This window comes from Rhinichthys klamathensis, unplaced genomic scaffold, assembly GCF_029890125.1.
Source record: "Rhinichthys klamathensis goyatoka isolate OS25496 unplaced genomic scaffold, OSU_Roscu_1.1 h1tg000603l_1, whole genome shotgun sequence".
NCBI lineage: Eukaryota > Metazoa > Chordata > Actinopteri > Cypriniformes > Leuciscidae > Rhinichthys > Rhinichthys klamathensis.
The window spans coordinates 646452-718540 of record NW_026607058.1 but is presented as its reverse complement, the minus strand read 5'-3'; the positions used below and the strand labels follow the sequence as shown (position 1 = coordinate 718540).

General features: G+C 38.2%; 4 protein-coding genes across 4 annotated transcripts in view; 1 reads left to right on the top strand and 3 right to left on the bottom strand.

Moving 5' to 3' along the window:
• Positions 1-12768, bottom strand: part of gdf3 (growth differentiation factor 3) — a 17273-nt gene extending 4505 nt beyond the window's left edge. The window contains exons 1-2 of the mRNA XM_056240556.1: positions 12620-12768; positions 12357-12380 (exon numbers count right to left, since the gene is read on the bottom strand). Coding sequence (XP_056096531.1) covers positions 12357-12366 — 10 coding nt within the window. The 5' untranslated portion in view covers positions 12367-12380; positions 12620-12768. The remainder of the gene's footprint in view (positions 1-12356; positions 12381-12619) is intronic.
• A 23007-nt stretch (positions 12769-35775) lies between these two features.
• Positions 35776-40702, bottom strand: crls1 (cardiolipin synthase 1). Its single transcript, XM_056240557.1, has 7 exons — positions 40101-40702; positions 38644-38781; positions 38404-38533; positions 37507-37592; positions 36927-36995; positions 36152-36243; positions 35776-36056 (listed from the first exon to the last, which is right to left on the bottom strand). The coding sequence occupies exons 1-7, from the start codon at positions 40545-40547 to the stop codon at positions 35966-35968; spliced, it is 1053 nt and encodes a 350-aa protein (XP_056096532.1). The 5' UTR covers positions 40548-40702; the 3' UTR covers positions 35776-35965.
• Positions 40703-41607: 905 nt separating this feature from the next.
• mcm8 (minichromosome maintenance 8 homologous recombination repair factor) lies at positions 41608-57489 on the bottom strand. The gene is made up of 18 exons (XM_056240553.1): positions 57310-57489; positions 56368-56445; positions 56159-56241; positions 55928-56077; positions 55720-55823; positions 55203-55401; positions 54851-54936; positions 54151-54299; positions 53066-53264; positions 52954-52984; positions 51908-52048; positions 51657-51798; positions 50967-51162; positions 48889-49108; positions 47871-48080; positions 47129-47205; positions 46337-46526; positions 41608-41738 (listed from the first exon to the last, which is right to left on the bottom strand). Exons 1-18 carry the CDS (start codon positions 57476-57478, stop codon positions 41646-41648), a joined length of 2517 nt encoding a protein of 838 aa, XP_056096528.1. The 5' UTR covers positions 57479-57489; the 3' UTR covers positions 41608-41645.
• Positions 57490-58372: 883 nt separating this feature from the next.
• napba (N-ethylmaleimide-sensitive factor attachment protein, beta a) lies at positions 58373-68046 on the top strand. The gene is made up of 11 exons (XM_056240558.1): positions 58373-58625; positions 58917-58996; positions 59262-59378; positions 60548-60594; positions 60729-60806; positions 60916-60971; positions 61139-61223; positions 62924-63028; positions 64206-64274; positions 64614-64664; positions 67768-68046. Exons 1-11 carry the CDS (start codon positions 58528-58530, stop codon positions 67867-67869), a joined length of 888 nt encoding a protein of 295 aa, XP_056096533.1. The 5' UTR covers positions 58373-58527; the 3' UTR covers positions 67870-68046.
• Positions 68047-72089: the final 4043 nt, after the last annotated feature.

Here is a 72089-nt window from a genome sequence, read left to right as displayed (position 1 = left end):
AAAACAAAAACCAACAAAAGACAAAACAAAAATGGGCTAGTGAGCAATGAACATAGACAAAACAAAACAAAAACCAACAAAAGACAAAACAAATATGAGCTAGTGAGCCATGAACATAGACAAAACAAAACAAAAACCAACAAAACAAAACAAAAATAGGCTAGTGAGCCGTGAACATAGACAAAACAAAACAAAAACCAACAAAAGACAAAACAAATATGAGCTAGTGAGCCATGAACATAGACAAAACAAAACAAAAACCAACAAAACAAAACAAAAATAGGCTAGTGAGCCGTGAACATAGACAAAACAAAACAACTAAACAAAACAAAAATGGAGCAGTGAGCTGTGAACAGAGACAAAACAAAACACAAAAAAACAAATATGAGATAGTGAGCCGTGAACATAGACAAAACAAAACTAAAAAACCAACAAAAGACAAAACAAAAATAGGCCAGTGAGCCGTGAACAGACAAAACAAAACAACTAAACAAAACAAAAATGGAGCAGTGAGCTGTGAACAGAGACAAAACAAAACACAAAAAAACAAATATGAGATAGTGAGCTGTGAACATAGACAAAACAAAACTAAAAAACCAACAAAAGACAAAACAAAAATAGGCCAGTGAGCCGTGAACAGACAAAACAAAACAACTAAACAAAACAAAAATGGAGCAGTGAGCTGTGAACAGAGACAAAACAAAACACAAAAAACAAATATGAGCTAGTGAGCTGTGAACAGAGACAAAACAAAACACAAAAAACAAATATGAGCTAGTGAGCCGTGAACATAGACAAAACAAAACAAAAACCAACAAAAGACAAAACAAAAATAGGCTAGTGAGCCATGAACATAGACAAAACAAAACAAAAACCTACAAAAGACAAAACAAAAATAGGCTAGTGAGCCATGAACATAGACAAAACAAAAACCAACAAAAGACAAAACAAATATGAGCTAGTGAGCCATGAACATAGACAAAACAAAACAAAAACCAACAAAAGACAAAACAAAAATGGGCTAGTGAGCCATGAACATAGACAAAACAAAACAAAAACCAACAAAAGACAAAACAAATATGAGCTAGTGAGCCATGAACATAGACAAAACAAAACAAAAACCAACAAAACAAAACAAAAATAGGCTAGTGAGCCGTGAACATAGACAAAACAAAACAAAAACCAACAAAAGACAAAACAAATATGAGCTAGTGAGCCATGAACATAGACAAAACAAAACAAAAACCAACAAAACAAAACAAAAATAGGCTAGTGAGCCGTGAACATAGACAAAACAAAACAACTAAACAAAACAAAAATGGAGCAGTGAGCTGTGAACAGAGACAAAACAAAACACAAAAAAACAAATATGAGATAGTGAGCCGTGAACATAGACAAAACAAAACTAAAAAACCAACAAAAGACAAAACAAAAATAGGCCAGTGAGCCGTGAACAGACAAAACAAAACAACTAAACAAAACAAAAATGGAGCAGTGAGCTGTGAACAGAGACAAAACAAAACACAAAAAAACAAATATGAGATAGTGAGCTGTGAACATAGACAAAACAAAACTAAAAAACCAACAAAAGACAAAACAAAAATAGGCCAGTGAGCCGTGAACAGACAAAACAAAACAACTAAACAAAACAAAAATGGAGCAGTGAGCTGTGAACAGAGACAAAACAAAACACAAAAAACAAATATGAGCTAGTGAGCTGTGAACAGAGACAAAACAAAACACAAAAAACAAATATGAGCTAGTGAGCCGTGAACATAGACAAAACAAAACAAAAACCAACAAAAGACAAAACAAAAATAGGCTAGTGAGCCATGAACATAGACAAAACAAAACAAAAACCTACAAAAGACAAAACAAAAATAGGCTAGTGAGCCATGAACATAGACAAAACAAAAACCAACAAAAGACAAAACAAATATGAGCTAGTGAGCCATGAACATAGACAAAACAAAACAAAAACCAACAAAAGACAAAACAAAAATGGGCTAGTGAGCCATGAACATAGACAAAACAAAACAAAAACCAACAAAAGACAAAACAAATATGAGCTAGTGAGCCATGAACATAGACAAAACAAAACAAAAACCAACAAAACAAAACAAAAATAGGCTAGTGAGCCGTGAACATAGACAAAACAAAACAAAAACCAACAAAAGACAAAACAAATATGAGCTAGTGAGCCATGAACATAGACAAAACAAAACAAAAACCAACAAAACAAAACAAAAATAGGCTAGTGAGCCGTGAACATAGACAAAACAAAACAACTAAACAAAACAAAAATGGAGCAGTGAGCTGTGAACAGAGACAAAACAAAACACAAAAAAACAAATATGAGCTAGTGAGCTGTGACCATAGACAAAACAAAACTAAAAAACCAACAAAAGACAAAACAAAAATGGGCCAGTGAGCCGTGAACAGACAAAACAAAACAACTAAACAAAACAAAAATGGAGCTGTGAGCTGTGAACAGAGACAAAACAAAACAAAAACCAACAAAACAAAACAAAAATGGGCTAGTGAGCCGTGACCATAGACAAAACAAAACAACTAAACAAAACAAAAATGGAGCAGTGAGCTGTGAACAGAGACAAAACAAAACACAAAAAAACAAATATGAGCTAGTGAGCCGTGAACATAGACAAAACAAAACAAAAACCAACAAAAGACAAAACAAAACTAGGCTAGTGAGCCATGAACATAGACAAAACAAAACAAAAACCAACAAAAGACAAAACAAAAATAGGCTAGTGAGCCATGAACATAGACAAAACAAAACAAAAACCAACAAAAGACAAAACAAATATGAGCTAGTGAGCCATGAACATAGACAAAACAAAACAAAAACCAACAAAAGACAAAACAAAAATAGGCTAGTGAGCCATGAACATAGACAAAACAAAACAAAAAAAACAACAAAAGACAAAACAAAAATAGGCTAGTGAGCCATGAACATAGACAAAACAAAACAAAAACCAACCAAAGACAAAACAAATATGAGCTAGTGAGCCATGAACATAGACAAAACAAAACAAAAACCAACAAAAGACAAAACAAAAATAGGCTAGTGAGCCATGAACATAGACAAAACAAAACAAAAACCAACAAAAGACAAAACAAATATGAGCTAGTGAGCCATGAACATAGACAAAACAAAACAAAAACCAACAAAAGACAAAACAAATATGAGCTAGTGAGCCATGAACATAGACAAAACAAAACAAAAACCAACAAAACAAAACAAAAATAGGCTAGTGAGCCGTGAACATAGACAAAACAAAACAACTAAACAAAACAAAAATGGAGCTGTGAGCTGTGAACAGAGACAAAACAAAACAAAAACCAACAAAACAAAACAAAAATGGGCTAGTGAGCCGTGACCATAGACAAAACAAAACAACTAAACAAAACAAAAATGGAGCAGTGAGCTGTGAACAGAGACAAAACAAAACACAAAAAAACAAATATGAGCTAGTGAGCCGTGAACATAGACAAAACAAAACAAAAACCAACAAAAGACAAAACAAAAATAGGCTAGTGAGCCATGAACATAGACAAAACAAAACAAAAACCAACAAAAGACAAAACAAAAATAGGCTAGTGAGCCATGAACATAGACAAAACAAAACAAAAACCAACAAAAGACAAAACAAATATGAGATAGTGAGCCATGAACATAGACAAAACAAAACAAAAACCAACAAAAGACAAAACAAAAATAGGCTAGTGAGCCATGAACATAGACAAAAAAAAAAAAAAAAAAAAAAATAGGCTAGTGAGCCATGAACATAGACAAAACAAAACAAAAACCAACAAAAGACAAAACAAAAATAGGCTAGTGAGCCATGAACATAGACAAAACAAAACAAAAACCAACAAAAGACAAAACAAATATGAGCTAGTGAGCCATGAACATAGACAAAACAAAACAAAAACCAACAAAAGACAAAACAAATATGAGCTAGTGAGCCATGAACATAGACAAAACAAAACAAAAACCAACAAAACAAAACAAAAATAGGCTAGTGAGCCGTGAACATAGACAAAACAAAACAACTAAACAAAACAAAAATGGAGCAGTGAGCTGTGAACGGAGACAAAACAAAACACAAAAAACAAATATGAGCTAGTGAGCCGTGAACATAGACAAAACAAAACAAAAACCAACAAAAGACAAAACAAAAATAGGCTAGTGAGTCATGAACATAGACAAAACAAAACAAAAACCAACAAAAGACAAAACAAAAATAGGCTAGTGAGCCATGAACATAGACAAAACAAAACAAAAACCAACAAAAGACAAAACAAATATGAGCTAGTGAGCCATGAACATAGACAAAACAAAACAAAAACCAACAAAAGACAAAACAAAAATAGGCTAGTGAGCCATGAACATAGACAAAACAAAACAAAAACCAACAAAAGACAAAACAAAAATAGGCTAGTGAGCCATGAACATAAACAAAACAAAACAAAAACCAACAAAAGACAAAACAAATATGAGCTAGTGAGCCATGAACATAGACAAAACAAAACAAAAACCAACAAAAGACAAAACAAATATGAGCTAGTGAGCCATGAACATAGACAAAACAAAACAAAAACCAACTAAACAAAACAAAAATAGGCTAGTGAGCCGTGAACATAGACAAAACAAAACAAAAACCAACAAAAGACAAAACAAATATGAGCTAGTGAGCCATGAACATAGACAAAACAAAACAAAAACCAACAAAACAAAACAAAAATAGGCTAGTGAGCCGTGAACATAGACAAAACAAAACAACTAAACAAAACAAAAATGGAGCAGTGAGCTGTGAACAGAGACAAAACAAAACACAAAAAAACAAATATGAGCTAGTGAGCTGTGAACATAGACAAAACAAAACTAAAAAACCAACAAAAGACAAAACAAAAATAGGCCAGTGAGCCGTGAACAGACAAAACAAAACAACTAAACAAAACAAAAATGGAGCTGTGAGCTGTGAACAGAAAAAAACAAAACAACTAAACAAAACAAAAATGGAGCTGTGAGCTGTGAACAGAGACAAAACAAAACAAAAACCAACAAAAGACAAAACAAAAATAGGCTAGTGAGCCGTGAACAGACAAAACAAAACAACTAAACAAAACAAAAATGGAGCTGTGAGCTGTGAACAGAGACAAAACGAACAGCAATACAAAACAACAAAATAAAACAAAACAAAACTAAACAAAACAAAAATGGAGCAGTGAGCTGTGACCAGAGACAAAACAAAACACAAAAAAACAAATATGAGCGAGTGAGCCGTGAACATAGAGAAAAAAAAGAAAAAAAAAGGAAATAAAATGTCAAGCTTTGTTAAAATATGATTATTATTATCATCATAAGAATCACAATAATAGTAATCATAATAATAATTTTACAAAAATAAAATAAATAATAAAATAAAAATGAAATGTCAAGCTTTGGAAATGTTTATTTCCCAAAAAGTTGATGATGATTATTATTAATAACAACAATAATAATATATTTATTTACAAAAAAAAAAGAGTACAATATACACTCACCGGCCACTTTATTAGGTACACCTGTCCAACTGCTCGTTAACACTTAATTTCTAAGCAGCCAATCACATGGCGGCAACTCAGTGCATTTAGGCATGTAGACATGGTCAAGACAATCTCCTGCAGTTCAAACCGAGCATCAGTATGGGGAAGAAAGGTGATTTGAGTGACTTTGAACGTGGCATGATTGTTGGTGCCAGAAGGGCTGGTCTGAGTATTTCAGAAACTGCTAATCTACTGGGATTTTCACGCACAACCATCTCTAGGGTTTACAGAGAATGGTCCGAAAAAGAAAAAACATCCAGTGAGCGGCAGTTCTGTGGGCGGAAATGCCTTGTTGATGCTGATAGAAGGGCAACAGTGACTGAAATAACCACTCGTTACAACCGAGGTATGCAGCAAAGCATTTGTGAAGCCACAACACGCACAACCTTGAGGCGGATGGGCTACAACAGCAGAAGACTCCACCGGGTACCACTCATCTCCACTACAAATAGGAAAAAGAGGCTACAATTTGCAAGAGCTCACCAAAATTGGACAGTTGAAGACTGGAAAAATGTTGCCTGGTCTGATGAGTCTCGATTTCTGTTGAGACATTCAGATGTTAGAGTCAGAATTTGGCGTAAACAGAATGAGAACATGGAACCATCATGCCTTGTTACCACTGTGCAGGCTGGTGGTGGTGGTGTAACGGTGTGGGGGATGTTTTCCTGGCACACTTTAGGCCCCTTAGTGCCAATTGGGCATCGTTTAAATGCCACGGCCTACCTGAGCATTGTTTCTGACCATGTCCATCCCTTTATGGCCACCATGTACCCATCCTCTGATGGCTACTTCCACCATGTCACAAAGCTCTAATCATTTCAAATTGGTTTCTTGAACATGACAATGAGTTCACTGTACTAAAATGGCCTCCACAGTCACCAGATCTCAACCCAATAGAGCATCTTTGGGATGTGGTGGAACGGGAGATTCGCATCATGGATGTGCAGCCGACAAATCTGCGGCAACTGTGTGATGCCATCATGTCAATATGGACCAAACTCCCTGAGGAATGCTTCCAGCACCTTGTTGAATCTATGCCACGAAGAATTGAGGCAGTTCTGAAGGCAAAAGGGGGTCCAACCCGTTACTAGCATGGGGTACCTAATAAAGTGGCCGGTGAGTGTATATTGGAATGAAATGTCCAGCTTTGGAAGTATTTATTTACAAAAAAAAGATGATGATTATTATTACTGTTATTCTTTAATAATCATATTAATAATAATAATAATAATAATGCATTTTATTTAAAAGCGCCTTTCTGGACACTCAAGGTCGCTGTACAAAGTAAAAACAGCAGAATATGTAGAATTAATCAAGAGAATAAAATAAAACATAGCCAAGATACAAGTAAACAGGACAATGGATGTTTCACAGTAAATAAGATATTTTGAACAGGTAAGTCTTGAGAATGGATTTGAATTCTGTGAGTGAGTTTGTGTTCCTAATGTGAGATGGAAGAGAGTTCCACAGTTTGGGTGCAGAGCAGCAGAAGGCTCTGCTCCCCATAGTACTGGGGCAGAGAGATGAGTGGAAGAAGAGGATCGGAGAGTACGGGACAGGGTAACAACATGGAGGAGGTCAGAGATGTAAGGAGGAGCAAGATTATGGATGGCCTTGTAAGTAAGCACGAGAATTTTGAACTCAATTCTACGTTGAACCGGTAGCCAATGTAATTGTTGAAGAATAGGAGTAATATGGTGAGAAAAGGGAGGTTTGATTATAACACGTGCTGCCGAATTCTGGACCAACTGGAGCTTATCTAGGGTTTTATGAGGGAGACCAAAAAGAAGAGAATTACAGTAGTCAATACGCGAAGTAACCAGGCTGTGAACAAGGATGCAAGCAGAGTCAATGGTAAGGGAGGGGCGGAGACGGTTGATATTACGGAGATGGAAATAAGCTGACCGTGTGATGCTATTAATGTGAGATTGAAAAGATAATGTACTGTCGAGGATGACACCCAGACTCTTGACCTGAGGGGATAATAATTATATTTACCAAAAAACATAGTTAATTTGTATTTAAATATATTTCATTTAAATACACATGGGAATGAAATTGGTTTTGTAAACTGACAATATTTAAATAAATATATAATATATATGTTCATAAAATGTTTATATATGTATACAAATAAATAAAGAAATATCAATATAGCAAAAGTTGCTGCTTACCTTTTGGAATAGCCTTTGCGTGCTTATTATAAAGCTTTAGGATATACAGCAAATGTCTCACAATCTATAAACAAAAGACAAAAAAAAAGCTGCAATTGTTAAACACATATATGGTAAATACATGACATGCAAAATGCTAATGTTGAAGAAACAGTTTCTAGCACGGTGTGAGGTTACAGTGCTAGCATTGTGACTGGAAACACAATAGTGTGTGTGGTCTAGTCAGGATATGAAATACGGCCGTTTGAATAACATGACATTGTGTTCACCCCTTCATTCATCACAAACACACGTTGTGCTCTGAGGTTTCCCTCCTGATCTTCAGTTTCACACACACAGGACACGCAGAATATTCCTCAGACTGATGTAAGGATCACCGTCATGATGTTGTTCAAACCTCATGTTTCACTTGATATGGAAATATATTCTGTGTAATGGGGAATTTGAGTGAATTAAGCCACAGAAAGCTCATCTTTCATTGTTTACCTTCCCCTTCAAATCATGACTGTCACCCACATCTCCCAGAGGTCAAGTAGAGTTACTGTTGCTCATAATATCCGCCTTTTCACCTTTCTGAAGCACATACATAAATACACATATATACAGAGCCGGACAGTAACGGAGTACATATACTCGAGTACAGTACTTAAGTACAATTTTGAGGGATCTGTACTTTACTCGAGTATCATTTTTGGGGAGTACTCATGACTTTACTCAAGTACATTTGAGAGGCAAATATTGTACTCTTTACTCCAATACATTTCTATCCATAACCGTGAGTACCCGAGTAAAAAAAAAAAAGTTTAAAAAAAAAGAAAAATCTCGGAAACCCTCAATTTGTTGTTTCCCTCTCAAACGTGATTGGATTGTGCAGGCGCCACTGATTGGGACAGCCTATCAGCAATCACTTTCAGCTTTCCGCCAAAGTCAACTCCATGGTCAGATTTTATATTAGCCTACACATTAATGTAAGCCAAGCATTTGGTTTGATGTTCTTGAGTATGTGGTGTGTTTAACACAGTCAGGTTCAAATGTGGCAGTGGCGTAGCCACGAGGGATTTCTGATTTCTTTAAAAAAAAAAACTTTAGGAGGCAAAATATATTTTTACTGATAATGTGAATTACACTGCGCAAACCAAAGTAGGCTTCTACCCAGCGAATGAAGAAGGGTTGGCGCTCAGTCTCCACAGTACATAAAATATTAATTTTGTTTTATTTTATTTTTCGGGTTTGCATTTATGAGGAAAAAACAATGTTATGGACGTGTTCTCCGTTACGGACGTGAGCGCTCTGAAAGCGGCATAAAAAATGCTTTAAAACTTTCACAGAGACATCAAACAGAAAACACAAAACCTTTCTTTAACCTGAATTTCGTTCAGGTTGGGACCCCCAAAGATGGGACCCCCAAAAAATTTAATTAAATTAAATAAAGCAACATGGTAAAAAGATGAAAATGACTTGATTTTACTTTCAATTCCTTTTACATTCTCCAAGGTATTAACATTAACATTTTTCATAACTCCATGTAGGACGTTTCTGTGCATAAATGTAAGCACTGTGGCAGTAGATTAGTAATGCAATATTTAGAAAATCTACTCTTGTACTCTTGATACTCAAGTACTTTTAAAAACAAGTACTTTAGTACTTTTACTTAAGTAGACATCTGAATGTAGTACTTTTACTTGTACTTGAGTAAAATTTAGCAAAGGGGTATCTGTACTTTTACTCAAGTAACAAAGCTCTGTTCTCTGTCCGCCTCTGCATATATATATATATGTATGTGTTTTTATATATATTGTGTATATATATTGAGAGCTGGATCACATTGGCTTCTATGTTTTTCATCTGCCGGCCCAGAAAGTTATGAAAGACATCGTTAAATAGTCCGAGTGACTACAGTGGCTCAACCTTAAGTTTATCAAGCGACGAGAATACTTTTTGTGCACAAAAACAAACAAAAGTAATGACTTTATTCAACTATTCATTTTCTTCTGTGTGAGCCTTTGACGCGAGTTCACGTGAGCCACGACGCATGCGCGAGAACCGAGAAGATGACGCTCATGATCGTTTGATGGGAAAGTGTGAAAGGTAAGCCATTCATTTTGTGGCATTGGTGAGGCACTTTTACGTTTTCTCGTTGGTTTCTGACGATTCGGACATCCAGGAAATGCACACTTTAGAACCATTTTTAAACACTACATCGAGACCCGTCTGCGTCATCTTCTTAGTTCTCGCACATGCGTCGCGGCTCTCGTGAGGCCCACTGTGTGTGTGTGTGTGTGTGTGTGTCACGGCTCTCGCAAGGGGGTAATCCATCGACCGGAAGTTGAAGCCGGCCGGGTGCCGCCATCTTGTAGCAGAACTTCACTTGCGTTAGCATTTCCATTGACTCCCATTCATTTTGGCGTCACTTTGACAGCGAATAACTTTACATCTGAGGCGTTTAAAGACTCCATTTGTCCATTATTTATTTCTAAAGAAACACGACAATGTATAAAGGGCTCCATTACCTTCTATGTTGCATTATGGCCCCGTCGAAACAGATTTTGTAAAAATAGGCTAACGATTGCGTCATAACCACTCGACTCTCTGTCGCGCTGTACAGAAATGACCGTACAGACAGCAGGAGAAGCTCGCAGGCAATCGGGGGGACGTCCCGTCAAGGGAGAAGCCCATAGATAATGAGTCCATAAAAGCAACGGAATACTTACTCCTGCTCACTCACGCCAAATAACTCTTTGCTCAAGTTCCCCGTCTCTGCAAGATTAACGTTGGCAATTTTCACGCACAGCTACTAGAAGAGTAACGTCTGTCAGACAGGTTGCTCACGTCATCAAGCTTAGTTTGAGTCGGTTTGAGTCTGCGCGTCAGGAACGGAAGTGCTCAAAAATCGCTAAAAATGGGCTTCAACTGTCTCAACTGAGTTCCAATGAGATCGCTCTGTCCACTTCTTATACTGTCTATGGGCTCTCGTGAACTCACTCAGAGGCCCACTGTGTGTGTGTGTGTGTGTGTGTGTGTGTGTGTGTGTGTGTGTGTGTGTGTGTGTGTGTGTGTGTGTGTGTGTGTGTGTCGCGGCTCTCGTGAACTCACTCGAGGCTCACACAGAAGAAAATCAATAGTGGAATAAAGTCATTATTTTGGGGGGTTTTTGCACACAAAAATTATTCTCGTCGCTTGATAAACTTAAGGTTGAGCCGCTGTAGTCACTCGGACTATTTTAACGATGTCTTTAATAACTTTCTGGGCCGGCAGATGAAATTACACAGAAGCCTATGGAGGAGTGATGCAGCTCTCAGATTTAATCAAAAATATTTTAATTTGTGTCCCGAAGATGAACGAAAGTCTTACGAGGTTGAACAACATGAGGGAGAGTAATTACTGTCAACATTTTGGGGTGAACTAACCCTTTAAAGTAAAAATAATACAATAATAATAATGCCATGTTATGAAGGAATTACTTAATACTATTTTTTTCTAAATAACAGTACAATAAACCCATGCTGCTCTGTTGTCACATGACCATCATGATGCATGTTTAATTCAGCAAACGTCAAAGATGATTTCAGAGATAAATACTTAGAATAAATATTCCACATTTTTATCCAGTCGTAAAATGTCTTTAGGCAGTTTTATCAACTAATGAGTTAGGAAGAAGTGGGCTTGATATTGGTTGTGTTCGAAATGGAAGACTAGTGACCTGAATAGTGCACAGTATATGCTGTATCCGGCTGCTATTTTCTCAAAATCATATGTTAAACAATACTAAAGACTATAGATGTTCAAAGACGGTGCACTCATATTACTTATGACTGGGAAGTCCCGCCTTAAATAAAAGAGCCACATTCAGGTCCGATTCTGTTGTCAATTTGAAATATGTTATTTTATTGTGAGTTCGGAAAGTTTTTGATATTCAAGCCGACAGAACCTGCCCATGCAAAAACAGACTTTGAAAGAGACTTTGACAATAAACAATATGCAAATATGAAGGCTACTAAATCTAGCTTTGTCCATTGTTGACATCGTTACTTTATTACATGCATGTTGCGTCCATCATCTCTGAAATAAATACTATTTTGTAGTATTTAAATACTATTTTGTATGAATAGAATATAATTTTTTAATATCTCTTTCTTGACCTATTATGCTTTATACGTAGCTGATTCGAATTTGTTTCATAATTGACTAACATGGACACTGTTATTGAACTGAATTTGAATCAAAGTGAATTGTCTTCTGCTTTAGCTGAATTAAACTCATTTCATCAGTGAAACTTTAGTTATTGAACAGAACTGAATCAACACTGAACTGACCTCCGCTGAATAACAACACTATGATCTTGTTAGAGCCGAATTGAATTCGTTTTGCATCACTGAATCATTATTTTCCAGTTTATCACTGTAAAGCTGCTTTGAAGAAGTCTGTATTGTAAAAAGCGCTATAGAAATAAGACTTGACTTATGACAGCCACAATTTTAAAACATTTTAAACAAAATATGAATACTGGATCACTACTTGCTTGCAAAAATATAAGTGCCATTCTGAACATATACGCATCTCTATTACTACCCCCCACCATATGAAACCCGAGACCTGCAATGAAAGTTAAGACAAGACATAAGCTCAGTAAAATGACAGTATAAATAAGTATTGGTCATGCATCTGAGTATTAACACACTAGAGTGTGTGATGCAGGAGTTCACCACATAAACACAGCTCACAAACTCCAGCTGGACCGAACCAAAACTGACATGTTTCACTGTACGATCTTCAGTTCTGAAATGTTTTTGTGTTTCATGGGTTTCGCCAGGTAGGCGTAGAGACGACTGTACCTCAGAATATTCTGCTCAGGAATATTCCTCTTCAGCGTGTCTGTCTCCTTCACATAATTACAGACTGAAGCCGTTCTAGACGTTACATCAATGCCACAAACAATCATCTGGTGTCTGGCCCTTCGCTGGGTCATCTGTGCGCTGGATGAAGAAGATAACAACCTTTATCACTGCTAAACACATCAGTTACACACACCATGATGCAGCGTTTAGCTTACCGGTTGATTCCTAATCATTCCTTCCCGGTGTTTTGATGCGATGAAGATACACATTTGGCTGTTTACAGAGAATTCACATAAGCAGTGCTTGATTTCTGAACATTATGATTCATAAGGAGGTTTGCTGCAGGTGCTTCCTGTTGAAACAATATTTTAGAATCAAAATAAATAGAATCCAGCCATTTTTTCACAACCACTAAAATAAATGCATGGTTTCACTTACAGATGAAAAATTCTATAAAATAATACACTAAAATGACTATAACCAATGATTGTGCTAATGTCAGTGACACGTAATATCTTATTTGTTCATTAGATTTACATGCCAAGTACAGTAAGTTACATGTAGCATGTGCTAAACTAGCTGTTGATTATAACATGTACGATTAAAGGGTTCCAGCACAACTTAAGTCAAAACTTAATTTAAGCAATCAGCTTAAACATTTGTAAATACAGAAGCGTATTGCATTCACTCGAGGAAAAAAAATCTAGGCCTACTCTGTTTTTCTGAATTAATGAGTTAATTCTCATAATTACAAGATAATTTTTCATGGAAAAAAAGTTTTTGCTCTGTTTTCCTCAAGTGAATGCAATACGCTTACGCTATATATAATAATACGCTACAAATTATTAATTTTCTTTAACTCAATGGACTTACGTTGTCATAACTCATATATATATAATATATATATATATATATATATATATATATATATATATATATATATATATATATTATATAAGCAAACTTGTACATATAAACAAAACTATGTTAGATGTGATTAATCGATTTGACAACATTAATATATATATATATAATATTTTCAAACAGAAAAGAGTTATTTTAAATTGTAAATATTTCACAATATTACTGTTTTTTTAAATATATTTTTAAATAAGGTTCAAGGTTCAAGGTTCAATTTATTTATAGAGCACATAATAATACAACAAGAGTTGACCACAGTGCTGTACATAGAATAAAATAACATAAAATAAATAAATGCAGCCTTGGTGAGGAGAAGAGACTTATTTTTAATTTTAACTTTATTTAAAAAATCTTACAGATCCCAAACTTTTGAATGGCAGTGCATATACTACAAATAATTAAGTTCCTCTAACTTAATGTACATTGTTGGTTGAACAATTTCAAATTAAGTTGTCATAACTCATAAAAGATTGATGCAAACTTTTTTTTTTGAGAGATAACATTTTTGTTAAAGTGTACTCAGTTTCACTCAATTACAATGTAAAAATGTTCACTCTTTCTCTATACTGTGCACAACATGGCATTCACTGAACAGATAACCCATTTCATTGAATTTCATAAGAAAATGGATCCTTCCTCTAAAATAACACAGCAACTTTTAGCAAACATTTATTCAACCTGATACACAAAAATGACAAAGATATTGTTCTATCATCTTGAACCATCTGGAGTCTCATACAGAATGTGCTTTAAAGGCATTGAACAGTTTATTGTGTTGACAGCTCGCCTGACAGGATTTACAGCGTTTATTAATAATGCAGTGATGAAGAGGAACCGCTGAAAAGCAGCTTTATGTGTGAGCAGCATCGCATGTGGGTGTCTCCTCTACCCAGACCACCAGGAGCCGAATCCCATCAAGACAAAACCCTTCGTCTGAAACTGTCACCAGAGGCCTGAAACCCTCATGAAGACCGGCTGAACATATGGCATGCTCTATTGATCGTGGCTTTTGTACTTGAATATCATATTGTTAGAAATAAAATGTGTAAAAGCAACGCTACTGACCTACACATCTTTAGTGACTGATGTTGGCCGAGTGAATAATACAAAACTAGAAATAAAAAAATATTTTCATTAGGATTAATATTTGATATCATCCACATGGTTTTGTTTAAAGGAGAACTCCGGCGCAAAATGAACCTTTGGTCTAATTACACATTGTTACCTAGTCAACCGTTATCTGAGATTTGTTTTCATGATTATCGAATGTAAATAGTTTTATCTCTAAAAACAGTTTAGCCTATAAAGCTAGTATAACGCTAGTATATTGGGCATAGAGTAATGACAAATAAAAATCGCTTGTTAATATCACTAACAAGGCTCAAAATAGCCCCACACTAACACTAATGAGGGTCCCTACCTTCAAACCGAAGCATTGAGAACTTTGTCAGTGTCCAGACAGTTTAATAAGAAGATATTTTAAACATACAGTCAACTTCGCGTATACAGGCAGAAGCCATCTTTGAAATACAGTCTCTACCAGTCGATCTACGAACGCCGATCCAAGCCTGCTGTTCGCACTCCCCTTATCACAACTTATAGCTCGTTCACATCTCACCAGCGCACTTGGATCGGCGTTCGTAGATCGACTGGTAGAGACTGTATTTCAAAGATGGCTTCTGTCTGTATACGCAAAGTTGACTGTATGTATTAAATATCTTCTTATTAAACCGTCTGGACACTGACAAAGTTCTCAATGCTTCGGTTTGAAGGTAGGGACCCTCATTATGCTACCGTGTTAGTGTGGGGCTATTTTCAGCCTTGTTAGTGGTATTAACAAGCGATTTTTATTTGTCATTACACTATGCCCAATATACTAGCTTTATAGGCTAAACTGTTTTTAGAGATAAAACTATTTACATTCGATAATCATGAAAACAAATCTCAGATAACGGTTGACTAGGTAACAATGTGTAATTAGACCAAAGGTTCATTTTGCGCCGGAGTTCTCCTTTAAGCATCCCTTCTTGTAGCTCAAACAACAGCACGGTCATGGGTTTGATTCCCAGGGGATACATAAACTGATGAAATGTGTAACTTCAATGCAACTAAAGTGGCTTTGCATAAATGCGTCTGTCAAATGCATATATAAAATCTTTGTTCATCATAATCATTTGTTGTTTAAGCTTGGTCTTTCAGTGTTCAGATTGGGGCTAAATGTTTTCTGGTCCTAAAATAAATTATACATGTAAATAAAAATATATTTACTTTTTTCATTATGTATGCCCTTCAATATTGTATTAAATATTCACAGACATACATAATTTATGATTTTTTGAGTGACTTTACAGTTACAGTGCATTGTATATGTATTTGACTAGTTTGTGAGTTCTTTGGGAATCAAACCCATGACCTTGCTGTTGTGAACGATATGCTCAACCAATCAAGTTACAGAAACCCTATTAAAGGAAAAAAAAGATTAAAAATCAAGTAAGGACAGATACAGGCGTCATTTAGAGTAAAGAACCCCAACATATACACATAAGACCAATAGTGATATGGCAAAATTAGTTAGCAAGATATCATTAAACTCATGTTTTTCTACACATGTATTCTGCATGTTTCGGATGTGTTACCTCATTGTACTCTATTTTAAATAGACAGGTTGTTTTATGCTGGAGCTGCATTACCCATGCACTTATTCAGAGAAGATCTTTTCTGCTGTTAGTATTGTGGGTAAGAGATCTTTATTTCAGACGCTGGCACAGACGACGGACCGTCAATGTGTGTGACATTGCTCTCTGTGGCTCGAGCTCGGCCTGACCAGTGGAATTTGGTGGATTTCAGTGCAACTTCCATTTTTAGTCGTTCACCAGGAGTTTAGCTTTTCTACAACAGTTTCGGCATCTAAATCTGGATTATTAACTATAATCATTTTATATTCATTTTTCAAACTATGCCGAAAAGGCAGTATACTGTAACTTACATCGTATATCTGTGATCCTCTGGTGTAGATAAGGTCCTTCAATGTGCACCTCAGGGTTACTGTAGGAAACTAAAAGCTAAACCATAAAATAAAAAAAAGTGTTACTTGAAATAAAAGTTGACTTGGAAAAGTTGAAAAGTTACGTATTGTATGTCAGCTAGGTGCCAATGAGACATTTCTCATTTTTATTTAGTTTTACTTGATTCACTAAAATAACTAAAACAAAAACAAAAATGTCAGGGTTAATATAGTTAACTAAAAGCTCAAATATTTCCATTACTTGAAATAAAATATACGTTAACAGTTATACAGAACATTAACAGAAATACATTTTTACATTAATTTCAGTCAGTTTTTTTTTATTTCTAGTAAGATATATATATATATATATATATACACACTCACCTAAAGGATTATTAGGAACACCATACTAATACTGCAGTGTTTGACCCTCTTTCGTCTTCAGAACTGCCTTAATTCTACGTGGCATTGATTCAACAAGGTGCTGAAAGCATTCTTTAGAAATGTTGGCCCATATTGATAGGATAGCATCTTGCAGTTGATGGAGATTTGTGGGATGCACATCCAGGGCACGAAGCTCCCGTTCCACCACATCCCAAAGATGCTCTATTGGGTTGAGATCTGGTGTCTGTGGGGGCCATTTTAGTACAGTGAACTCATTGTCATGTTCAAGAAACCAATTTGAAATGATTCGAGCTTTGTGACATGGTCCATTATCCTGCTGGAAGTAGCCATCAGAGGATGGGTACATGGTGGCCATAAAGGGATGGACATGGTCAGAAACAATGCTCAGGTAGGCCGTGGCATTTAAACGATGCCCAATTGGCACTAAGGGGCCTAAAGTGTGCCAGGAAAACATCCCCCACACCATTACACCACCACCAGCCTGCACAGTGGTAACAAGGCATGATGGATCCATGTTCTCATTCTGTTTACGCCAAATTCTGACTCTACCATCTGAATGTCTCAACAGAAATCGAGACTCATCAGACCAGGCAACATTTTTCCAGTCTTCAACTGTCCAATTTTGTTGAGCTCTGGCAAATTGTAGCCTCTTTTTCCTATTTGTAGTGGAGATGAGTGGTACCCGGTGGGGTCTTCTGCTGTTGTAGCCCATCCGCCTCAAGGTTGTGCGTGTTGTGGCTTCACAAATGCTTTGTGTTTAAATGCTTATATATATATATATATATATCTGTGGGATTTTTTGCACCTTTTCTGGTTCAGCAGGTGAAAATACTGCATTTGATCACTGTAAGTAAAAGCACATCTTTATCATTAGGCATGAGCAACAGTTGTAGTGACTCTTGCCTTAGGAAACACATGACTAATAATGACACAGTATTTCTCCAGATAGACCAGCTCAAGCTCTGGTCTTCTCATTAAACTGAACAGATGTTTTCCTGCGGTTGCTCTTTAGTAGGAAATGATCACGATGATTGTGGCGACTGCTAAGAGCATCACTGTGTGTGAATTTGTCATACATTTGCATCCGCAGCAACTGGAATTTCCTGCTCTTAAAGGAAAATAAGCCAGATTTAACGTTATCCAAGCATGCATGGAGCCCATAATGTGCAATGTCCAAAAATGACATGCAGTTATTAAAGAGATACTTTTGGTTTTGCCATTTCTCATCAAAATAATCCCCGTTCCTGATAAACCGCATGCAGTGTCTAAAAGCACTTGCAGCAAACGTCCTGCCTATTTTTTTAATGCAACAAATTATAACTATTATCTGTTCAATAAACAGATCAAATAATGTCTAACTAACCCCATGCAGCACTATATATATATATATATATATATATATATATATATATATATGTATGTGTGTGTGTGTGTGTGTGTGTGTGTTCTGATGTTAAAACACTGGTGAAAATACAGGTTCAAATATATATTTGGAAAATATATATAATTAAAACTTATTGTAGTTATTTTTTTCTTATATATATATATATATATATATATATATATATATATATATATATATATATACATACTGTATGTGTGTGTGTGTGTGTGTGTGTGTTCTGATGTTAAAACACTGGTTAAAAAAAATATATATATATATTTAAAATTCTAAAGAAATCGCAAATTTCGAAAGGAATTGTATGTGTGAAATAAATATACACTGCAGGATAGAAAAGAGGTATACGTACATAATGTATATGTATAATATACACAGAAATATTTGTTATAAATACAAACTTTTATGTTAGATGCGATTAATCCTGATTAATGGATTTGACAGCACTAATATTTACACACACACACACACACACACACACACACACACACACACACACACACACACACACACACACACACACACACACACACACACACACACACACACACACACACACACACACACACACACACACACGTCTGGTCCACTATCTTTGTGGGGACTCTCCATAGACGTAATGTTTTTTATACTGTACAAACTGTATATTCTGTCCCCTTACACTAACCCTACCCCTAAACCTGCCCATCTCTCTCTCTCACACACACCTTCAGTTTAATCATTTCTCATCATAAAGGACACTTCCCCTTTCCTGCTAAACCACATGCAGAGTCTAAAAGTGCCCGACACTTGCAGCAAAAGTCCTGCCTAGTTTTCTGTGCAGTAAATTATAATTATTATCTGTTTCAAAGGCTTTCAAAGAGCAGGAGGTTAATGAGTCACAGAGCGCTTTCATGTGGTCGAAGCGTCCCGTCCTAAACACACGGTGTTGGGCTCACACACTCTCTGCTGTATCTGGGTCCGGCGCAACAGAAAAGCATTGCAAACATTCCCTTCTAATTGTACACTTGTTGTCTTCAAAGGACAGAAGCTGTAGTCTAGATTCATGGAATCTGGGATACAACAATAAGCCACACATCCGTCCAGCCCAAAGCCACAGGCTATTTAAAGATAAAGTAGGCTGTACTTTTTTGCCACTAAATGAAGCACCCACCCTTCCGCCGCGCTACATATTGGAAACAGATGCCGTTGGTTGTGATGCTCAGCTAATTTTTGTGGATTGTGTTTTTTTTGCTCGATCTAGATTTCTTAGTGATCACATATGGTCACCACTTTATAAAGGCATCAAAATTCATTTATGACACACTTTGGCATTAATACACAGCACAACTAGACTAACCAATCAGATTTGCAAAAATAATGACTGTTTTCAAACAGGTTGTCACTAGTCCTGCCCCAAACTCTCGCCATTGGCATGTTACTCTTTTAGCCAAAGCTTTCAGTAAAAATAACACACTTTACCTTTAAGAAAAATGACTTGATTAATAATTGAAAATGTTTATAAATGAAGCATCTTAACTATAAATGAAAGAAATACACAATTAGAGGTGAAAACAGTGATTAAAATAATTTGTTCAATAATTAAACTAAACCGAAAAACAACTAAATATTTTTTTTATATTTTTAGACGTTAAAATACAGGGAAAATATATATTTAAATAATGTTTTATTTATTTATATTGATACTTAAAGTAGTTATATATCTATACGTTACCACATATATCTATACGTTTTTTTCTGGTCAAAAATGAATGCATTTTAAATGATATATAGAATATGCAAATGAGCCCCGCCTCCACTCACTCACACAGCTCAGAGATCCACTGGTTGACGATCACACGTTGGTTACAAGGTAGTTTGAGATGTCAGAAAAAACACAGATGTGTTTTTGAGATCACAGAATATGATTAAAATAAATTCACTTTGACCAGAAAAATATATACATATCGTTGGCCAACAATAATAATCAGATTAAACCATCCTTCCTCCCATAATATATTTCATTAACTTATAATTGTAGGCTGTTGATTGACATTTTACAAGGGCTTTGAACGCAGCTCATCCAATAAGAAAGAAGGATCAAGCAAACTCGCCCTTTAACATGCATTAAAAACATCAGGCTGAAACGCATGACTGATCTGTCTATCAGCACATCCACTCCTCTGCCAACTCTGCATTTCTCTTTAATTTGAGCTGACAGTGTAAGATCAATTATTTCCCGTTTTGCGGCATGTTTGATGTGCTCAGCTGTGGCTACTGTGAGACTCTACTCTACTACTGGCTTATTTATACCATCATTACTGCATCTGACTGTATTTAAAGACCTCCAACTCAATGTTTTGACAACTTTATGGGCACGCTTAACTGTCAACGAGAGATCTAAAGTGATCCAGAGTGATTTTTTAGTGGAGTAATAATCGGCGACTGCAAATTTATAGACGCCAAACACATCATTTGCCTGCGCAGCGATTAATGTAAACTTTCAGATGAGAAATCGTTGTCATCTTCAAGACTGTGGTTGACATCTTTTCAAATTAAGAAGCCTTCTTAGACCTGAGAACCATTGCTAATACTTAATGGTGTTTGTGCCGTTGTTTTCCCACCAAAATAATGTCACTTCCTAGAGGATGATGTCACTAAGGCATTAGCTGGTCATGGGACACATGGAAAAACATATGAACTGATTAGGAATTAAAGCAATATTTCCAAGAAAACATGTTTTGTTTATCTTTTTTTTAATCAAAAGTTTGTTTTTATTTCTTATGCATATTTTATGGATATTTTTAAAATCCTTTAAAACACTTTGAATAACAGGTAACTCTTTACAATAAGGTTATATTTCTTATAGCTAAAGTTAACTAACAATTAAAATACTTCTAAAGCATTAGATTTAAAATGGACCTGAGCTGACATGAACTAACAATAAACAGTTGTATTTTTATTAACTAACATGCAACAAAATTGCTAAAACTTAACAAAAATAAAACTTAAAATAAAAAATAAAAACTGTAATAGTACAATGATACTGAAATAATACTGTATTAAATGAGCTGTATAAATAACTTGCTTATATTAAATATTTCTTAATACATTTAAGTTTTAAATGTATCCTTATGTTTACTTAAATGGGATAACTGTGATAAAACGGTTATCCTGATCCTAATTTGTAATAAATAGGATATTCACCAATATGAAAATTTTGGCCGATACCGATAACCGATAATTCTTTATATGTTATGATAACTGGTATATGTGCCGATAAATCTGAATTTTTGAGACCCTGATAACAAAAACAAAAGTCTCACCATTAAAAGCATGTCCGAAACACACAATTATAATGTTCTCATAATAAATTGATGCAGCCTAGTGCACATCTGAAGGAAATAATCCATTATTTATCGGCTTTAGTATATCGGACAAATCTTCTTATTAGGCCCATGACGATAACACTAAACATGAACATATATCGGTTGTTACCGATATGGTGGCTGATATATTGTGCATCCCTAGTAATAAACCGTATAAAAAAAGATTAAAAAAAGAAGCAAAACAGGACTTTTGAACCCACTGTATATAACGGGAATGTCCCCAGTCAACTTATGACTAGACAATATGAGGAGCACCTTTAATACGTTTTTAAGTGTAAGTGAACGTATCATTTTTCCCACGCCGAACAGAATCGCGGCATTCCATCACACAATGTTCCTCAGCCCAGAATGATCTTGTTGTAGCAAAAGGTTGAAAGGGAAGATCTGAATGAAAGGCAAGGATATAATCATCTCTGGCTCTGCACATGTGATGCAACCCATCTGAGGATTTACAGGCCGACATGTGAGGGCAAGTGCTTTTTAAACCCACTTCTCTAGAAGAGTGTAAAATAAAATGAAGTGAAGACGTGCCGGACAACCTGACATGAGACTAAAACAAAATACAAGCGTCCATTGTGTCCAAACGCATCCCGGGACACGTAATGCGTGTAAGGTGTGTAAACACATCACGGTGCTGTCAACGCTTTCAAGTGTTGCTGATGAATCCATTATTAAAGCAGTGGAGGGAAAGTACATCTCCTGAATGGCCCGCTAACATGCAGAAGCTTGAATCACGCAGTGCCACTGTACACACACACACACACACGCACACACAGCACGACGGGCAGGTGTCTGTGGCCCGAGGGCTTTGGGAGAGCTGCCAGATGATTTTGTTTAGAGAGACAATAAGACCGGTGAAGTTTCAGGTTTCGGAGGATGCAAACTAAGACAGCATCACGTCTGTGCAGCAGAAGCTGGGAGTTTTGCCCATTGTGTCCATGAAGAATAACTGTTAGCCAAACAATACGCTTATTATGAAGAGTGAGTGTGTTCCTGCTGCGTTCGCTCACAGGTGGCTCTTCTGAACAGTCATATTTGATGGCGCTTTTCTACTCTTGCTGATTGTGTGTGAGAAACGAAGGCTTCTTTTGCGAAATACAGTATAGATACTGTTCAAAAGTCTGGGGTCGGTAAGATTAAATACAGTGAAATATCATTACAATTTAAAATAACAGTTGCCTATGTTAATATATGTTAATATATAATTTATTCATGTGATCAAAGCTGAATTTTCAGCATCATTACTCCAATCTTCAGTGTCACATAATCCTTCAGAAATCATTCTAATAAATATTAAAAATTGAATGCGTTAATGCTGAATACATGTATTAATTTCTTAAAAATAGATAAAAGAAACATCTCACCGATCCCAAACCTTTGAACGGTAGTGTATATATTTCGTAGGTTTCATTAATGAAATACCTAAACCAATTTATACTCATTTACTCACCATCATGTCGTTCCAAAATTCTGATTTTCTTTCTTCTATAAATCTTTTTCAAGACCGTTTACACTTTTCTTCTCAATACAACACAAATGAACAGGAACAGATGTTGCTGAGCTCCTAAAATGACAAAAAAGCAGCATAAAAATAGTTCATGTGAATTCTTCTGCATATGCTTTATGTGAGAAACATAAATTTAAATTTGGTAGAATTTAAAATTTAAATTCCCAAATTTAAATCATTATTTGCCAAAAGACTTTTCAAATATGGCATGAGACGATTCATAGATGTGATATCAGTAACTGACCTTGATTAAAAGCACTAATGAACTGTCTACATCATTGAGTTGAGATTGTTCAGGATGAACTCTGGCTCGGGTCTTCTTGTAAGCGTGTGAGTGGGCATGCAGATGTTTGTGGATGTGGTCATGATTAAGCATGTCCAATGAGTGAGCTTTACAAAAAAATTACCATGGTAACCATAGCAACCGCCCAAACATCATAGTTACTACAGTTATTGTTTTTTTGTAAAACCACAAGTTAATTTTGGAATCTCCTTTAAACCACATAAGAAACTTTCAGAATTTATCTGACACTTAAATTATTTTTTATTATTTTCGTGATTGTAATAACAAAAAAGTATATTGGATAATTATGGTTAATTGTGTACACTACCATATAAACTTGAATTTCTGATATTGTGATGCTTTGCTGGAGCCTCCAAATGTCTATAGCATATACAAATACAGTGTGTTCTGCAATTAAAATTAAAATAACACAAGTAAAGCATTTTTCATGTGGGTGTAAATATACTGCACATCCAGATGCCGTACAGTGAGGTGAAGGAAGAGATGGAGCAAAATGAATCAACGCTGCCCTCTGTTGAGTAAAGAACACAATACACTGATCATGAAGAGTTCACTAAAACAAACCAACTGACACTTATGTATTATCAAATGTAGTCAAAATAATAAACAATTATTAGGTTATATTTGTCTATTCAAAAGTTTAATTGCACCTGACTGTGTCTGAATGTCAGATACATATTATGCATGACCAACATGAATATATACTTCTTTGTTATCATACTGTATGCTCATTATGAATGTGTTGACCTTCAGACATTGGATGGATGGATGGATGGAGGGGTGCATGGATGGATGGATAGATGGAGGAATGCATTGATGGATGGAGGGAGGGATGGATGGATGGATGGATGGATGGAGGGATGCATGGATGGATAGATGGAGGAATGCATGGATGGATGGATGGATGGAGGGATGCATGGATGGATGGAGAAATGCATGGATGGATGGATGCATGGAGGAATGCATGGATAGACAGATGGATGGAGGAATGCATAGATGGATTGATGGATGCATGGATGGATGGATGGAGGAATGCATGGATGGATGGATAGATGGAGGAATGCATGGATGGATGGAGGGATGCATGGATGGATGGATGGATGGAGGAATGCATGGATGGATGGAGGGATGCATGGATGGATGGATGGAGGAATGCATGGATGGATGGATGGATGGAGGGATGCATGGATGGATGGATGAATGGATGGAGGAATGCATGGATGGATGGAGGGATGCATGGATGGATGGATAGATGGAGGAATGCATGGATGGATGACAGATGGAGGGATGCATGGATGGATGGACAGATAGAGGAATGCATGGATGGATAGATGGATGGATGAATGGATGGAGGAATGCATGGATGGATGGAGGGATGCATGGATGGATGGACAGATGGAGGAATGCATGGATGGATGACAGATGGAGGGATGCATGGATGGATGGACAGATAGAGGAATGCATGGATGGATAGATGGATGGATGGAGGGATGGATGCATGGAGGGAGGCATAGGTGGAGGGATGGAGATAGTGATGGAGGGAGGGATGGATGGATGGACGAAGGGAGAAGGGAGAGAGGGAGGAAGGGAGGAGGGAGGGAGGAGGGAGAGAGGAGGGATTGATAGATGGATGAAGGGAGGAGGGAGAGAGGAGGGATGGATAGATGGATGAAGGGAGGAGGGAGGGAGGAGGGAGAGGGGGAGAGAGGAGGGATGGATAGATGGATGAAGGGAGGAGGGATAGATGGATGAAGGGAGGAGGGAGAGAGGAGGGATGGATAGATGGATGAAGGGAGGAGGGATGGATAGATGGATGAAGGGAGGAGGGAGAGAGGAGGGATGGATAGATGGATGAAGGGAGGATGAAGGGAGGGAGGGAGGAGGGATGGATAGATGGATGAAGGGAGGATGTGTCACGGTAGACGTTTTCTCTGTTTCCTTCTAGTCTCGTGTTTATGTTGTTGTATGAATGCACGTGTGTGAGGGGTGTGTCTGTATGACATCACTTGATCCGCTCCAGCTGCTCATCATCACATCACCAGCTGCAGTTGATCATCACCACACTATTTATACTCACCGTCATTCTCTCATCTTTGTCAGATCGTTGTTTCATGTGGTTCGTGTTGGTGTTCCGGTGTCCAGTTCCTGCGTCCAGTTCCTGCCTTGTGTTCCTGTTCTTCGTCTGGATTCGAGTTCTACGTTTGTCTCACCATCGTCTCTTCACCGCACCACTTCACGCATCCTGACCATCTAGTCCCTGCGCCACCAGCCCACCCGTATCTCTGAACTGTCGTCTGTCCTCAAAATAAACAAAGTGTTACTTGCATCTTTGCTTCCGCCTTTTGATTGTGACAGAACGATCTGACCCGATATGGAAGCAGCAAGCGAAACCGCCTCATCCCTGGAGGATTTCATCAAGTCCAGTATCTCACGGATGGATTCCCAGGAGAGGAACATGAACGAGTCGGGTCGGGCTATTCAAGCTCTTGTGGCGCAGGTGTCCGAGCTCACCCAGCAATTCCAACTTATGCGAGCTCCCACTGCGCCACCCACGCCGCCTGTTCCCCCGATACCATCAGAGAACGTCTCCCAGTCAGAGCCCCGCCTACCAGTGCCTGAGAGCTACAACGGTGAGCCGAACTTTTGCAGGGCATTCCTAACACGTTGTTCGATGCACTTTTCTCTGCAGCCCAGGACCTTTGCGAACGAACGTAGCAAGGTCGCGTTCGTGCTCACGCTACTGACTGGGAGGGCAGCGTTATGGGGGATGGCGGTGTGGGAGAACCAGGATCCATGCTGTGCCTCGTTCCTGACACTCTCCGCCGAGATGAGAAGAGTGTTTGACCGCGCAGTCGCGGGAAGAGAAGCGGCACGGATTCTCGCAGACCTCAAGCAAGACGAAAGATCTGTATCTGATTACTCTATCGAGTTCCGGACCTTGGCGGCAGAGTGTCAGTGGAACGAGGAGGCGCAGTGGGACATGTTCCTGCATGGGCTGGCTGACCGCGTCCAGCGAGAGATTTACGCCATGGACTTACCTACTACTCTCAATGGACTGATCGAATTGGCGCTCCGTGTGGATTCTCGACTCTCCCGAGTCGAGCGTCGGAGATTACCCGCTCGGGTGTCTGGAGCGGTGGAGACTCTGCGAGCCAGCGGCGGGGACGCGGTCAGCCCCGTCTATGATCACGAGCCCATGCAGGTCGGGCGAGCTCGGCTTTCCCGGGAGGAGAGGGAGAGGCGGAGATCCCAGGGCCTTTGCCTGTACTGTGGTGGAGCGGGACATTATGCTTACAACTGCCCGGTAAAAGGCCAAGCCCGATAGTAAACTTGAGGCTACTATCGGGTGGGATCTCCGCCAGGAAGACCTCATCGACTACATCTACCTCCACGCTCCTCCCGGTAAGACTAAGATGGTCAGTCCACCAGCACGATTGTCTTGCACTGTTGGACTCCGGGGCGGAAGGTAATTTTATGGACTATAATTTCGCACTTTCATCCCAGATTTCCCTCCGACCCCTCACTCACCAGATTTCAGTTCACGCATTAAATGGTCAAGAGCTTCCCATCATTTCTCACACCACTGAAGACATCACACTTATTACCTCTGGCAACCACACCGAGACTATTTCTTTTCTTATTTTGGACTCACCTCTGGCACCCGTTGTTCTCGGACATCCCTGGCTGATCAAACACAACCCTCGTGTGGACTGGATTAATAAAGCTGTGCTGGAGTGGAACAAGGAATGTCATAAGTCTTGTCTTGTGTCTGCTTGTTCGTCTGTACCTGTTTCTGTGTTTCAGGAGGAAGCAGGGGATTTGTCTAACATGCCCGTGGAGTATCTGGACCTGAAGGAAGTGTTCAGTAAGTCTCGCGCTGCTTCTCTCCCTCCGCATCGTCCCTATGACTGTGCTATAGATTTACTGCCAGGTAAGTCTCCGCCTAAGGGCAAGTTATATTCACTTTCATTCCTGAAAGAGAGGCTATGGAGAAATATATTTCTGATTCTCTGGCAACCAAGTTCATTCGCCCTTCCTCTTCTCCAGCGGGGGCGGGGTTCTTTTTTGTGGGGAAGAAGGATGGATCGTTGCGACCTTGCATTGATTACCGAGGGTTGAATAACATCACGGTGAAGAATACTTATCCTTTGCCGTTGATGTCTTCAGCCTTCGAGAGGTTGCAGGGAGCATCTATCTTCACAAAATTGGACTTACGTAACGCTTATCATTTGGTTCGCATTAGGGAGGGTGATGAGTGTAAAACTGCTTTTAACACCCCTAGGGGGCACTTTGAATATTTGGTTATGCCGTTCGGGCTGTCCAACTCCCCAGCAGTTTTCCAGGCACTGATCAATGACGTGTTGCGAGATATGATCGATCAGTTCATATATGTTTACCTGGATGACATATTGATTTTTTCCTCATCTCTCCAGGAACATGTGCAACACGTCCGACGAGTGCTTCAGAGGTTGCTAGAGAATGGGCTTTTTGTCAAGGCGGAGAAATGCGATTTTCATGCACAGTCTGTTCCTTTTCTAGGGTACATCGTGTCGTCCGAGGGAATGCGGATGGACCCTGAGAAGATCAAGGCTGTGGTTGATTGGCCAAGTCCAGATTCACGCAAGGCCCTGTTGAGGTTTCTGGGGTTCGCCAATTTTTACCGGCGTTTCATTCGCAATTTCAGCCAGCTAGTCGCGCCTCTGACTGCCTTGACCTCCCCCCGAACTGCGTTCAGGTGGTCTGACTCAGCCGAGGCTGTGTTCTCTAAACTGAAAAGCCGCTTTGTTTCAGCTCCGATTCTCATAGCCCCTGATTCATCACGTCAGTTCGTGGTGGAGGTCGACGCGTCAGAGGTGGGAGTAGGAGCAGTGTTATCCCAGCGTTCACCTGTGGACGACAGGGTGCACCCTTGCGCGTTTTTTTCACATCGATTATCCCCAGCCGAACGTAATTATGACATTGGTAACAGAGAGTTGTTGGCAGTCAAGTTGGCGTTGGAGGAGTGGCGTCACTGGTTAGAAGGGTCGGGGGTACCTTTTATTGTCTGGACTGATCATAAGAATCTCGAATACATCAGAACTGCTAAAAGATTGAACTCCAGGCAGGCTCGGTGGGCACTTTTTTTCGGTCGTTTTGATTTTACTCTCTCTTACCGTCCGGGTTCCAAGAACATCAAACCCGACTCATAATCTCGCATATTTGATTTTTCCGAACGCCCGTCTACTCCCGAGTGTATTTTACCTGAAACCATATTTGTTTCAACACTCACATGGGAGATCGAAGCGAAGGTCAAGAGAGCCTTAGAAGGGGTAACGCCTCCGCCCGGGTGCCCACCGAACCGTTTGTTTGTACCGGAGGGATTACGGTCAGACGTCATCCAGTGGGGTCACAGTTCCAACGTAGCTTGTCATCCAGGAGTTAATCGCACTGGGTTTTCAGTCAAGCAACGATTTTGGCGGCCACGTATGGCTCGCGACATTCACGATTTTGTTTTGGCTTGCTCAGTTTGTGCCATTGGTAAGTCTTCCAATCAACCTCCAGATGGGTTACTTCAGCCGCTGCCGGTGCCTTCAAGACCCTGGTCCCATATCGCTCTAGATTTCATTACCGCCCTCCCACCCTCTCAGGGTAACACAGTGGTTTTAACTGTGGTGGACCGATTCTCGAAGGCAGCACATTTCATTCCCTTACCCAAATTACCTTCAGCTAAGGAGACAGCGGCAACGATCGTAGATCACGTCTTTCGGTTACATGGCCTCCCGATAGACGTGGTTTCCGACAGGGGTCCCCAATTTGTGTCCAAATTTTGGCGAGAATTTTGTAGATTACTGGGGGCGACTGTTAGTTTGTCCTCTGGGTTTCATCCCCAGAGCAATGGTCAAACTGAGAGAGCCAACCAGGATTTGGAAAGAACGTTGCGATGTTTGGTTTCCAAGAATCCTTCCTCATGGAGTCAGCAACTGTCAATGGTGGAGTACGCCCACAATTCGTTACCAGTGTCATCTACGGGCCTATCTCCGTTTGAGTGTAGTGTAGGTTACCAACCACCAATTTTTCCTAGTCTGGAGTCCGAAGTCGCGGTCCCCTCCGCCCACGCCTTCATCCAGAGGTGTCATCGCACTTGGACTAGAGCCCGCGAGACTCTACTCCAAGTGGGAGCACGCACCAAGGTCAAAGCCGATCGCCACCAGCGGAGACCTCCCGTATACGTCGTCGGTTCTAAAGTGTGGCTTTCTACCAAGAACATTCCTCTCCGATCCGTCTCGAATAAACTTGCTCCCAAATTTATTGGCCCATTTGCTGTCACCAAGATCGTTAGTCCGGTGGCAGTCCGCCTCAAACTTCCTCCTGCGTACAGGAGAATTCATCCCGTGTTCCATGTATCCAAAGTCAAGCCCGTGTTTTATGCTCGCATTAATCCGCCAGTCCCGGTTCCCCAACCGCCGCGACTCGTAGATGGGGAACCGTCCTATTCAGTCAATCGTATTCTGGATTCTAGACGGAGGGGACGCGGATTTCAGTACTTGGTGGATTGGGAAGGTTACGGTCCGGAGGAGAGAAGTTGGGTTCCTGCTAGAGACATTCTGGATCACTCTCTTATCGATGATTACAATCGACAGGTAAGGGAGTCTGAGAACGCCAGGAGGCGTTCTTAGGAGGAGGGGTACTGTCACGGTAGACGTTTTCTCTGTTTCCTTCTAGTCTCGTGTTTATGTTGTTGTATGAATGCACGTGTGTGAGGGGTGTGTCTGTATGACATCACTTGATCCGCTCCAGCTGCTCATCATCACATCACCAGCTGCAGTTGATCATCACCACACTATTTATACTCACCGTCATTCTCTCATCTTTGTCAGATCGTTGTTTCATGTGGTTCGTGTTGGTGTTCCGGTGTCCAGTTCCTGCGTCCAGTTCCTGCCTTGTGTTCCTGTTCTTCGTCTGGATTCGAGTTCTACGTTTGTCTCACCATCGTCTCTTCACCGCACCACTTCACGCATCCTGACCATCTAGTCCCTGCGCCACCAGCCCACCCGTATCTCTGAACTGTCGTCTGTCCTCAAAATAAACAAAGTGTTACTTGCATCTTTGCTTCCGCCTTTTGATTGTGACAGGATGAAGGGAGGGAGGGAGGAGGGATGTATAGATGGATGAAGGGAGGATGAAGGAAGGAGGGAGAGAGGGAGGAGGGTTGGATGGTGTGATTGATGCATATTGATGCTGGTTATTTCATTAATATGCATCAATCCCACAATCACTACATTGACATTTTTTGCAATGTAAGTGAATGTAAATTAATCTTGTGTCGTTGCTAAAAACCAACATGATTGGCAATGCAAGTTATTCAAAGAAAAAAACAAAAACTCCAACCAATCTAAAAGTACAAAACTCCTTTTTCAGGACCACATCAAAATTAGCCTCCAACAGCAGCCCGAAAATAGAAAAATCTTTCAATTTAAAGTCAAACCCTGAATACATGTTAAAAGTGTTATAGTACAGTGTAAATATTGCATCTGTTGACTTAAAATGTTGGTGGTAACATCAAAATCAATATAATATACATAACAGCAACAAACGTCAATTTAATGGTGAAATCTGATAGAAACAACTCATTAAGGTCACAACTGCACACTTTCACTCTTTGCAGGATAAATAACGGTTTTACTTAAAAATGCTTCCCCGGAAGAGTGAACCCTCCTTCACAGGAGCCGTTTGTCAAGTGTTATCAAGGAGACTGTCAGTCAAAAATGCAGGAGGAAAGAGTGGGTGCGGGGAGAGCACGGTGCCGGGACGTCCCTCAAACACACACGACTCATGATCACGTCCAGCGTCCTAAACAACTGACTTACACTCGTACCTGAAGACCACTCTCATTCATGTGTTAAACAGCACACTTCACACACATGAGGGAGATGGCCGTCTCTCGCTCAGAGGTGAGAAACCTCGTCAGATATCAGCAGAGTTCAGCGGTTAACTAACTCCCACTAGACAACATCTGCATTCCTGAACCCGTCCAGAGAAACACACACTCAAACCTTCACTGCGACTCCAGCTCACGCCGTTTCCAATGCTTCATGCTTTATCACGCTAATCCTGAGACGGAAGATGATCTGTGTGAGTACATCAGACTTCAAATCCTGCATTGTGTTCATAGAGGCTCCAGATTTACTGTATTTATAATGCAAACAATGCAATATGTGTCTAAACTAGATGGTCATTTTATTATGTATTCGGTATACATTTTAGCTAACACTTTACAATAAGGTTAACAACATTAATTAGCATTAACTAATAATGAACTACACTTCTACAGAATTTAATAATATTTGTTCATTTCAACATTTACTAAAACATTATTAACATTAGTTAATGCACTGTGAACTAACACGAACAAACAATGAGTGACTGTATTTTTATTAACTAATGTATATTGAATACAGTAACAAATGTATTGCCCAGTCCATGTTAGTTAATACATTAACGTTAACTAATGAACCTTATTTTAAAGTGTTACACATTTTATGATGCTGACAGTGAAAAATTAACAAAACAAGATGTTTATTGTAATAGGCTACATGTAACTAACCTGCAGATGGTGACGGCTGATCACTTGAAATGTAGAAACGTTCAGAAAGTTGTTTGATTTCTTCATAAGATTTGACCTGCATGTGTTCCAGACGATCTCATGATTCCCTGCACACAAAACAAAGTATGTTTAGATGCTCCATCATGAATTTAAAAACAGTATGCATCATACTAAAGTGTTATGAAAATCTCAAACAGCTTTTAGCTCTGCTTGAAATATTAATGAAGAAGTTCCAGTCGGATTCACTGACCTTGAATTGAACATCTGAGTCAGTGGCATCCTCATGTCATCTTGTTAAACAAATGCTTTAGTATTTTATTGAAAGAAAGTGCTCTGATCAACAGATGATGGGACTGGCATCACAGTATGCAGTGATGTGTTTGTGGAGTGCTGTGTGTGTGAGACCGCAGGATCCTCCGTCACTGAACTACACTACATGTTTCATGATTGGAGATGGCCCGTACTTTGAATGTGGTATGGAAATGGATTGTTATTCTGTTTTAATACTAAATACACATTACTTTTTATAAACTGGATATATATATATATATATATAAACACTACCGTTCAAAAGTTTTGAAAGAATTTAACAAGGATGCATTAAATTGATCAAAAGTGACAACATTTATGTTACAAAAATATTTCAAATAAATGCTGTTCTTTTGAACTTTCTGTTCATCAGAGTCCTGACAAACAGTTACTGACAGTTTCCACAATACATGAACTGTTTTCAGCATTGATACTACTAATAATAAATGCTTCTTGAGCAGCAAATCATCTATTAGAATGATTTCTGAAGGATCATGTGACACTGAAGACTGGAGTAATGATGCTGATTATTTGATCACAGGAATAAATTACATTTTACTATATATTCTCATAGAAAACAGTTTTTCTCACCGAGTGGTCAGGGGTGTTCTGACTGAGTCTGGTTTCTCCCAAGGTTTTTTTCTCCATTCTGTCCCCTGATGGAGTTTTGGTTCCTTGCCACTGTTGCCTTGGCTTTTGGCTTGCTTAGTTGGGGACATTTAATATTCAATAATGTTATTGATCTGCCTTACTTAAGGTGGACGCTGACGCAATTTTCTTTTAGAAACAAACTTTGTTATATTGTTTTCATGTTATGTTATCTGTATTGTAAAAAGCGCTATATAAATAAAGGTGACTTGACTTGACTTCACTGATATGGTCACACAAAAATCACTGCAAAAGATGCTTTCCAACAGGTTTTATCGTAGTTTTTTAAAACACTATTTGACTTGACTTGGACAAAAACTACGATAAAACCTGTTGGAAAGCATCTTTTGCAGCGATTTTTGTGTGAGCATATCAGCAGCATGTGTCCAAATTTTAATCTTAACCGTTCTATTTCATCAGAAACGATCTTGAAACAGGGCTTTAAGTGTAAAATACCGAACTTGTCCTTTAATTTTCCGACCAATAGGCTTTATGCACAGCTTCACTACTTTCTGAACTTTAGCCAGCTCCTTTGTTTCCTGTCTGCCATTATTAGACAAACTGATTAATCCAGGTGTGCCTGATTATTGTTACTGAGGCCAGGCACACCTGGATTAATCAGTTTGTTCAATAATGGCAGACAGGAAACAAAGGAGCTGACTGAAGTTCAGGAAGTAGTGCAGCTGTGCATAAATTAAGCCTATTGAAGTACTAATATCTGTTATGAGCCATTGTAATACACTAACAAACAACAATCACAGCAGTGACGAGAATCACATGATCAAACAAGGCTCTTCACGATATAAAAGCTGCACAGTGATTCGCACAAACATTAAACACCATCATGGTAAGACACTTGCAATTTTAAAAATGCAATAAACATTAATTTAACAACATTAAATGTAACATAAAACCTCAATGTACATAACTGATAAAAAAAAAACCGAAGAAAACTATAAAGAAACATTGTTATTTCAACAAAAATACATACAATGTGAAGTGTCACGCAGGGAATTGTGGGAATGTCAATTTACGTTTTTTCACTGTATTATACAATATTATTATTTATACAATAAGTTGTTCTTTTTAACTTTCAAAAACTTAATTTAACGGTCAATTTAACGGTATTTTAAAGTAAAATTAAATGTACCATCAGATCTATCACAGTTATTTACCGTATATAATAAGGAAACTTTCTGTTAACCAGCACTGTAGCATTTGTACAGTCTTTTACCGTTAAAATCACGATATTTTTTTTACAGTGTTGCTGTAGATGACGATACCAACCCAAAGTCATCGAGTGCAGTTACCAAGTCAGATCCAACTACAGTCTCTACCTCAGTCATTAATCCAGCATCTACACCTGTGGAATAAAGTACAATGAAACCAAAACCAGACACAATCACACCTACAGTGCATCCATCTTCAAATTCACCGGATGAGACAAAGTTCACGACCAAAACTCCAACACAGAGTCCCATGATAGTGGATGAAACCGTGCATAAAAACCAGGAAGACGGACAGAACAAAACTGGATCTCCAACCTGTGCCTCTGTCTGGATGGGTATGAACACTGTGTGTTAGTGGTGTGTGGCGTCCTGATGCTGATCATGGTCTGAGCTTCTGCCTGTATAAACAGTGTAAGAAACAACCAGTGGAGAACCTACATCTAACCAGGTTAATCTCCATCCCCAATCCAGCATTTATCAACCCATAGGAAAGAACATAACAGTGGAGGAACTTACCTTTTCCTGCACGAGGCCTGGCTTACACAGTAACTACAAACTTTCCTATATATTTAGCTAAAGCTATTTCCCCCCATGTAACATCACTAAATAATGTCATATATATTCCTAAACCTTGCCTGCATAATAGCTGGAGGTGAAGATCCACTGTGCAAGGCCAGAACATTGTGCGTTTACAAAATTGATGTTTGATTTTATGCATAAATGTGTTCAACCGTGCGCGACCAAATTAATATATTAATAAATATGAACTACACATTTTAAGGCCCATTGATTGAAATCCATACATTAAAGAACACAGAATCACGAGGTGATTTTAAACACAACACACACACACACACACACATATAATTTAGAAACAATTGTATTGTTAATGTTCAAATTACTATACTTTGCAATTTGAGAAGTAAAAAAAATAATAGTGCAATAAATAAAACCTACATTTGTATCCTTTAAAACTATAGTACAGTATGAATGAATGTTTCACTTTAATGGATTTAATTATTATATTGAAATATTTAATGACTACTTAAAACAGTTGGTCAATTTGTAAAGTGATTCTACACCAACAAGTTCAATATGAAAGCAGATTATTCTTGGCAGTTCAGGCAATTTGGACTTTGCTCCTCACTAACATTCATGTACATACCTAACCATTATTCAGAATGTTTTCTATTCGTTAGACTATCTATAGTTGTATTTCTTCTTAAAGGAAACAAAAGTTGTACAATGATTCTAATGTCTGTGATCTCAGAATGATTCAGTAAAAAGCTGTTAAACACCCATTCAAATCTACAGTCACACTACAATACATTCTACTTTGAAACCCTCTTCTTTTTAAACACGTTATACACAACTGTGTATTTGATGTCTATTTTTTATTTTCAAAATTAACCCAAAGTTCATTAAAAGTGATTTTAAAAAAAAGTGTTTCCTATGGAGTTGAAATCATATGATCAGAAGTGACACCACATGAATTTAATATTGTAATCAAAATAATTTTTGACTTTATACAGACTAAAGTGCCTCCGTTACAGAAGTAAGACCGTGGCATTCATTTCCATTATTCACAATGACTGATTATTCCCAGGATTCCCGAAAGTATCCGTCAAAGGTCGAATCCCAGCTGTGCCGATGACTGCACGACTACTTGGTTTTGTTCAGAATCTCAACGGTCTTTTTACCGTAATGATAGTAGCTGTAAGCAGATGCTGTGGTCGTCAGAGCGGTTATGTACCTGCCAACACAACACACAGTCATTTAGTTTGATTGAATAATTAGAATAATGCGAGTGATGATGATAAATGACTAATATCAGGAGTAAAAGCTCACCACAGTGACTGCAGTAAAACACTGTCAGTGTAGTGAAACACCGGCGCCGCCAGAGACGCCGCCACCAGGAACAACTGCACTGCCGTGTTGATCTGAAACACATACACACACACACACACACACAGGAATTTAGATATACAACACTGAACATCATACTGGTTTTATCAGCTATCAGTCAGGCCTGTCACAATCATGAATTTTGTGCTGACGATTAATAGTCATACAAATAATTGCAATTTCATTAACGATTTAATTTTGTTTTTCTCATGTCACTTACAGTGCATTTTTGTTTTTACTTGGACTCGTATACAATATAATAATAACAACACTTATAATACAATTAGGGCTATATGATTTACTGCGAATGAATTGAAAATTAATATTTAATGATTTATTATAAAGTAATAAATAATTGTTTATATAAATTTTCACAGAAAAATAGAAATAATTTTTACTATGTTCTATTATATAAATAATCAATTACACAAATATCATTAATTTCAAAGAAATATATAAATAATATTTATATTATATTATAAAAAGAATTGTATAGTATTTCCCTCATTTGAATGGCTGAACAATTATTGCGGTTATCTCAAATAACTATGAACAGACGAATAATTAATAATCACGACAGGCCTACTATCAGTATTGGCTTAATTTTTATGCATTCTTGGTTCAGAGTTATTCAAATCTGATATTGGTAGAAATACAAACTGAAACTTTAGTTAAAACACAAGGTTTTATGAAGAGAGAACTTGATGTTTTAGTCCACCTTGCTGATGAGTGTTGGTCTGAGTCGGGCAGTGGTGTAACACGGGTTGAAGAATTTACTGAGTGTTACCTGTGCAGAAAATAAAGACAAACGTCAAATATTGTGACTTCATGAACTATAAAACACACTTATGTCTGAGGACACGGATTAAAGGGATAGTTCGCCCAAAAATAAAAATTCTGTCATCATTTACTCACCCTCAAGTCGTTCCAAACCTGTATGAGTTTCTGTCTTCTGTTGAACACAAAAGAAGATATTCTGAAGAATGTTGGTAATCAGACAGTTGTTGGACCCCATTGACTTCCATTGTATTTTTTGTCTCCATACTATTGAAGTCAATGGCTACAGAGTCAACTGTGTGATTACTAACATTCAACAGAAGAAACTCATACAGGTTTGGAACAACATGAGGGGAAGTTATGACTTATTTTTTTTATTTTTTTTGGTGAACTATCCCACAGTCCACATAAAATAAACAAGTGCAATGATGAAACATAAATCTGACTACTGCATTCCTTATAATATCCTGTTTGAAATATGATAGAAAGCACCACAAAACGGCTGAAAGTGCTTCACTTACTGGAGGAGGAACTGTTTTGTAGCGCACATAGAAAACAGCAGCGATCAGCGCTACATCTCTGGATATGATCAGTGCTGTCAGAGGAGCTTTGAGGAAAAACAGCACGAGTTTAGAGATCTGAACGAGTTTACAGTCTAGAACGAAACAGCTGTTTGAGTTAACCGCTACAATGCACAATGTGCTTCCTGAAAAAGTGAATACCTAATTATGCAAATATGGAGTGATGAAGCATAACGGTAAGTGGTTGTTCAAACCATACAAAGGATTTTAAAAGAACATTAATAAACCAACACTGTGTGAAGTGAACTCGAAGTCAGTTTGGATACATTTCAAATTGGTTATTAAAGAGGACCTATTATGCCATTTTACAAAGTCTTGAAAACATATTTTCCTCATATTCTCCATTGTTGCGGCTCGTCTCTTCCCAGTCTGTCAGTAACGCTCTGTTTACTTCCTGTCTCTATGAAGCCCCTCCTTCTGAAAAGCACACTGTGCTCTGATTGGTCGGCTGGATCAGTGTGTTGTGATTGGTCGAGCGCTTCAAGTGTGTTTGGGAAATGCCCCGCCCCTTACCATAACCGCCAGTTTAACACACTACTAACTAACTCAACCAGGCCCCGCCCCTTTATTCTGCGTATGAATTATTATAATGAGGAATATTGTGACGTGTTCGTTCCCGGAAGAAACTCAAGACTACAATGGAGGCGTTTCAGGAGTTCAGAAACACTGACACTGATATAGAGAAGAACTGGAGCGTTTTCATGCTCAAACAGCAACATTACACACTAAAGAGAGAGGAACATGGGGAATAGCATGATAGGTCCTCTTTAAAGAAATTAAGCTGCAGTGATGAATACTGGTGAATAAAAAAATGACAGAAAATGAGCATCATCTCACCAGGGATGAGCTGTGCATATGTCAGACTGACGTAAAGAACGCTGATGAGAATCTTATCAGCCAATGGATCGAGAGCGCTGCCCAGAGCCGACTTCTGATTGGGCCAGTTACGAGCGATGTAGCCGTCCAGCTGAAAGCGAAACCAGTGATCAATACAACAACATCTCCTTTAGGACAGTCCATTATAAAATCCTTAAGCATTACACATCATAAGATCAGATCACGTTCTCTTCAACTTACCAAGTCTGTTGCTCCGGCCAGTAGGAAAAGCCCCAGAGAGACGTGGAAGTACTGTTCGGTGATCAAGTATCCCACGACAGGAGACAGAACGATCCGGGCTATACAGAGGTAATTAGGGATCGTCCATGGATTCTCATACTGTGAAGAAATGGCATTACATTAAATTATGGATATGCATGATGAACAAAAGACATTTAACACACTTAAAAATGCATGAAAAAATGAATGTCATTGTTGTAGATATTAAAGTAGTATCAGCAGTATCTGTATAGTTTTATTTAATGTTATGTCCACATCTATGACTATCTTCATGGCAAAAACTAAATTACTAAAACACAAGTTACATAAATAAAAAATAAATAAAAGAACAAGCAAACCAAAAAAAAAAAACTCCAATTAATATTATTGAAGATTTTTAACATGTGATAAAAAAAATTCTAAAGCCTTTTCTAGAAAATCTTACTAAAGTGAGCTTATTTGAAATGTTTTCTACTACATTAAAACAAAAGCAGGACAGTCCAATAAAATGTTTGATATTAAAGCAAACTTCATTTATTGTAAAGATAAAGAACACCGCAATTTTTACTGAATCATTCTGAGATTACAGACATTAGAATCAGTGTACAACTTTTGTTTCAAGATAGAAATACAAGATAGTCTAACAAATAGAAAACATTCTGAATAATGGTTAGGTATTTACATGAATGTCAGTGAGGAGCAAAGTCCAAATTGATTTTCTAACTCAGATATTTTTTACTGGAAAACAACAAAAATTCTATTTTTTTTTAGAAAATATTATTATTACATCAGTTAACTATGAACACGATCCAGAAGTGTTTGACAAACAAAGTGACACAATACTAGATCCATTGTTTCATAAGCTATTCTTTTTTATTGTTTATTTATTTATATCTAATTATTGTTTGATTTAATTTAATCTATATATTATCATTTACTTAAATTCATTTGTTGTTTAATAATAGAATAAAATACATATATAAAAGTACATTTATTTGAATATTAATTTTAACATTTACTTGAATATAATTTAACTTACTACACATTTATATAATTTTTTTTATAAATGTATAAAAGTTAGTTAATTAAATTATATTTAAGTTATATATATATATATATATATATATATATATATATATATATATATATATATATATATTATAAATGTGTAGAAGTTCATTAAATTATATTTAAGTAAATGTTAAAATTTATATTCAAATAAATGTACTTTTATATATGTATTTTATTCTATTATTAAACAAATGAATTTAAGTAAATGACAATAAATAGATACATTTATAAACTTTTTTTTCCCCTTCAGTTTTCACCTTGTGAAAATGGGACCCCAATTTAAAAAACCCTGACGTACTTGGAACTGAAACAGATCAAATAACAAGTGTGAAAAAAGAGTGTAAAAACTCAAATCTGATTCGACTCACCAGCTCTTTAAACTGGAAATGTCCCTCTTTAGCTGGAGGTGGCGAGTCTCCTTGTCCTTGAACTTCCTCCTTTTCCCTTGAATCCTGCTTTGAACATTTGTCTTCCAAAACTGGCTTTCTAGAAGCATCAGTGCAGAACCCATTGGCACCAGCAGCACCAGTGAAGCTGCTCGAGCCCGGCTGATGAAGCCTGCACTGATGCTTCTGTAGTCTTGCTCTAACGCTACATATAACCGAGCTGAGTGGGTCTGACCTCTGATGAAGGTCCAGCTCTGGTCCACAGGTCTTCAGTCTCTGAAGCCATGTGAGCTGTGCTGTAGTGTTTCTCTGCGGTGTGTTTGCAGATCTTCTGTAGTGGCAGGTGGCAGCAGTGCTGGCGCTCAGTCTGTGTGTGTGTCCTTTAGCACAGCCGAACCAGCTCTTCGCCAAACAAGCTGCCAAAAACATGTCAGCTGCTTTATCTCAGTCAAAGTAGATGATATATATCCGCGATCTGTTTAACCGAGCATCCAGCAGCATATTTCGAAATTAATTCGTTCATATTCCTTTATATTTCAGACATTCATTGGCGACCCACATGTTTGTGCCCTGCCGTGTTCCGACCAGCCTGCTAATTTTTTACGACAGTTACTTGTTAAAAAAAAAGGGCGGGTATTAAAGGAGCCGCGCTCTAATACGCATTATAATAAAAATAAACTAACGCATATTAAATGCTTCAGATTAACTGGAAATATAATATAATTTGATGTTGATGGCAGTGGATACCAAGTTGCCACATTTTTACTGTAGTAACAATTATCTCTAGTGAGCAGTGATGGTATATTTGCGAGAACTGTTAGCTTCTCTGTACCATTATCTTTTATTCTAGTATAACATATATTATAAAACTGCAATTCAAATGATCAGCTAATAATAAATAGTAATACTGTTCTATATACTGTATAATATATATATATATATATATATATATATATATATATATATATATATAAATGTATGATAAAATGTCACAATTTAATATCATAATCATAATTAAAAGGAACTCCTTCAAATAAAGTAAAAAACTTTTAGAATGTGTCTTTTTGTTTGATTTGTTTATTTTTAATGAAATTTTACAACTCTTTAATGAATGCATATTACATATTCTTTTCATTTTATTCTATTGCAATTAAATGTATTAGCTGCACATGGGTTGGTTCTTATAAGGTTATTTTACTGTTACCTAAAATTGTATATACAGCATTCAGTATTGAACACAGCAGGATCTGCTGAACAGACACAGCTAACATTGCAATGCCATGCAATCATATCATATACACATTCTGTTTTAATGTTCAGAAATATGGTTACGATTTGGTTTTTGTACATAGTATTTACAGGTACATACTATTTAAAGAGAACTATGTGTCTATTTATGTACATGGAAACAATGTACAGTTAATGTAAACATACATTACACTGTGTGATATAAATATAATATTTGTTGCATTAAAAAAACAATAACCCAACAATAACATTGCAGAAACATTATAAGAGGTGGTTCATTCATATGGTTTGAAGCTGATAGATCCTGTGGCCTTTCTTCAGAAGGTAACCCTGTTCATTGAGCGCACCGATGAAACCCTCAAAATCCACAACCTGAGAAAATAATATGATAAATTAAAGAGGAAAGAACATTAAAGTGCCCCTATTATGCTATTTTAAAGGTTCCTAATTTTGTTTTGAATCTCATACCACAGGTGTACTTTAATAACTCAAACGGCTTGTCGGATGAATCTAAATCCCACCTTTCCGTGAGCCTGCTCTGCTATGATTGGCCAGACGGCTCAGTCTGTTGTGATTGGTCTATCGCGTACAGCGCGTGTCGGAAACCAAACACTCATTACCATAACTGAACTTCAGCTCAGGAGGCTTCCTAAAGCTCAGCGATTGTACACACTGTAAAGACAGTAACGATGGCGTTGATTTTACCGAGCGCGAGTCCGATGATAAAACATTGGAAGTTATTCAACTTGAACCTCTATCGCAAGGGCGTCTTGAGCAGGACGTTTCTCAGTGATATGCTACTGTTTTGAGGTGCATTATGAGATGTTGCAGCTGTAATTCCTCCCCATGAGCATTAACAAGTGTATTCATCAACAAACCCATGTGTGCTTTTCTGATTTATTGAGGTGCACATGAGGAAACTGTATCATTAACTGCATCAATAACGGCGCATACGTCAGCCAAGCACTAACGTGAATGACTGATGTAACATTAAAGTTCTTTATCTTTACTCAAAGTAGTAATAACGACAGATGATCTGCATTAATAGACAGTTTTAGGTAATACTGGCCCACAGCTAATTAGCATAACTATTTCAGTAAGACAGTGATAACGGGAGTTAGTCGGTTAGCTAAAGACCTACACAATATAAAACACAAAACTAAGTATTTTGAACACCCGGTAGAAAAAATATATATGTCAATAATTAATCATACTTGCAGGTTGTGATTCTGAGGAGCAAGCTGGTTTAAATAAAGTGGGTTCTGTCCCATCTTTAATGGATAAAAGTCGCCCGTCGGTGTATGAATGAGAGAGTGAATGGGTGAATGTGAGGCAAAATGTAAAGCGCTTTGGTGGCCATTGGGTCTGTGAAAGCACTATATGATTTCCATTACACGAGAGTAGATGTTAAAACTTCATGCTGATTTGTACTCGGCTTTCGCCAAGATAAGCAAAACTAAGACGTAGCTTTACAGTAAACTATGCTTCTCCATCCATTTACGCTTCTTTCCATAAGGTAGTGTGACTCCCCTTCTGTCCGGCGTTAACGGCAGCAGTGTACTTGGCGCGTTAGCACACGCGACGGCTGCAACTACGGGACCAGCACGACAACCGTCTGGATTGAACCGAGTAGGGGACATCTCTAGGGTCTTCAAGTGGGCACCTTCCGTCCTCAGTGTTTCGTCGACTAGCCCACGACACCTCAAGAGGGCTCGACAGTGACTCTGGCGTGCCAGAGTCCCCCCCCTCCGTCCCCCACTCAACTCAGCCCAGCTTACTGACCTCTACATCCCTCCTGCTGCTGAGACCTAACCACAATATCACAATCTCTCCGCGACCCAACCATACGCGCCAACCCGTTGACTAAGGCTGTCGAGCCCCACTGGTGCGTTAATATGCAGTTTCAGTGGACAACGGTTCCGTATGGCATACCACCTACCGCAAAAACACAATATCTACCCAACCACCCGTCATTCACGCAATATCCACAGGAACGTATACAAACAAACCAACAAACTCTTCAAGTTTTCAAGAACTCTACGAAACCGTAGCGTGGCGGCCTGTACACAGCCAGCTAGAATCTTTCCGTCTCAACCAGAGCCAGTTGCTGCTCCTTTCTGCTGCTTCAGATAAGTTCTTTACGGTGGCAACTTATTGGTCATGTTACGCTTGCCTTCTAATGCTAGAGCCAAACATCGCAGTACTTGGTCATGGCGCCAAGTAAACCGACCTTGGCTAAGAGCCACCTTACATCCTGTCAAAATGTGCCTTAATGTGGCAGGTGATGAACACAAAGGACAAGAGGGCTCCTCTCCTACCCAGAGGTTTAGGTTCTGCGGTGATGGGAGAACATCATATGTTGACCTAATAAGGAAACTGATCCTACTCTCTTCCATTGACCAGAGGTCTTGCCAGCCCATCTTACGTTGTTCCACACTCTCCCATCTCATCCACTCTCCCTGCTTGGCCTGGGAAATGGCCTTCATACACCTCATCCTCTCCTCCTGCTGTCGCACCTCGTTGACTACCAGCTTCCTCCTTTGAGCTGGGCCTGCCTTGTGCCATTTAGGAGGAGCTAAACTGAGCCCAAAACCCCCTCTTCCATGCTGTACCTGTCCCACGATATCCCTAATTTGAAGGGCAGCCTTTGCCTCTACTACAGATTTCTTTGCTGACCACTTTCTACCAGTTTTTAACACAGGGGCTGCCTCCCTTACACATTTGTCGCGTGACTCTACTAAGGTAATTTCCAGTCTGACCTTGGCACACTTGAACTCCTCGGTTAAAGCAGAGACTGGCAGCTGCAATATTCCTTTACTATACAGTCCTACTCTGCTGAGGCAGCGTGGAACTCCCAACCATTTCCTGATGTATGAACTTACCAACGCTTCCAGCTTATCCACTGTTGTCAAAGAAACCTCGTACACGGTCAGTGGCCACAGCAACCTCGGCAGTAGACCAAACTGAAAGCACCAGAGTTTTAGTTTACCAGGTAGAGCACAGCTGTTTATGCTCTTCAACCCTTCCACTGCTTGTCGTCTAACTTCTCCCACCCGAACTGTGTCCTTTAGATCCCCATCGTACCATCTCCCAAGACTCTTCACTGGCTTCTCAGAAACTGTTGGTATTGCCTCACCATTAATGAAGAATGTTTTATCTACTACCTTTCCTTTAACTATCGAGATGCTCCTTGATTTAGAGGGCTTAAATTTCATTCGTGCCCATTCAATATTATCTGTTAACTTCCCCAATAACCGATTAGTGCAGGCTACTGTTGTAGTCATGGTTGTCATGTCATCCATGTATGCTCTGATTGGTGGTAGTCGCATCCCAGAAGCCCAGCGCTCTCCTCCTACTACCCATCTTGATGCCCTCATGATTACTTCCATCGCCATGGTAAAAGCCAGTGGAGAAATGGTGCATCCTGCCATTATTCCAACCTCTAGGCATTGCCATGCAGTGCTGAATTTTGGAGTTGAGAAACTGAATTGCAAATCTCCAAAATAGGCTTTCACTAAATTTGTTATTGACATTGGTACTCTGAAAAAATCAAATGCTGCCCAAAGAAGCTCATGTGGCACTGAACCATATGCATTAGCCAAATCCAGGAATGTCACATGGAGCTCCTTCCTCTCCTTTTTAGCTGACTGAATTCGTTGCCAGATAACATTGATGTGTTCTAAGCATCCTGAGAATCCTGGAATACCCGCTTTTTGAACTGAGGTGTCAATGAAGCCATTCTTTAACAGGTAGGTGGACAATCTCTGGGCAATAATGCTGAAGAAAATCTTACCCTCAACGTTTAATAGTGAAATAGGACGAAACTGACTGATGCTTGTAGCATCTTTTTCTTTAGGTATAAAGACTCCACCTGCTCTGCGCCATGCTCTAGGTACAACCTGTTTTTCCCATGCCACTTTTATCAATTTCCACAGAATTCGCAGAACTCCTGAAGCACTCTTGTACACTCTGTACGGAACTCCATTAGGCCCTGGAGATGATGAAGCCCTTGCCTTTCTCACAGCCTGCTCTACCTCTTTCCACTTAGGTGCACAGACCTCCATTTGGTATTCTGGTGGGTTGATAGGTGGTATGTCTGATGGAATTGACATAGGCTCATGCCTTTTTGCATCTGTATGCGTGTCCTCCAAATATCTCTCTAGCTCAATCCTAGATGTTTTTAAAGTGCCATTCTTCTCACTGGTGAATAACTTCTTTACGAATTTGAATGGGTCTTTATAGAAATTAGCCCTCGCACGTTCCTTCTTTTTGTAGCGTTTCCGTAGGCGCTCAGCTCTGCGTAATGTTGCCAGCTTATCTTTTATGGCCCTTTGTAAGAGATTGAGTCCCTCCTTCTGACTTTGTTCTGCTCTTTTCCATTGCTTCCTCAGCTGTCTCCTTTCTCTAACTAACCCTTGAATTTTCTGCTGCCGTCTAGAGCAGTTTATAAATGCAGTCCATTTACCATAAGCATTTTGTAAATCTCTTTTAGACCTCAGAGATTTGAGAAGCAGTCGCCAGAAGGTTATATTGCTGTTGTATCGCTGTGGTAATTTAAACCACTGACTTCTTCACATCCTCATTATTTGGAAGTGTTTACAAAGAGAATTTGCTTTTGCTTTTTGCTCAACATGTACACAACACAAACCAGATACAGTGTTTGCGGGCGGATCAAAGTAGACATTGTTCGCGTTAGCCAATGAAGACTGTAGGCGGGCATTATGCAAATGAGTTACAGAGTTACATATGCAGGACACGGAAGTGAGACTGGAATTGCTGAGGACAGTTTAGAGTCGATTCTTTCTTTTGGGAGACAATAACTATTTATCATGCACTGTCGACTTTACAACTTTGCAGCCATATTACACACTGCATGAAAGGAAATATTTGAACAAGCAGAATAGGGGCACTTTGTCAGATGACGGATTTAATTATCTTTCAGTGTACTCTGTAATGTAGATGATGCTCACCTGTATGTGCAGATCTTTGGCGAGCTGTCGCAGCTCCTGGAGCTCAAACATGCTTTTGTCGGTGCGCTCAGCGAGTCGGTTTAAAGCCGTGACATATTTCTTGACTTTCGAGCGGTTGCTCATGCCAGAGCCGAGCTGAGAACGGTCAAAATCCAGACGGCCAAACTCATCAGAGTATGTGTCGGTTAAGCTAAACGCAGAAGAAGTGGAGTTCAGCATTTGTTAAAAGCTTTTGTCATGAATAAATAATTATCAATTTTTCAAGAATTAAACAACTGAGGAAATATAATCAAGACTGCCATAAAAATGTTATTTAATTTGAGGATGTATAGGGAGTTGTCACATGTATAACACACAGATTTCAATGAAGACATTTCAGAATCATGCAAGTTGTCTCCTAAATGACGTATTATACACTATGTATGCACTATGTACTTAACCATCAAGTGTATGAGGTTTAAAAGGTTATTGTGTGATCCAGCACCGGAGTCTAAGAGCCCTTCCCTTTTGGCTACAAAAGTAGAGCTGCGACAGTCGAGTGCATGATCATGCCAAACTTAGTTTTTTTGGTTAAATAAGTGCATCATCAGGGTATTTGAAGTGCACTTTTTGAAGTGCATACTTTGGGCTTTAGAATAGTGCATAAGTATGCGAGTTGGGATTAGAATATTTGAATGTTTCCAATATGGGTGTAAATAAATATGCGTTACCTAGTAACAATAATAACACACAGTTCTCACATCAAAATTATACTGTATATTACTCGTAGAAAACACCGCTTTTATGAGTCACCTGTGTTTCATGATCTCCACAACATCCTCCGCATCACTTTGAGTAGCTTTTTCCCTGAGCTCAACACGAGCTCTCGCCTGCAGACAGAGAGAGAGAGAGAGAGAGAGAGAGAGAGAGAGAGAGAGAGAGAGAGAGAGAGAGAGAGAAACCTTTTAAATTTGTCATGCAATGCAGAGACCCTAAATTAATTACTTAGACCTCAAGAAATCAAAATTGTATTTTAATTGTATTTTTAATTGTATTTGCACTTTTTAAGTTCATGTCTGTGGAAAACAGACCAAAAATGCTGAAGCCTCATCTTGCAACTGCGACTATCTCACATTTCTGAGAAAAAAGACAGACTTGTGCGATGTAAACTATAAATTCTATTTCTCAGAATTGCGACTTTATAACTCACAACTGCAAGTTTATACAGTATCTCACAACTTAGAAAAAAGTCAGAATTTTATATTCATACTTTTTTACTCAGAATTGCAAGACATAAACTTGCAATTGCGAGTTATATAGTCCGAATTGCGAGATATGAACTCAGAATTGTGAGATCAAAAGCAAATTCCATTTTTATTTTTTATTCCCAGGTGGAAACAAGCTTCCATAAATAGGCAACATCACCACTAAAAAGAAAATTGCCCATGCTTAAAGTCAATAATAAATATTAAATGTTAATCAAACAAATACAGAGTGCAGTAGACGCTGTATGATGTGATCAGTAGATCTGATCTTGTATGGAGATTATGTCCACCTCTGTGAGTCGGATGAGGGACTCCAGCTGGCGGGTGGTGATGGGTGTGCTGTCGGCTGTCTGGTTCTGTTTGCGCAGCTCCAGATAAAAGTCCTGCAGGACCTGCGCAGCTTCTGCGGAGAGAGACGGGTGTACGTAGTGCCGGGCGTAACCCACGTACTTCCGCAGGAGCTGGTGAGGAATGGGGTCAAAGTTCTCTCCAGGAACCAGCTACGCGTGAAGAAACAGAAATAAACAAATATTACAGCTGTAATATATATTGTACAGTAACAACAAATGTAGAGTAGGTGCAATAATAAAACTGTACATATGGTAAATTAAGCCAATAATCAAAATATGATGCTTAACAGATCAGTAGTTGTACATTCAAATATGCATACGCAATAGTGAATCTTGCATAAGGAAACATGATTAATAAAAGTTATTATAAATTAGTAACACTACAATATTCTTAATTGTTAACATTATTTTTGCATTTATTACCTAACATGAACAATATTTTATACAGCATTTATTAATCTTTGTTAATAATAATAATAAAATGTGTTAGGCAACAATACAATTATTCATTGTTTCTGTTACAGTGCATTAACAAATCGATTTTGAATTTTTTTGAAAAGCTATTAGGAAGTCTCATTTGTTAACAGTATTTATTGCATTGGCGAACATGACCAATGTTTTTTTCCAGCATTTGTTAATCTTTATTAATGTTAGTTAATTAAAAAACACAATTGTTCAGTGTTTGATCATATTATTTCACAGTGCAATAATGTTAACAGATACAGTTTTTGTATTTTGTACAAAATGAATTAGTAAATACTGAAATTAACTAACTAAGATTAATAAAAGCTGTAGAACTATTTATTATACAGGGTTAGTTGTTCATGATAATTATTTTAGTAGTTAACAAATGAAACCTTATTATAAAGTGTTACCATTAAGGAGTATCAATATAATTGAAGGCGAAGACCCAACAGTATGGAGAGAAGAGAACAATAGAAGAGAAGGTGAATGTTACTTTGAGTCTGTCTGAGAGCGGTTTCTCCGAGGAGACCTCCAGAATGGAGATGTTGGACTCCTGTGTACTGTAGCGTTTGACCGCAGCACTGCTGACCGCACCATTCTTCCCTGCTCGCATGGCCATCACGTGCTCGGACAGCAGGTGGTCGTGGTCCTCATTAGGGGTGTCCAACAAGATGAAGACCAGATCAAACCTGGACAGCAGTGCACTTCCCATTCTAGAATGACACAGGCAACACTTTTAAAGACGGCCTATTATGCCCTTTTACAAAGTCTTGAATGTTCATTATTTTCCTCAAATTCTGCATTGTTGCGGCTCCTCTCTTCCCAGTCTGTCAGTAATGCTCTGTTTAGTTCCTGTCTCTATGAAGCCCCTCCTTCTGAAAAGCACACTGTGCTCTGATTGGTCGGCTGGAGCAGTGTGTTGGAGCAGAGCGCTTCGAGTGTGTTTGGGAAATGTCCCGCCCCTTACCATAACCGCCAGTTTAACACACTACTAACTAACTCAACCAGGCCCCGCCCCTTTATTCTGCGTATGAATTATTTAAATGAGGAATATTGTGACGTGTTCGTTCCCGGAAGAAACTCAAGACTACAATGGAGGCGTTTCAAGAACTCCCGCTGGAGGGACTTTTTCATGATCAAACACACTACACGCTAAAGAAAGAGGAACATGGAAAAAAACAAAAAACATAATATGTCCTCTTTAATAAAACAGTGCGTCGAAACATTTAAAATATTATGAGGCAAATGGTTATAATGATGTTGAAACATATTAAAGGCAAGGCACCACAGGTGAAAAAGGCACCATTTTTACCTAACAGATACATCCAGTTAATAGTCATAGTACATGTTACAAGTTTTCAGAAATGTTATGATTAAATATGCAAATATGCATTAACTAACTTATTTGCATACTCCAGCACAGAAATATGAACACTGGAAAAAGCCAGGTTTAAAATCCTTGTTTCATTTTGTTGACATTAGAGTTAAAGGTTAGTACAGAGGGGATTCTGGATATTTCTTCATAAATCAGAAAATAATGTCATCATCAGCCAGCATGTTTTTAGGAACAAAATGTTATATTAATCAGGTGAATGATATATAAACAAACCCCTCTGTAGAAACCTTCAGAATATAGATAGGAATAAACTGGTGTATGTAAGTGCAGCTGAAGTGGACATGTCTGTCTCAGTACGTGAGAAAAACGGCCTACTGTAATTGAAATCTACAAATACAAATAGATAAAGTGCAATACACACTTGAATGAGTATTTGGATGTTTTCTTTCCACTTGTCTGGAAGTAAACATGTTATGGAAGCAAAATTGCACAAAATCTCAAAATTGACCAATGTTTGAAAAAACAATGGTTTTGCCTGTAGTCGTGTCTTGCCGTCCGTTTTCAAATCTAACGTTTGACACTATTAAAGACCCAAAATATGCATATCAATCAATAGTTAGATTGACGAACTATGTTACTTGGCAGCTGAAGTGTTTATTATTATTAATTTATAAAACAGTATCATATTGCTTTTGCTGATCTTTCATAAACCATTAGCTACTCAGGATTACTGGTGCGTTACACTGATTTTATCATGGATTACAAGTCTACTTGTTACTTATCGCTTTATCTTAAACCCAATAAACTTTATAATCAATGTACAAAAAATTTTTTTTTTATTATTAGTAGGCTTTGTATGGAAGCGTATTGCATTCACTTGAGGAAAAAAAAATCTACTCTGTTTTTCTGAGTTAATTATCTCAGAATTACGAGATATTTTTTCATGAAAAAAAGTTTTTGCTCTGTTTTTCTGAATTAACGAGTTAATTATCTTAGAATTATGAGATACATTTTTCTTGAAAAACTTTTTTTTTTCACTCTGTTTTTATGAATTAATGAGTTAACTCATAATTCTGAGATAATTAACTCGTTAATTCAGAAAAACAGAGCAAAAACTTTTTTTCCATGAAAAATGATCTCGTAATTCTAGGATAATTAACTCGTTAATTCAGAAAAACAGAGTAGATTTTTTTTTCCTCAAGTGAATGCAATACGCTTCCGTAGCATTGACTCACTTCAGGTTCTCAGAGACAGTCTTGGCTTTATTGTAATGGCCTCCGACAGGATTGGCCGCAGCGATGATGGAGGTTCGAGCAGGAAGAGTGCAGACAATCCCAGCTTTAGCCAGACTGATGCTCTGCTGCTCCATGGCCTCCAGAAGAGCCTGATGCTGACTGCCCATCTTATCAAACTCATCAATGCAACAGATGCCTGGAGAAAATATTAAACGCACTGTTTTTTAACGAGTAAAAGCAGGTAACGCTCTTCCACACGTGTATCCTGAATTGATTCAGAAGACCAGGTTTCTCAAAGTTTAAATAAAAAAAATAAAAAAATGGTGTGCACATCCCAAACACCCAAATTGGGCTCAGGTGCAGGACAACTAAGTGATATAAACAAATAAAGAAGTGTGAAGTCCGCACACTGAAAATGACTGCTCCAAAAGAATTTATTAAAAGGCAACGTTTCGACCCTCAGGTCTTCATCAGGCACAATATCAATGTAGAGTGAAGTTAACTTTAAATAGACACAGGTTATCACCTTAATTGGGCACACACAAAAAAATCATATGACAAATACAAGTCACGTGACAAGTTACACACACACACAAAAAAAAAATGTTTTACAAAAATAAAAATAAAAAATTATAATGAAAAAATTATATAATAAATAAAAATACAGTTTTTTTTCAAAAGTTTAAATACCTTGATCTCCCAACACCAGCGCTCCAGCTTCAAGAGCGTAGTCTCCCGATCCGCTGTCCCGGGACAGAGATACAGTCAGTCCTGAGGTGGTGGTCGTGTTTCCACAAACATATACACCCCGTGGAGCCACGTTACACACGGCCTGGACACACACAACAACAACAGCAGCAGCACACATATGGCATATTAATAAACTTGAAATCATCTAACTAGGTGATAAATGCATTAGAAGGTCTCATATTATCATGTACCTGTAACATCTGACTTTTACCAAGTCCAGGGTCTCCAACGATAAGCATATGTGGGTCTCCTCTTATTGGGATACGATTTTTATCGTCAACATACTTCTGACATCCGCCAAAAAGAGCCAGAGCCAATCCTGCTTTAACAAGCTGAGAAAACACAGGGAGAGCAGACAGGTTAAAGGAGTCGTGTCATTTAAGTATCTTTTCATTTACTAAATCCAAGATGCAAAAACAACTCAGATTTCTTCATGGTTATGATACGAGCTCAGTAACATATGAATGTAACAGGTACAGAAAGTGTACTGTTGAAACTTATGTATTGTTTATTATAATTTACACAAAATGGTTTATTTTCATATATATCTGGTATACTTGCCTGAGAAATGAGCGTTTTCCCCTTTAATTGCTGTGATGTCATCATGAGCTACACAATTTCCTGTTTTGTCTCCTCCTCTTCCTCTTGGCATTGTTAATGCACTGAAGAGGTGAGTTATTTATGGCTCCAGTTAATCTTGATTAATCTTTATTTTAATTGTTGCTTTTGAGTCAATATCTTTACTGCAATTTATGTGTATTAAGTTATTGAACTTATCTGTGTGGTTATTTTTATCATTTTACCCTATTTACGTTATATTTTTGACTGTGGTCTATATATGTGGAGATGAAAGCACATGGTGATTTAAATGTACATCACATTTGTGTTATAGAGCAATTTGAGGGTGATTACAGATGCTTCTCTTGTTTATGTGTATAACAGGTATGTTTTCTCTGTATTCTCTTCCTCTTGGCATTGTTAATGCACTGAAGAGAGCAATTTGAGGGTGATTTATGCAGATGCTTCTCTTGTTTATGTGTATATCAGAGTAAATCCAGTGAAACCGCCGCCTGTTGTCCCGTGTCTTTCTACACAACGCAGACAAGTGCTTTTATAACTGGTGTCGCGAGCCACCGGTTACATGAACACCCACAATAAAGAAGCCTGGTGATACATTAAACATTCAAATGACAGGAATAATAATTCAACTTAAATAAGAACATATTTGGACACTCACCAAATGGCCGTAAATGGCAGGACAAAGAGAGCTGCAATCACAGTGACAGTCACATTAGCTTCTTCATTCATAATACAGTATATGTGAACATGCGAGTCTAAATGTTACACACTTCACTATGAGCTTGAAAAGGTCCTCTTGCGCTTGGATCTCTTGGATGGCGTAGAGGTCTTTGATGGAGAACTCCACTGAAGGACCCTGGCCCTCAGATTCAGACGCGGCTTTGCTTTTCTGACCCTTCGAGTTGCTGACTGAATTCGCCTGAATGTACAACAGGAACATACACTTGTCCTTCTTGTTTCTGCCACTTCCTGAAGAAAGACACAAACACAAATCATGGAATACAACAGACTTGCATAAAATAACTTGTAATGTTACTTTATCCAGGACTGGATACTTAATAAATTACATTTGAATGCGCTGTTATAAGACATAATAAGTCTAAAGCAGTCCATCACCTTCACCTAACGTTATCGAACAAAATAATATTGATCATAAAAAATAAAGATCTTTCTCTAATCAAAGCTACTAAAAGCTTATTACACAGCTACTTTCCAAATAAACAAAGAGAGAGGTTATTTACACTATTGATATGAGATGGTAATAGGGAGAAGAATGGGATCGGGAAAAGGCGGATTCACATTAAAAACTTTATAAAACATTTTTCTGTTATCAAAACAAAGTTGCAGAACAACTTTCCTGTTATCGATTCCTACTATTCCCACCATTTTCTTTATTACTCCTTTCTCTTCCTAAACTGGGGAGGAACATAATAACGGGCTTGTGTATTTGGTCGGTTTTGTCTCACCTACCCAGACAATGGCGGGCTTTTTGAATTTAGTATAGACACTGAGATAAATATATAAATGGATATAATATATCCATTTGAGTCTAAGTAATTGTATTATGTGGAGGGGTATAACAGCTCAACACAAAGAGCAGTGAATGTGAGCATCATCTAGTAACTGAGTCAGACAGAAGGCCACCCGAGGCTGTCCTACCAGACCACTGAGGTCAGATGTAAAAATAGCACAAGCTGATATTTGCCAGACTGTAATATGGACACATTTCTGAGATGCTAAATGAATGAGAATCATCCATTTGTTAATAAGAAATTGCCTTGAATCTAAGTAGCACCAGCTTCATGTGTACAAGTCTATATATCTTTGCACTGACAGTGTGGACAATGTCTCATACTCTCTTCACTGGACACTTTAATGACCCCTGTGATGGTGACCATGTCTCCAGGCACACAGCTGTCCACCAGGTCCTGCGTGAGCTCACATTCAATGGTGCGCGGGATTCGACCGGACTCACGCTGGTCACCTGACATCATCTCCTGAACCCTGTGAAGAGCACAGGAGGAGAAATCATGGCAATGAGTGATGGTGTTCTCTTAAAAATCTCACACCAAAGTGTTGCTGTTGTTAACTAAAACCAAAACTATTAAAAATCACTTTCAGTAATTGAAATAAAGCTCAGATTAAATAAAACATAAACTTGAGAAATAACTTAAGTTGAAGTACTAAAATTACTAAAACTTAAATAAAAATGAAGGCTATACAGAAATATTTCAAAACACTAATAAAAATGACAAAACACATAAAATAAAAATATATGAGATAATTTAAAATACTAATAAATAGTATAATAGTATATGGATAATACTAAAATAACACTGGCAGTTATAACAAACTATTATAACAAAATTATGTTATAATAAAAATGAATAAAAAAAAGAAATGGTCATCATTAAACAATAGCTGACCATTCGATGATGAGAAATGCAAAGACTATATTTTACAAGGCATTTACACTGAAAGCAATGACAAAAAAAAAAAAAGCAAAAAAAGCAACATGAAATTTGCTCTGCTCAGGTAATTATATATTTTCATACTTTATTGTTTGCCAGTCGACAGTGAGTGTCAAAGGTGAACTTCTGTTTGGAGTGAATGAACGTCCACGACATTCAGCCTGTAAACACTGAAGAAAAAATGAATAAAAATCATGTTAGATGTCACTAAATACATCAACAGTGACATTTACTACTTACTATGTGCAATGTCTAATTTTATATGTATTGTTTACAGATTATTCTTTCTTTTCTCAGTGATTTTCCACAGTTTTTTTTCCACTGAACAAAATTAAATATAGATATTAAATAAATATGGGTGGAATGTTACAAAATCAAAACTTGTTAAACATGTTATATACAAGTAATATTGGTTGAAGCTGAAAGCACACTGTACCTTAGTGGGTATGGTGTATTTCCCATCAGGCAGTGTGACGCTCTGTGTATCTCCACAGCTGTTACAGGCGAACGCCAGCTTACTGCAGAGCGGTTTAATGTTACTCACTCTCACCACCGTTCCTCGGATCGCAACAAACTTCCCATATAAATTCGCTCTCAGACTTTTCAAAGGAGTCAGTGGCTCATAGTTATATAGCCTAAAAGAGAGAAAGAGAAACGCATACAAGAAATTAAAACACTTTTTTTTTTTTTATTCAGCGCAAAATGAAACTATATTATCTCCGAACTCTGTAAATAAAGTTGGTCGTATAAGCATGTCTTTATCCGGATACATGCGATATATTATTATAAGATATTATTATAAGACTTCAGATATTAAGATATTATAAACATTAACATCATTATTTTCTGTAAAGCTCCTTTGAAACAATGTGCATTGTGAAATATACAAATAAATCTGACTTGACTCTCAATTTGTAATTATTTGAATTCATAAGGCAAGTACACAGACTCACCTGGCGCTGATGTGTGGGGTGTTGATTATGGGCCGTACGCCTGCGGGAAGACCCTCCTGCCCCTGCAGTTCTGCCGCATGTCTCTCCAGATCCACAGTCAGCACCTGCAGAGAAACATTCAATTATTTCAGCTTGATCTTCCGAGATTTCGGCATAATGTTAAACTGAGAACAGTGACGCATATGTAAATGCGCAACACAAAACCCACCTGATGAATTGCCACACCCAAGCAGTCCAGTATCTTCTCAGGCATTTCTTTAAGATCTTTGGCAAGCTCAGGTAAAGTGTGTGAAATCTGTTTGTTGGACAACAGGTCTTTGTAGTCCACCAAAATGCTGCCTTTCCTTTCAATCTCATCCTGAGGGTGAAAAAAATATATATTTTGTTTGTTTTTTTACACTGGAAATAGGGAGAATCATCATGCTGTGAAATCTGATACCTTATCATAAAGATCCATCTGCGATGTGAAGTACCGTTCAAACACTTTTATCTTCTCAACATAAGGAGAACTTTTAACAAATCCTGAAAAAAAGAACAAACGCAAATCACAAACTATTGCAATCATAAATCAAAATCAAGAAGACATTCAGACATATATATCCAACAGGTCAAGAATACATTCATAATGTAAATGGGAATATATAAAACCTTCAGAAAAATAGAGTCGCCATCCTTTGTATGGACACGTGATATCAAGGGTTGCTTGACTAACTTGTGGAGTAAATCCTGTGGAGTAAAAACAACAACATTAATAATAATTAAAAAAAATGGCAATGTCAGTATAACAAAAAAAAAGTTAGAAATAAATTATAATTTCTCAAATACAACATTACTAAAGGGTTAGTTCACCCAAAAAAGCTAGGAAGAGCCAGGATATTTATTTTATATAACTGAGATTGTGTTCATCTGAAAGAAGAAAGTCATACACACCTAGGATGGCTTGAGGGCGAGTAAATCATTGGGTAATTTTCATTTTTGGGTGAACTATCCCTTTATTATAATTAATTATATTTAATTTCTTTCCTAGTTAAGTTAGTTTTTTCTAATCTAGCTTTCTAATAAATCTGGCATACATACTATGAGTACTGTTGGCTCTGTGAGGAATTGCTTTTTTGTTTTTCTATAGCAACTTGTGTTAGATAAAAGTGTCAACTAAATGCATGAATGTAAATGTAAATGATTTTAATCAACTTTTATTGTCAATAGTCACAAGCTACCCAACTGTTCAGACACTTAATATTTTGGTGTATTGTTGGTGGAATAGTTCCCTCTTCCTAAAAAAAGAAGAAAAATCCTATTGTTTTTGTCGAGGGAACCAGTGTGATGCGAACTGCCAGTTGGCCTACAAAGCGACATCATACCTGTACCACTCTATTAATATAATTACATTTAGTTCATTCAGTTTTTTCTTATCTAGCTTTTTAACAAACAGGGCATTGTATACTATGAATACCGTTGGCTCTGAGATGAATTGCTTATGTTTTTCTATTGTAAGTTGCTTAGGATAAAATGCATAAATGTATAACATGTATTTGAATCAAGTTTTTTTTTGTCAATGGTCACAAGTAACCCAACTTTTAAGACACTTACTATTTTGTGTATTGTTGGTGGGATAGTTCCCTCTTCCTCCTCCTCCTCCTCCTCCTCCTCTGCTCCACTGATGGCCTCTCCATCCTCTTCCTCCTCTCCATCCTCTTCCTCCAGCAGATGAGCTGTTTGCACCCCTCCATGACCCTCGGTCAGAACCCTGACTGCTCATCCTTCACTCTCGAAAGTCTGAAAGCAAAATCACAACAAATAGCCTAAGTTAAACCTATCATCAACGTGTCACAGAAACATGATCACCCTAATATAGATCAATATAAACAAAATACGGAATCAAATCAATAAAGACCTGCTGTTTTACTTACAACTTATCATCTATTATAATAACTAAACACATATCTAATATTTTGCTAACCATAAAAAGACTAAAATAAATCTAAATTCGGCGATATCAGTTCTACAATGAGTCAAATAATTAATTACACAGATAACTAACACTTGGACTAACTGTTGTTTTTTTAACTTTACAACGGCTCTAATTAATGTGGAAGAAAGAGCATACATTAAGGAAAAATGTCGACACATCTTTTAATAAAGAAAGATATTTTAAAAGATCTTATTGAGAGAAGTACTTACTACCACTGTTTGTTTACTTCCTCAGTCGATGACGTCTGGTCAGGCTTCAAGTTTGGCGCTCATCGTGACGCCACTTCCGTACATGCGCTGAGCCGTAAACGTCGTTTTTAGCCCTTTTTTTTACCGTTCTTTGCATGATGTTAACGTTACTTTTCTTTCGAAGCTACATTTAAATCCCATTTATGTTTTTAGCAAATTCACGCTTTAGCGTTTATTTCGAAACGTATGTATACGTGTTTATTTGTGTATTTTTCATGTTTAAATTCCTTCCGTATTTATTGATTTGATGCATTTGTTCATCCGTGGATGATAATAAAAGTATGTGGCTACGTCTTCATTCATGTATAATAATAAGAGGGCGTGACTACGTCTTCAAGTATGATAACAAGAGGGCGTGACTACGTCTTCATGTATGATAATAAGAGGGCGTGGCTACGTCTTTCAACCAAATACTGTCGCAGTTTCTCGCTCAAGAACGCGCATCATCAGCATCACCTGACAGCAGGAGGAGGAGGAGGAGGCGAGCATCCTTCTCATGATTCTGCATTAAAGCCGCACTCTATATCAACAAACACCGGGCCTTTACGGATCCAACAGCAGCTCTGCGTGAACACCACACATTAAATCATGGATAATTCCGGGAAAGAGAAGGAAGCCATGCAGCTGATGGCAGAGGCGGATAAAAAAGTCAAATCATCGGGTTCATTTCTCGGAGGGATGTTCGGGTGAGACTGAAATTATGCTGGTCACGATCTGACATTCAAAGACATCCAATGTCCTGTAGTATTTTCAAATAGCATATGTCTATAGAATTTTTTTTTTTTTTTGTGCATTTTATACCCTAAGCACGTATAAAATGAGCTGTATCCTTCCACGCGTTTCTCAACATTTCCAATGTCAAATATTTTCTATGTTGCGACATACAGACTGCTTTGTATTTGATAGGCCTACCTCATTTGATGAGATATTCATTTTGAAATTGCCTTTAAATGAAAGAAATGTTGATATTTTCACAGGGGAAATCATAAGGTTGAGGATGCATGTGAAATGTATGCCAGAGCTGCCAACATGTTCAAGATGGCCAAAAACTGGAGTGGTATGCACAAGTCATTTCATAATTTATATGTCAAGTGGTAAATTATTTTTCTAAATGCTTAATATTTTGTCACGCTGTTAGAGTAGGCCTATTATTGGATATTCACTCCAAAGCATCATTTGACTGGCCATCTTTGTGCTCGAACCCAGTTCATGATTAGTGATCTTACTGCAGTATTGATGTGTGTTTAAGCATTCACCCTGCTTCTGAAGAGTTCTGTCATTATTGTCAGTGATCTAAAGATGTATGTGTTTCGCTGCTGTAGCTGCCGGCAGTGCTTTCTGCCAAGCTGCAAGACTTCACATGCAGATGCAGAACAAACTGGACTCGGCCACCAGCTTTGTTGATGCTGGAAATGCTTATAAGAAGGCAGATCCTCAAGGTGAGAGAGCTTAAAATAACACTGGTTTTAAAGGGGACCTATTTTGCAAAATTCACTTTTACATGGTGTTTGAACATAAATGTGTGTCGGCAGTGTGTTACACAACCACCATATAATGGTAGAAATCCACCCACTCCTCCTTTTTTAATCCCCATAAATCAGCAGTGTCTCAGAACAAGCCGTTTGCAGATTCTAGTGATTCAAATGTGTAGGCCCACGACTGCTGACAGACTCCGCCCTATTAGCATAGACCCCGCCCTGAGTGAGCTGTACACAGTCCGCCATGTTTATCTCATCGCCAGAGCATTTAACACTAGCATTCATGTAAGAAATGTATTCTTATTAAAACTACTAAAGCTATTCAGTCAAGAGCAGTGATTGATTTTATGGGTTTTTTTGTTGTTGTTGTTTGATTCATATTAAATGCATATACAGCAGTAGGTACTGTATATTACGCTGCTTTCACTTTAATACACAGATCTAATATACACATGTGATTTCTTTACTTGCCGTTTACGTTCACAGACATAATCGACTGTGTTTATGTGAACTTGTTTGACATAACTGTGAGTATTTGACAGTTTAAGCGCAATAACATGTGAAAGAGAACTTAGTTTAATAATCACGCGCCGTCTGATATCCAGCTATCTGTGCGCGTGCTTCGATGTGTGCGCTCAGAAAACCATATATCAGAAGTTTAGACTGATATGGTTTTAAAACACATGCAGATAATAAACTTTCATGATGATGAAGAACTGCAATGTCATGTGAGCATGACCACGACCGCGATAGAGATGATAATCAAAACCAAACAGATTTTTCTGAGCTGTAATGGCTCCGCCCTCTTCTGGAAAGGGGGCGGGGAGCAGCAGCTCATTTGCATTTAAAGATACATGCACGAAAACAGCATGTTTTCCCTTCCTCTCCTTCCATTTACAACATGCTATAATAAATATTATATTACATCATCAAAACTTATATTACATCTTGTAAAAAGGGACATAATAGGTCCCCTTTAATAAACAATCTAATTTCCAAAAGTTGTAACACATCTGCACATGTCTGTTGCTTGATTGAATAATTGCTTGGATGAGATTATGAGTGAAGATGAATTTGTAAGAATTGCATTTGACTCATTTTGTTCTCTTCTGTTTGAATGAATCACACAGAGGCTATCAACTGTTTAAACGCAGCCATCGATATTTATACAGACATGGTAAGACACTGGGACTTGTGCGCATATTAATGCGTAAAAATTAATGCATTTTCTGTGGTTTGTTAACCTGAATGTGCCTGTTTACTGAGCATGTGGATGTTATATAATCTCTAATTTGTATGTGTGATTGACAGGGAAGGTTCACGATTGCTGCAAAGCATCACATGACCATTGCAGAGATCTATGAATCCGAGCTAGTGGATATTGAAAAGGTGCCGTTTGCCTTTAAACATATATTAGATGCAGTCTTGTGTATTTTTTCCCCAAAATGCTTTTGAAGGTCAATGTAACAGGCCTGAATGTTGTGTGATGTTGTTTTAGACCATTGCACACTATGAGCAGGCCGCGGATTATTACAAAGGCGAAGAGTCAAACAGGTTTGTGTTTTCATTGTTTGTCATTGGCGGTTTCCTCTGTGTAAATTCTATTAGAATGTCATTCAATATTTATAATTATCCTCCATTTCCTTTTATTGTGGGCTGTAAAAAGAGCTGTTCACTCTGTGTAAATGCTCATTTATATTGCTTGATGTTTTCTGGTTAAGCTCTGCTAATAAGTGCCTGCTGAAGGTGGGCTCGTACAGCGCTCAGCTCGAGCAATACCCCAAAGCCATCGAGATCTATGAGCAGGTCAGTGGGACACACTCAACCCTTCTTTTATTATATTACTCATTTATTTATAGTATTATACATAATAATACTATATAGGCCTGTTATATATGATTTATTTTAGTTTTCACAAAAAAATGCATATGCAAAAATAAATAAAAGTATTGTTATTATTATTAGTAAATAAATAAATAATATTTCTAATGGAACAGTACTACATTGAGTAGCATAATAATATAATGTAACATAATAGTTATATTTTTTAACAATTTTAATTATTTTCCAAATAATTTTATAGAGTTGCACGATTAATGGTTAAAAGATTGTGATCTCCATTCAGACACCCACACTATCTTATTCCTGAATGATGTCTGCGGTAACGTTCAAAATAGATTAAATCTTTAATAGATTAAACTTGACACTTCAGATAAAGATTGTATCAATTACATTGGTCCTCAAGTATGTGGCGACATATGACTGTTACAAAATGTGTTTGTCATTGAATCTTTCATTCAAGTGATTTGTTCAAAAATGCTGATTCATTCAGTAATGAAACATGTGAAGTCTTTATGAGTGAGTCATTGAATAATTCTTCCCAAAACACTGGCTGCATCTGAAATCGCATGCTTCCCTACTATATAGTAGGCGAAAAACAGAATGTGACAAAAGAAGTATGTCAGAATTCACAGCATCCCATGAGGAGAGGGAGAGGATTTGTGAATGACAGTGAAGCGACACAACTGATGCTGGAAGGTCACATGATAATAACAACATGGCAAATGTATTACATTCAGATTATATTCATACTACATACAGATATTCTATATAGACCATATAGTATTTTATAGTATAGTATTCATATAGTAGTATTTTTTAGTGGTCGGGAAGTAATTATTTATTCAAAATAAGAACTTTCTCAAGAGAGTATGCGATTTTTGACTCATCGAAGATTCGTCCAGTAATGAAACAAGTAAAGTCTTTATGAGTGAGTTATTGAATCATTTATCCAACCCGGTTTTTCTTTTTAAATAATTCATTCAAATTAATTTAAATATTTTTAATAGATTGCAGCAATTAACATTTAGTCAGAATATCTAGATAAAACTAAATTTGCTTATTTATCTGATCAGAATTGAAGGAGAATTGTGATCTCTGTTTTAAACAAACATAGCCTATATAGCTTCCTCACTTCCTACCTTGTAATGCATCATCCGAAGGCAGCATTTTTAAGCTTTCGGACGCAGCCAATATCTCATAAACCTACATTACACGTTAAGTAAATGAGTTTTTACAATATGTTGGGGAAATGAAAGTGAATGAGAAGTAAAATATCTTCAGTTCAGTTCAGGACAGATGATATCAGAGGTAGGGAAGTGGTTTACAGTAACCAAAAGGTTAAAAGTTTAAATCACAGAAATAGCAATTCATGCAACATCAGTATTTTTGTCTTTGTGTCTGGTTGCTCCAGGAGGGAGCAAAATGTACTATAAGAAAGAAAGCATCTGCTAAAAAAGAATATTAATAAAATAGATCTATGGAGCATGTAACATTATTGAAGGAGACTCGTATGGAATATAAGGGTGGTTTAGGTAAAGTAAGCATGCTGAACAGTGAACACTAGAGCACCTTCATGTTTGCATTGTAAATCTAATCATATCCTTCTCCCCTCGGTAAATGAACACAGAGGGAATGAAAGTTAAAGCTGGTCTCTTTACATTCAGGTTGCAACCAGCACAATGGACAACCCTCTCTTGAAATACAACGCTAAAGAGTACTTCTGGAAAGCCGCTCTGTGCCACTTCATCGTGGATGAATTAAACGCAAAGGTTAGTCATTTTTTAACTCGCAGTATAAAGTAAAGTGTGTGTAGGCTATTTAGTTCTTTAATTCAATTACTATAATCTCTTATAGTAGCAATCCTTCATACTAATCACATTTATGTATCTCAAAAAAATAGTTTCAAATCAGCTTCACATTGAAAAACAGGAAAATAACTGTGTTAAGGCCTGTTCAGACCGAAGACGATAACTATAAAGATTGAGTTCGAAAAATCGTTTTAAGTATTAAAGAATAGCAGAGTTCACACCACAGCTATAACGTCACAGAGAAACAATATCATTGGAATCACATTCAGAATAATAAACGACAAAAACATTGACAGCCAATCATAATCTTGAGTATTTAAAGCGGCAGACGACAAAACTGCAGCGCGTGCTTACAAAAAACAAAACAACATTGTGCGTTGGTGTGGATGCTAATATAGTTATTGTTATAGTTATCTTTATAGTTATCTTGCTTGTTGTGAACGGGCCTTTAATGTTGTAAAATTAATCATTTCTGAAACAATTTCAGTTGTAAAGCAGCTCTACAGTAGTGTCATTCAGCTCAATTTACTTCAATGTCATTCAGTTCAGTTCAATAACTGTCAATGTTGCAGAGTTCATCAATTATGAAACAAGTTTAATTCAGCAATAGTGTTATTATTTAGCTCAAGTCAGTATAATGGGGATAGTTCACCCATAAATGAAAATTCTGTCATCATTTACTCACACTGAAGTTGTTTCAAACATTTATAAATTTCTCTCTTTTGCTGAACACAAAAGAAGAGCTTTTAAAAAATGTCTGTAACCAAACAGTTTATGGGCCATTGACTTCCATAGTATATATATATATATTTTGGAAGTCAATGGGGCGCATCAACTGTCTGGTTACCGACATTCTTTAAAAGCTCTTCTTTTGTGTTCAACAGAAGAAAGAAATTCATACAGATTTGGGATAACTCGAGGGTGAGTAAATGATGACAACATTTTCATTTTTGGGTCATCTATCCCTTTAAGCCGGTTGATATTGCAGTTGTCTTACACTGACACCTAGTGGCACTCATGCGGCAAACATGTTCAACCACCAATGCCATTGTATAAATATGCTGTTCCCATTCAGCTGTTCTTGCTCCTGACATGTAACAGCTCATCTGATGCAAATGTTCTGTTTGTTTTCTTTCAGCTTGCGATTGAAAAGTATGAAGGGATGTTTCCTGCATTCTCTGATTCAAGAGAATGTAAGCTGTTGAAAGTAAGTACAATTGTTTCATTTATTTAGCAGTATTGCACTGCAGTGATGATGCATTTTGGTAGAAGTTAGCATCCCCTCGACAAAAACCCAACACAATCTTTTTCATTGGCTTTTGGATTATTGCAGAGAATAAGCTCTATGAGCAAAAGTTTATGATTATTACATGTTTTGTTTATCATGATAATCATAAATGAACAGAACTTTTATGAATTTTGAAGCCTAAATACAATCAGCAGAAGTAAAAGGCTAAATGTGGGCTATAAGTGAATAATCAGTGAAAGGCAATCGGTCAGTCATATTTTGCAGTATTTGCACTGATGGTTTTGTCTTCTTGTACAGAAACTATTGGAGGCCCATGAGGAGCAGAACAGCGAGGCGTTCACTGAAGCCGTAAGTTTATAACCTCTAAAATGTGCAGTGGCTTTGGATGATCATACTGTACACTTTCGTATAGAAAAGGTTCTTTATTGGCATTGATGGTTCCATGAACAACCTTTAACCTCTAGAAACTTTCCATTGGACAAAAGGTTCTTTATAGTTTTTTCAGATTATTCAAATATTCTTCACAGAAAAAGAGTCCAAAAAAAAAAATGGTTCTTTTAAGACCTGATCACTGAAAGGTTCTTTGGGGAACCAAAAATGGTTCTTCTATGGCATCACTGCGAAAACACACTTTTGGAACCTTTGTTTTTAAGAGTATATTAGAGACACCGGGGCTAGTTGTCACATGTGGACTCAGAGGTTTTAAGTCAAAAGTCTAGTTAAACAAATGCTTGTTTTGTTTAGTACTTTTATTTCAACTTTCTTAATTTTTTTTTTAATGATTCTGATATTTTTGTTAAATTTTACACGGTTGTTATTGTGTTCATTATTTTGTCTTGCACAATAGATTTAATTTTGCTGAAAAGACCTTTTTGAAGGTTCATGTCTGTACATAAATTGACTTTCTTAAAGGGGTCATATAATGGTACATGCACTTTTACAAGTTGATTGTACTGAAATGTGTGTTGGCAGTGTCTGTACACAAACATCATATAATGATAAAAATCCATCCAGTGGTTTTGTTTTAATCTCCTTATATGTTTTCCCCTGCCTCAAATCGAGCCGTTCGTTTTTGTGACGTCAATAAAACGGACGCCCCTCCCACGATTGTTGATTGACGGGAGCGTTTCAACACAGACCCGCCCTCGCACATGAGAGCTGTCAATCATAGTCTGCGCGGCGCGGACCGGACCGGCGCGGTCATTGTTGATATGCTGGAGCACTGTCTATGAGCAGAATGGCGTCTAAGCGATTGTGTTGTTCTGTTCTTGGGTGTAATAACGAACACAGTCATTTTAATGTTCCTGAATCCGAACCGCTGAAGACGCAGTGGCTGAGTTTTGTTTTCGAAGGGAATATTCCACACGAGCAACGTCAATGCTCTCATGTTTGCGCGAATCATTTCTCACACCAGACTACTTTATAAACGAGGGTCAGTATAAAGCTGGATTTGCTAAGAAGCTTTGCTAAAAAGGATCGGTACCAGATATTCGTGTTCCTGCTGAACCTCCAGAAGAACGGAAGTGAGTGAAACGTTTTATTAAACTTTATAATATATTAATCTTTGCAAATCGCTAGCTGCACGCTTCACAATGAATGCGTCTAAGGTTTACACTCAGTCAGGGTACATTACGGCATGTTTTCTATGTATGACGTTCTCAATATAATTCATAATTCCACGTTTATACTGAACAACGCGTTATGGTTCTTGTGTTATTGTGTTACAAACGGTGTATGCACAGAACAGAGAGGCGGGGTGAGCACAGCTCATTATCATTTAAAGGCATATGCACTGAAACGGCGTGCTGAAAACAGAGCTGTTTTTGACCAGGTAAAATAAGTGTTTTCTTACAAGGGCTGCCAACTTTTGAGTTCAGCTTAGAGTGAGATTTTGGGGGGGGGGGCGGGGCTTGGGTTATGGGGGAGGGGCTTATTGAGGGGCGTGGCTTGGTGTGGGGAAAAATACAAACACAAAATCCTTGCATTAGCAGAAGTGTAATAAGTATATATTGATTGTCAAAGTATTTGGTATCTGTACAGAATTTCTTGGGAGATTTACATTACATTTAATTTTACATTTAACATTTTAATTGACATTCTGTTCTTAGAAAACAATAATTAACATTAACTACTAGGCATGTCCATATTTGTCATCTGGAAATGCTTTTGTACTGTTTTTATGATAAAGTTATGTAAAATAACTGCTCAGTGCTGCAAAACAAACAACTCTGCTATTGCTAACTTAATTCTATATAAACTATATAACAGGCCTATTACCAGCCTAAACTGGATGGAGACAAGGAGCGCCCTGTAACTCACTGACCTGCCTGCGTTCACAATTCACACGGTGCAGATGGGAGGGAGAACGGCTGACTACACAGTTTATGGGAATAAATTGTGTATTTCCCTCACAATTGTCACAAAAAACTCACACTGTCTGTCTGGTCTCCAGAGCCGGTCGTTGGGGTTCCCCTCCCACTACGCGAAGTCCCCTGTGCTTGACGATTATTGACACAAATGTCACACAATAATGATACATTATGAATGAATACAGTAAGGTTATGTATTAATACAAAATAAATAGGCCTACTTAATAAAAAATAGATGCCTACTTAAATAAAAAAGTTTTAACTTTTACTTTACTCTTTTACAAACTCTTTAAAACTTCTAAAAACAAACTGTCTCAAAACATATAAAATAAATGATTTGCTAAAATAATGACAAAACTGAGAAATCAGAAATATAATAAGAGCAAGGGTTCAACAATGACAATTATTGTTGAAAACTGTAAAAATATTATTATTTCTCAACTGTCTCAATACAGTGTAACTGTCCACTGGGTTGTGTTGCGAAAGACACGCAAGCTCGTTTACCTCTCTGCCGTCGTGTGCGCGTGCGCGATTAGGAGCGCGCCGTTAGGAGCTCAACACATCTGTCTCGCATGCACGCTCGCTCGCTATAGATTACAGGATATTTTAACTAATTTGCGGTAAAACTAGTCGATCACGAATGGCTCAACTGGTAGATCTATAGATAAACTTATCTTTCAGGCATTTGACCGACCGGGTTGACACTTCAGCGTGAGAAATCGGGGGTGTGGCGTGAGAGCGTGAGAATTGGCTCAATTGCGTGAGTCTCACGGTGAATGCGTGAGAGTTGGCAGCCCTAATACAAACTTTTAATTTAGACCCTAAATAATCATATTAGCTTGTACAAAAATGGCATTATATGACCCCTTTAAGAAATAATTGAGAAAAGGTGTGACAACTAGCCCCTACGTCATTTATATTCATGCATTTGTCAGACATGCATTGCATTTTATCTGTTCATGCTGTGGAACGTACATCACAGAATCACTGTACAAATGTGTAGAAAAATCAGATGCAGCTCATATGTTTTTCTCAGGAGTTTTCGCTCATTTTGATCTCTAAATCATGTGCTGATCCTCCAGGTGAAGGAGTTTGATTCGATCTCCCGTCTCGACCAGTGGCAGACCACCATGTTGCTGCGTATCAAGAAGACCATCCAGGGTGATGCCGGTGACCTGAAGTGATGTGTCCAGGACAAATACTGTGGCATATCTAGTTTAATTTCTTACCGTATATTGTGTGTGTGTGTGTGTGACAATCTGTTTGAACATTTCTGTAGTGACACTAGCTCAAATATCAGCCGTTTCTTGGAAAATTCAGAGGGAACTTGCATTGCAATTGCAATGCCTTGCGTTTGAGAAAATAGAAGTATATACAACACTAACATGGATAATTCTCTCATGGAAGGCATTTCTCTATCCCTTTACTTCGCCATGAGGAAATCTTTACCGTACACCCTTGTTTGTACTTGTGTGTGGCATGCGAGACCCGTAGAGCTGTTCTCTTTCTAATGTTCACCTCAGTGTTGTCACTGGCATTGTCATGCATGATAAATGTTTAAAGTGTGTTAATGTGCTGTAGAATATCAGGATTTTGTGGGTGCACTTTATTTCAGGCCTAATCAGCTGTCAGTTTAGATTGAAAACACATCGCCTTTGCTCGGTTAAACCATTTTTGTGCCATTGGTCTCAGAAATGCATCCTCACGTTGTCTTTGTCGATATGGCAGTGCCAGTTCTGTCGGAGTATTTGCTTTAGTGGTTGAATTAAGCGTTGTACATGTTTCATAATCAGTAGAATAGTGTCTCTTGCTCACTTATGGAGGTGAATTTCTCGGCTCAAGTGATTTTTCACAGTGTGATATTACAGAAAGCCTTGATTCTCTAACGCAGATCATGTTGAATATGTACATGTAAGTTCTGATTGCTGATTTCTTGAGTATTATTTGTAATTTTACGTTTATTGGTTGTCGTTTCACATGGATACGGGGCATTTGTTGTTTTGGGCATTCAGACCTTATGAATTATTTTAGTTTGAGTGCTACTTTTTGTGCTTTGAAATTCTTTACAATATTGTTGATAATTTAATGAAGAATGAACAGCTTTACTCTTTGTGTCGGTAATTAAATTGATGATTGAATGCTCTATCTAATATGTTGTATGACTGAAAGGGGATTAAAAAATGTATGTTAAAATGTGCTTTAAAATAGGCAAGTCTTAAGACGTTTTAATAAATGTTCTAACTATTTATTCAAAGAGAAATGAATAAATGATCATCCACATCATGTCTGGAGTTTATGGTCATATTTTATATTCATTCATGCATGGAAACTCATGGAGTTCATTTTTTTCTGACATGTGTATGTGATTTCAAATGCTGGAAGTATGTAAATATATATATAGAATATATTTAGACAAAATGATAACAGCTTAATAGGGTTTCAGTTGTTAACATTTATGTAGTTGCTGGACCGTCCAAACCCTTATTAGGGCTCCCTGCAATTGAAGCCCTCACTCTAATACAGCGTCTCAACACTACAAGAGCAACAGGAGGACATTATAGCAGAATACCTCAGTATTCTCTGGCTTAGGCAAATTAAAAGAGCCATACAAAATTGAGTTGGAGCCGGCTGCTGTCCCATATGCTCTATCTTCTCCACGCCGTGTGCCCCTGCCAATGAGAGATCATAAGGTGCAAGCAGAGTTAAAACGCATGGAGGATATGGGAGTGATTTCTAAAGTGACTCAGCCCACTCCATGGTGTGCAGGGATGATGGTAGTGCCCATGGCTCAAGGAAAGATACGGCTGTGTGTGGATTTGAAGCACCTAAATAAGTGGATGCGGAGAGACGTCACATCCTCCCTGCTGTAGAGCAGACACTTGCAGGTGTAGCACTGAGTATTTCAAAACGGATAAAAATTGCACCCCCCTTTAAATTTTGAACTAGGTAAAGACATTATTGTGACATGTATCTGTATTACTGGATTGCACTGTGTTTTGAGTAAAATCATTCTGGTTAAACTCAGGTTCGTCAGCAGGGGGCCCCCCAAGCGTTACACTACGCATCAGTAGCTCACTGACAGAATAGAAGTAGCATTCAGTAAATGATGAAGTGCGGTGTACATGCAATGAAAAGCGCTCCTTGTTTGACTTGTGTTTTTCATGTCTTTTGAACAGAAATAAATGTGTTGCCCCAGGAAGTGACATCGCAACCGACCGTCTGCTAGCTGTCTCACGTCACAGAAGTCAGATAAATCCCATCACATAGAGACTCTTTCAGCTAGATATCATCATATAGAGATTTATGATAACATCTGTTCCCCGAATTAGGAGATACAAAAAACTCCCAAACCCATGTGGCACCCCTAATTGTACAACTGACTACGCCACCCCTTCGCACTACCACCGGTGAACAAAGACACAGACCTCATTTGAAGTAATACACACTAGAGTTCAATGTCTACACACTGCACACTCACAGCACTCTAATAAATATGGTTAAAAGGCATTAAGGTTCACACTACACGGCACTGCAAACTTCTTCGTTAAACAAGAGAAAAAGAAAAGAAAAGAAAGGGAAACTCGCTTTCCAGTGAGGTCTCTTGTACAGGAGCTACCCTGGCTCCACTAACACAGAGGCTGGTTACAAACAGAAAGGGGGATTGGGCCTAAATAAAATAATAATTAATAAACCCACTCTAGCCTGAGCCTCTTCTTATTCATTATATGATTGTAGTTGTACCATAATCCTCAGTTTACACAAAAATGCAGAGCACCAACCTAGCACATTTGTTAGATGTGTGTCGTTTTGTGAAAATGGAGATTAAATGTAGACAAAAGTTATGCAATTGAAAGAGCAAAAAGGAGGACTGATTTTTTTCAGTTTTAGTACTTTAAAACCTGTAAGGTTGCCACGTGGCCCGGTTTTACCGGGATTGTCCTTCTTTTTAATAACCTGTCCCGGGAAATTGATCCACTCTCCCGGGAACTAAATGTCCCGGTTTTTCGAAAAGCTACGTGAAAATGTATGTTCAATCAACTATTTTCTCTCCACTTGAAATAACTTCATACGACAAGTCATTAGTCATATTTTTGGACCTTTTGGAGAGTGAGTCCCTCGCTGAGGAAACTGAGTTGCTCACTGAGGAAAGTGAGTCGCCCGTTGTGTGAGGAAAGTGAGTCGCTTGTTGTGTGAGGAAAGTGAGTCGCCCGTTGTGTGAGGAGAGTGAGTCGCTCGATGAGGAAAGTGAGTCGCCCGTTGTGTGAGGAGAGTGAGTCGCTCGCTGAGGAAAGTGAGTCGCCCGTTGTGTGAGGAGAGTGAGTCGCTCGCTGAGGAAAGTGAGTCGCCCGTTGTGTGAGGAGAGTGAGTCGCTCGCTGAGGAAAGTGAGTCGCCCGTTGTGTGAGGAAAGTGAGTCGCTCGTTGTGTGAGGAAAGTGAGTCGCTCGTTGTGTGAGGAAAGTGAGTCGCTCGTTGTGTGAGAAAAGTGAGTCGCTCGTTGTGTGAGGAAAGGGAGTCGCTCGTTGTGTGAGGAAAGTGAGTCACCCGTTGTGTGTGAGGAGAGTGAGTCGCTCGCTGAGGAAAGAGAGTCGCCCGTTGTGTGAGGAGAGTGAGTCGCTCGCTGAGGAAAGAGAGTCGCCCGTTGTGTGAGGAGAGTGAGTCGCTCGCTGAGGAAAGTGAGTCGCCCGTTGTGTGAGGAGAGTGAGTCGCTCGCTGAGGAAAGTGAGTTGCTCGCTGAGGAAAGTGAGTCGCCCATTGTGTGAGGAGAGTGAGTCGCTCGCTGAGGAAAGTGAGTCGCCCGCTGTGTGAGGAGAGTGAGTCGCTCGCTGAGGAAAGTGAGTTGCTCGCTGAGGAAAGTGAGTCGCCCATTGTGTGAGGAGAGTGAGTCGCTCGCTGAGGAAAGTGAGTCGCCCGCTGTGTGAGGAAAGTGAGTCGCTCGCTGAGGAAAGTGAGTCGCTCGCTGAGGAAAGTGAGTCGCCCGCTGTGTGAGGAGAGTGAGTCGCTCGCTGAGGAAAGTGAATCGCTCACTGAGGAAAGTGAGTCGCCCGTTGTGTGAGGAGAGTGAGTCGCTCGCTGAGGAAAGTGAGTCGCCCGCTGTGTGAGGAGAGTGAGTCGCTCGCTGAGGAAAGTGAGTCGCCCGTTGTGTGAGGAAAGTGATCGCCCGTTGTGTGAGGAGAGTGAGTCGCTCGCTGAGGAAAGTGAGTCGCCGTTGTGTGAGGAGAGTGAGTCGCCCGTTGTGTGAGGAGAGTGAGTCGCTCGCTGAGGAAAGTGAGTCGCTCGCTGAGGAAAGTGAGTCACCCGTTGTGTGAGGAGAGTGAGTCGCTCGCTGAGGAAAGTGAGGTGCCCGTTGTGTGAGGAGAGTGAGTCGCTCGCTGAGGAAAGTGAGTCGCCGTTGTGTGAGGAATAG

Coding starts and splice junctions, on each gene's coding strand:
- crls1 (XM_056240557.1), bottom strand. CDS start 40,547: ATGTTTTTGGCAGCTTGTTTGGCGAAGAGCTGGTTCGGCTGTGCTAAA. Junction 37,593..38,403: donor ATATGCACAGCTCATCCCTG/GTGAGATGATGC, acceptor TTTTCCTCAAAG/CTCCTCTGACAGCACTGATC. Junction 36,057..36,151: donor GTTTTACTGCAGTCACTGTG/GTGAGCTTTTAC, acceptor TTGTGTTGGCAG/GTACATAACCGCTCTGACGA.
- mcm8 (XM_056240553.1), bottom strand. CDS start 57,478: ATGAGCAGTCAGGGTTCTGACCGAGGGTCATGGAGGGGTGCAAACAGC. Junction 52,985..53,065: donor CTTTTCAAGCTCATAGTGAA/GTGTGTAACATT, acceptor CTGTGATTGCAG/CTCTCTTTGTCCTGCCATTT. Junction 47,206..47,870: donor CCCTCATCCGACTCACAGAG/GTGGACATAATC, acceptor CTCTGTCTGCAG/GCGAGAGCTCGTGTTGAGCT.
- napba (XM_056240558.1), top strand. CDS start 58,528: ATGGATAATTCCGGGAAAGAGAAGGAAGCCATGCAGCTGATGGCAGAG. Junction 60,807..60,915: donor AGCTAGTGGATATTGAAAAG/GTGCCGTTTGCC, acceptor ATGTTGTTTTAG/ACCATTGCACACTATGAGCA. Junction 64,665..67,767: donor GCGAGGCGTTCACTGAAGCC/GTAAGTTTATAA, acceptor CTGATCCTCCAG/GTGAAGGAGTTTGATTCGAT.